Consider the following 63,085-nt stretch of genomic DNA (forward strand, 5'->3'; position numbering starts at 1 on the left):
CAAAAAAGATCTGCTTAGAAGGCTACATCCTTGCTTGTTACTTAGTATATTCCCACAGCTCTTAGCTCAAAGATGACCTTCCATTAAATCTTTCCTAACCTCCCTGGGTAAGAGGCTCTTGCAGCACGTCACTATCAGATCACTGTTTTGTTTTTAAATGCAGCAGGTTCTTATTAGTTATCTATTTTATACATATCAGTGTATACGTGTCAATCCCAATCTCCCAGTTCATCCCACCCCCCCCCATCCCGCTTTCCCCCCTTGGGTGTCCATACGTTTGTTCTCTACATCAGATCACCTTTTATAATCTACTTCCTCTACTAGAATGAGATCCTAGGAGGGACAGTGATTACGTCTTACTCACTTCTATATTCTCAGCATCTAGCACCATGTCCTGCATTTAATTCACACCCAGTATTTTTAACCGACTATTCATGTAGTTTTACCTAGTTAGTATAGTGAGCACAGTTCCTTTAAAATTTTAATGTACTTGCATAGACATTATGACCAGATTAACTGGGACCCTAATTTTTTTCCATCTAGGTTGTTTCTACAAGTGACTTCGTATATGGCTATCTACCTACATATTCCCTCAAGTTAAAAACGCACTGCCAGATCATCCTTCCTAGGAACTATTTTCCAGGGTACCATCATTGAATTGGTATGTATTTCCATAAAAGCTTCACCAGCATTAGATTTCATTATTTTTCCTTATTTTGCAGGCTTTTAATCCTTGCATAATATTGAGGGCTGGTTGGGGAAAATGTTGACTGGGAGATACCATGAGCCTGTGTGGAGCATCAGGGTAAAGGATATCACAGGGTTAATGAAGGCGGCCAACTTCCAGGGTTCAACTCAACCTTACTACTAAAATGCTAAAACTGAAGTCAGAAGAAGCAAATGTACTATCAAGGATGGGGAACGAATTCTTCAATTGTAAATAAAGTAGGTGAAATAACTGAATCCCCAAGTTTTAGGTAACTATAAAAGGGAGACTTATTTGGAAAAGGTTTAGCTGAGAGACTGCATAGTGATTAAGAAAATGAGCCAGTTTTGAATCTAGACATTTCTACTTGTGCAACCTTGGGCAAGTTACTTTAAACAGGACAGTTTGGGGGATGTTTCAGTCTTAAGTTTCCATTAACTAAATCCTCCTCCCCAAGGACAGGAATAGTATGTTATCAGAATAAAGGAGACAAACCATATGGTCATTTCAGTGGATGCAAAAAGTGGGCGAGGGGGGATGAGGGGGGAAGGAGTCTGCCAAAATTCAGTACCCATTCATGAGAAAAACAGAGCAAACTAAACAGAAGTAGACTATGTAAAAGGTATCCATCTAGGCATCTACATAAAACCAATAGCATTTTTTCTTATTTAATAAATATTTATTTAATACAAATACATTTTAAAAAATTTAATTGGAGTAAAATTGCTTTACAATGTTGTGTTAGTTTCTGCTGTACAATGAAGTGAATCAGCTATATGTATACCTATATCCCCTCACTCTTGGGCCTCCCTCCCACCTCCCCCCATCCCACCCATCTAAGGTTGTCACACAGCGCCACATGGAGCCGAGCTCCCTGTGCTATACAGCAGGTTCCCACTAGCTACCAATAGCATTCTTGATGGACTGCTCTTTTCTTCCTAAAGTTCGGATGAGCATGCCTTAACAGAAGACCAGGATAAGGCTGAGGCGAGGAGAGCCCCTAGGGAGCAAAATGCAAGGATGCACTCACTCCCAGATGCCCACTTGCATCACCCTGACACTACCTCCTTGAATTCTGCTCCCTAGGTTGTCTTCCCAACCTCATCTTAGTAGGCCTGCTCTTACCACTTATACTCAACATGTATTAGAGGTCCTAACAGGGCAATAGAGAAGAAAATAAAAATATTTTAAAACCAGTGAGCTTAAGCAAGGTCTCATGATACAAGAAAAAAAAATTTTTAATTGTGTAAGTTAGCAATTGGAAAAAAAAAATCCCATCGATAGGTTTTTAGCATCAAGAAACCTAAAATAGTTATGACATAATCAAAATCACACATTACACAAAATACTGCTGAGAAAAATTAAAGATGACAGATGGATTCAACTCAATGCTAATTAATCATAATGCCCATCAGGCTTTTAAAAAATAGAAATCAACAGGCTTACTTTAATATTTACATAGAAATACAAAGTACACGAAATAGTCAAAGCAATAAGTAGACCTACACTTACATGGTCAACCTAATTTATTAAAAGGCACCAAAGTAATTAAATGGAAAAAGCACAAATGGTGCTGGATTAACTGATCATATGGATAAAAATGAACCTCGATCCCTACCTTGTATCACTTAGAAAAATTTCAGATGGATCATAGATGTAAAAGCCAAAAATTATAAAGCTTTTACAGGAAAACATCACCATCACAATGTGGAGGAAGGCAGATTTATCCACAGAAAAGATCCATTAGAAAAGCTGATAAATTAAGACTTGAAATTAAGAACTTCTACTCATCAAAACTTAGAAAAATGAAGACAGACTAGAAGATATCTGCAAAATACTAGACCAAAAAATTGTATCCAAAATATATAAAAGTCCTGTATCTCATTAATAAAAAGCCAACCTAATTTTAAAATATACAAAACTTATTTTCATTCAAAGAATATAGTAAATGGCTAATTGACACAGAGCATGTTCATTAGAGAAATGTAGATTAATACAAGATACTATTACATACTCAGAAGCCACAATGCTTATATGCAAATGTTCATAGCAGCTTTATTCATATTTTCCCAAAATTGGAAACAAAATGTTCATTAACAGGAGAATAGCTAAACAAATTGTGGTACATTCATACAATGGAATACTACTCAGCAATAAAAAGAAATACATGGTTCAACCTCTCAAAACTTTATACTAATGAAAGCATTAAGTGATTCAATTTAGTTTCAGAGCTGGGGCGGGGAGGGAAACCCTAGTCTATGGTGAAAAAACATGGATAGTAGTTAAACTACCAACTAAAGTAGGGGTAGTGCTTTGTTGCTTAGGTCGGGGTATAAGGGAAACTTCCCTTGTCCTGATATGGCTGTGGGCTAAAAGTATCCATTTTCAAAATTGTAGTTAAGATTTGTGTATTTCAATTTTTAAATAAATCTTACCTAATAAGAGGTGTGCATAGCGGACAGATGAATGTACCAAAGCAGAACTGAGAACTATCGAAGCTAGGGTGTGAAGGTTCAATTTTTTAAAATATACACCCAATTAAGATGTTTAATTACAAATCTCAACCTATTTTTATGGGCTCCTAGCTCACATATCCAACAGCATATTGGACACCTCTTGACACTGCCAATGGTTTTCTTCCAAACTTAGTCACGTAACAGATCTCTCTGACCCTGCCTCAATTTCATCCTAGGTTTCTGGTTTCAACAACTCAGGAAAATGCTAGATTCCAAGTAGTCTGCAGAGGGTTCAGTTTGGGGTAAGAATTGACACTTATCATCTTGTAAAGGACTAATAAAGTAGACCCTAAGGAGCAAACATAAGTGGGAAGAAACCAGAAAAGTAAAACAAACTGATGGTGATCAACAGTGGACATGCTTGCAGTGAACTCAGTTATAAAGTCTCTGAAAATAGGAATGGGTGGATAGAATCCAAAGGACCAATACTTCTTCCATTATGACAAAAAGGGTAGATGAGAATGTCAAGTTTGAAGGTGGGTAGCCAGGAAATGGTGAGTTATCTGACTAGGACAATAAAAGCCTTTTATCTTTCATAGTGTGATATCACATTTACCATATTTTTCAGATTATGTCCCTGAATCTGATCAACACCAAGTGTCTGCCAAACTCAGTTACCTGTTCATGTAAAAGAATCTGGTGCTGTAAGTATTGCACACATATGTAACAACCTGCTTTTCTACGATCAACCCTTTTTAACTCAGATGATGAGATATGTACCCGCATGGCACAATGATCAAAAGCTTATAACTCTGTTCTAGTTAATAGAAATAACCATGAGTTAAACTCTGCCCCCACCCCACCATCAAGAGAGCCTATTTCATAATAAATGTTAGATTATTCCACCTTCAAACGTTTCACTTTTCTAGCTCCAAACTCTAGCATTCTTATTCTGACTACTTACACCCTTTCTACTCTTTGATATCCTGGTATATAGCCTGGATGATTTCCTTTGAGCTTCAGGTATGAAGCCACTAACAAAAAAATGTTTAAATCTGTTCTCCCAGGAGCTTAGAGATCTTATCTTTATGACAACTCCCATAAATCTTAAAAAATGATCATTAAATATTGATTTACTCAATTAATTATAAAAACTTTAGATGTCTAGTATTTGGTCATGTATACTATTTAAAAAAATACATCAACAGAAAACTTTCTGAATATCACTAGACAATGAATTAAGCAAACCTTTATTGAAGCTTAAATTGTGGTACAGAAATACATTTCAACTGATTTAAGTCCAACACCACGAAGAGAGAAATTATGGCACCAAAATTTTCCCTCCTCTATCATACACACTAGGATTAATTTAGATTACTATTCAATCTACAGTTTTTATTTTTCTAGGCTTTGTTCCATACAAATTTGTGCAGTTTCTCAACATTAAATAGAAATCTTAAATCTATTGGGCTGGGGCAGGGATCAGACCTCAAGCCAATAAGTGTTCATCAAATCTACTGGGACACTGTTCAAGAACAAAATCCACTTTGAGCATTGGTCCTCATAATAGCACCAAAACATTAGGTACTGTGCGCTAATTACAGAACCGGACTGATCCATTGATTGAAAGCTTCTTCAATGAAGCTCTGAATCAACATGTTTAAAAGTCAAAAGTGTTCCAACCACTTGATTTCAAACCAAGTAGAATTTATGTTTAGAAACACTAAAAAAAAAGTGTTTCATTTATAAGTACAGAAGGAACAAAAACATCACTGCATCAATCCAGAATGAATCAAAAATTGTTTGAGGACAAGAAGAAATACAAAATTGAGTCAACTTTGCTCTTTTCTCAGCTGCTTACATAAATGTCCGTATTAGCAAATACAGCTAAAAGATGCCAACTCTTTTAAGCCTGTATTTCTAGTCATTTCCCATTGACCATTTTGGAATTTTGTATGTTATGTTTTATGGATAGCACTCTGCTTCACTGTGTAGTATGTCTGAATAACCTGAACAGTTCTCATTCATCACTTGATGTTACTCCATGGAGAAAGAAATACCAGTAAGAGGAAGCGTCAGAACACTATCACATGCATCACAAAGTCACAGAACTTTTTAAGTCACAAAGATGGCAAAGACATCGATTCTGCTTTGAACGAAAGTTTATGGCATATCATTAATAGAAATTAGTGGAAATGGCTATGAAAATAAAAATTGAGGTGAATCATCTGAGCTGACTCAACTTGTTGAATCCAACACAACCTTTATCTTAAATCTCCTTGCTAACAAATTTAGTGATAATTATTCTATACTACTACTTAGCAAGTTAATAAAGACATGGTACCCATGAGAAGCTAATCTCATTTAATGGGGGGCACAGAATGGCATACAGTTCTGCCAATATTCCCTAGTATCAATCTACACCTTCTTCACTAATCAACACCAGCTTATTCCAAAAGAGCTCATGGTAACGAAAAATGCCAAACTCCCTTGACCTTAAAAGAAAATTAAGCCCAGGGTCCACCCCCAACCCTGTTCCCCCTCTGGGGTATAAGGTTAGTGTAAACCCACAGTGTAACAGTGTATTGCTTTATGGAGGGGGTGTGGTTGGGAGGGAGACACCATGGTGAGGAATGAATCAAAGTCACACAAGTATAGGAAGCAGTGAGATAGTAACGCACAAAATGGATAACTGCAGTCATTTTCGTAGAGGACTCGACTCGTGGAAGAAGAACTTTGATTGGTGCTGCAAAAACATCTGTATGAAGTAGAAATTCATTTCAATAACATTAGTAGAGAATATGTTCTAGAAAGTGGAGGTAACTGGATGCAAAATCCTGGTAGCAATTTAATAGAACAGTCCCAGATGGCTAGGCTGAGGCCAACACCTAATGAGGACGAAAGCCTTGTCTGTGGGGAATTTTGGATGATACCTGGAGAAATATTACACTGTGCATAAACCAAATTGAGTTGTTTTCACAAGTGTTGTAAAGTTTCATATAGTAAAAGGTTTTTTCTACATGCACTTCAATTTCACAGCAAGAGTGGCATAGGATACCTAAACACAGAAGAGAGCATTCATGCAAGATATCTAACTCCTTGATATAATAATGCATACAATTCAAAATGATTACACTATCATTACATCTAGGGCTTTCTGCAACTACAAGGTGGTGGTTATGGAAAGCATGGCCCTTGGTATCAATATCTAAAAAGCAGCCACCACCTTCTTCTATGTGTGTTCTCTTTTTGCGTTTCTTCTTCATTTTTCTTAATCAACTCTGCTGTTGTTGCTGCTTCTTAGCAAAACTGGTAAAAACAAAATTGTAATCATTGAACATAGCGCTCTGGCAATCAAGACGTTTAAAACCTTCAATCTTCTGGGGTGAAGAAAGCACTGTGCGACATTTAGAACTCTGGGGAAAAAAATTAAATTAACCATGAGTGCTTCCAATCTGCAGAAGTATTTTCAAACAAAGCAGTCATGCAATAAATATTTAAGGCTACTATTTTAGTCAAACTGTGGCACTGAAATATTTTAGCTGACTTCTTAGGGGTGGGATGAAGTGGGGCACCTTATGTCCCCTGGCACCCCCCACCCCAAGGTCTATCAACAGTGAAAATAGGACAAGAGGAGCCCATGAACTGGGTTAGATATAAAAACAAGGACCAACATAAGTCTAATGAAACACATAAAGCTTCTCATCTACCAAACACCTCAATTAGTAGTACCTCTGAATATCTGAATGATTAATGTGCCATCTCAGAATACATTTTATGACATGCTTCACTATCTTTATTTTCTGTAAGATTTTATTGTCGATAATAAAATACTTTACCTGATTTACAAACAGGGTGGTCACAAATTTTCCTGGCTTGAAGACTTCCACAACTTTCCTGATCAGGTCATCATAGGAGGTCTGACTTAAGTTTGTTTCAAAGCTAACATAAGAAAATTCTGGTTCTGGAGTGATGTGAATAGTCCAATAAGTTCCCTTTGAGAAATAGTTTTGTGTTAATAATGGAAAGGGCACACTTAAATATTTCAATTATTAAGCAAGATATTCTTACTTACATCCGATTTCATTCCATTCATTGAATACCCACAAGGATTGAACAGTGTGGCATCAATGACAGAACCTGGTATCAGGTCACGAATTCCACTCTCCTGGAAAAAAGCCCAAAAACTGAGTTAAAAACAAATCTGAAAAATAAATGGAGAATGAGTTTAAATATTTAGTCACCAAGCAGAATACAGAATTATTATTGAAAATGCTTACACGAGTGACATCCTTTGCAGTAACACCATCTTTCATGTAGAACTGGTCCATAACTGCTGGGTCAAGCTCACTCATCAGAATTTCCAGGGTTTGATCTGGCTGATTGATTACCCGACTCTCTGGGAAATCCAAAGTATACAAGTACCTACGTAAAAGTACAAAATAGTTTCTAACAATGACAACTCCAAGTTTAAAGTAAATCTTATGTAGAACAAAACTTCCATCAAATTAGGTCCAACATACCAACAATCAGAATTCATGCGTCCCATACAATATGCTGCTCCATCTGTTGAAGGAGAACATAAAATAAATTTAACAGATCCATTCGATAGCAAGTAGGCAGGATCCCCCTCACCTTTTAAGAAAAAACTTTACTGGCTGTCATTTAGAGATGCACTTCAGCTAGTGAGTCAGTCTAAATGGTGCTGAGAAAACTATGGTTTACTCTCCCCTAAAACTCCATCAGGAAATGGAATTTGGTCACCCATTTATCTATTCTCTCAAGTAAAAAGTTATTTTATGTAATATGTCCTCCTGTCCATAGTGTTTCAAAGCCTCATTAAACACAGTAAATTAATAGTTGGTAGATATTTAAACTAAATTATACTCAGCACTCTTATTTATATAAGTAGTACAATTTCATATTAGTAGATGAGGTAAGAACAGTAGGATAGAAATCTGATTTTCTTTTTAAATCATCCCTGTGGACAACTTTGTGCCATGTGACTAAAATCATCCAGGTTTTCAGCCTCCTTTAGGATATGAGGGTGTTAGATTAGATAAACTTTACTTCCCTGTCCTTGAAGCTCAAAAAGGAAGGTCTATAAATAAAGCTTAGCAAATGGATGGAAAAAATCTTGCCAATTTACTTGAAGTGACACTATGCTCTCACTAAGTTGACCATTTTTAAGCTAGGACAATTCCTATATAGAATGCTCGACAGAGTTTCTTAACATGGACCAGTGCCTTAGCCTGGGTCTATGAGGTGACTGGGCATTTTTCTGGATGAAGGGATTACAGCCTTCATAACCACTAAGTTAGATATAAATGAGGGCAACTGGCTAGATGAAGATGAGCTCTCCCTCTGGCAGGCGATCAATTCCTTGATTTTCCCCCCATCATTTCAACAATACTTACACAACATACTCCAAAAATTGTAATCAGCTACGTTGATATATTTATCTTAACTATATAATGTGCTGCATTTGACACATAGGTGCGCGCACACACACACACATTTGAGAGGATATATCTTCTAACTTTAAGAAAGCAGGATTCAATTCTATTAAAACTTACTTGGGAAAATTGCATTCAGAAACTCTATTTCTTCCTGGAAATTCCGGTGTGGGTACCCTTGGTGAGAAGGCTTCATGAAATTCTTACGAGAATAAAAGAAGCTCTATAAAAAGACAGACAGATAACTTCATACACTGAATTCTATCACCTTTCCGAAACCAATCAACTATTTTCTACATATACATATCAAAATCAAAACTATATCCATAAATATTTTCCCCAATGACAACTAACATAGTGTTTTTCCTGTAATATGCTTAATAGATGTATAAGTACTTTGCTGGCTGACAAACAAAAGCAAAGGCCACTATGTCAAAGAGCAAGGTTTCAGACCAATACCCATGGGTTAGTGTTATACAGAGCAACTTTGTTTTTCAGCTGTGAATAGAGTCTAAATAGAACATTAACCATGTAGATTGTGTCACTGAATTTCTAGAAACTAAAAAATGCCCAACTACTAATGATGGGTCATAACAACTGTAGAGACAAGGTACAATATTTATTTCTAGAGCAGAAGTTTCTTTCTTTGTTTTTTTCTGTGCCATATCACGTGGCATGTGGGATCTTAGTTCCCCGACCAGGGAATTGAACCTGGAACCTTGACAGTATGAGCACGGAGTCCTATCTACTTGATGGCCAGGGAATTCCCTAGAGCAGGAGTTTTCTTTCTTTTTTTTAAAAAATTAATTTATTTTGTTTTATTTAGTTTTTTGGCTGTGTTGGGTCTTCGTTGCTGTGCGTGGGCTTTCTCTAGCTGTGGCGAGCGGGGGCTACTCTTCATTGCGGTGCGCAGGCTTCTCATTGTGGTGACTTCTCTTGTTGCAGAGCATGGGCTCTAGAGCGCAGGCTCAGTAGTTGTGGCGCACGGGCTTAGGTGTTCCACGGCATGTGGGATCCTCCTGGACCAGGGGTCGAACCTGTGTCCCCTGCATTGGCAGGCGGATTCTTAACCACTGTGCCACCAGGGGAGCCCTAGAGCAGGAGTTTCTAATACGAGTTTTTTTTTGTTTTTTTTTTTTTTAAATTTAATTTTGGCTGCGTGCGGGCTTTCTCTAGTTGCAGCAAGTGGGGGCTACTCTTCATTGCGGTGCACGGGCTTCTCATTGCGGTGGCTTTTCTTATTGCGGAGCACAGGCTCTAGGCACTCGGGCTTCAGTAGTTGCAGCACATGGGCTCACTAGTTGTGGCTCACAGGCTCTAGAGTGCAGGCCCAGTAGTTGTGGCACATGGGCTTAGTTGCTCCGTGGCATGTGGGATCCTCCTGGACCAGGGCTTGAACCTGTGTCCCCTGCATTGGCAGGTGGATTCTTAACCACTGCGCCACCAGAGAGTCCCTAATCTGAGCTTTATAACAGGCATGTAAGCAAAAATTTTGTGGCAGAACATGTGTATATTTAGTTTCAAAAGAGTCACTGATCCAAAAATTAAGAACATATTGCTAAATTTAGATTTTCTTAAAAGGGTCAATAATTAACAAAAACTGTTTTAGGTCCTAATGACAGCTATCCTTGCCATAGTTAATTATTAAAATCCAACATTTGCTTATCAGAACAATTATACCCTAAGTATAAATTCTGATAGCATTCAAGAATTAACCGACTGTTGCTCTTTAACATAATCAATTCTTTATTATGAAGACTGGATGATTTTTCTTGCTTTTCTTTTTCTTAGTTTCTCTACCATTCATAGTAATAATATTAAGGAATTAACTACTGAAAGTGTCTGGTTTTCTTTTCTCCCATTTGAGTTTTATCCCAACTCATTCTCTGGTTCCTCCATATTTTTTGCTATTAATGAGCAACAGGCACTCTTTCTCCCCATGTTGTGAACGTCCTTACCCATTAAAACTGAACAAATATATTTACCAGGCACATCACCGAATCCTAACATTTACGCCCCACCCCACAAAAGGATAAATGATTTTTGATTACTTACTTGAATTGAGTCAAACCCACTGTAATCCCTAGCAAGTTTCAACAGGGGAACCAGTGCTTTCAGCAAGAGGGTGGTACCACATGTCTTCAAAATGAAACGTCTCTTGGAGACAAACATGCTACTCTCACTGCAGTTTAAAAAAAAGTCACAATATTATAACAATGTTTATGTACTACTGAGATGTTTAATCTAGTATTGCACTGTCATTTACAATGTAAATTTTTGGCTAATAATTTTAAATGTTAAGATCTCAAGGAGGCAAATAATGTACTATAGTATTCTTCCTCTTCTATTATATAAAAATCAGTGTAATGTGATAGGACCCCACAGAAACAGAACTTAAATTAGGTATAAAGCATATTAGCTCATTACACAAACTCTCTTTTAGTAGTCAACTTTCCTCCTCACCTAACCTAACCTAACCTAGGACACTAAATTCATACTTTACCTCATTTTGAATTGCCCACTCTCGTGTATTTCTGTAACCATCTCATTACTTTTCATTAGATAATAAGCTCTATGAGGAAAGGAATGTTTGTTTTTACTCACCATTATATCCCTAGGGCCTGGCACATAATAATCATTTGATAAACATCTGTACATGCCAAGCACAAGCTTCGTAAAAAGCAGGCACCATGTTCAATACAATAGCCCCAAGGCCCATTATAGTATTATTATAAGAATTCAATATAGTATCTTTGTACCTATAAAAAGGTTGCATGGCTTTCTTCTCTTACATACAGCAATCCTATTTGTATGATGAAGCTAATTTTCACTTTGCCTGAAGTTCTGAGAGAGAGGCATATACTAAAAAGGAAGACCTGTATCAGGGACTGTGGGCAAAGGAACAGTGCCATTCTACCCTCCCCTCCTTCACAGACATTTCCTGCTAACCTCAAGGAGGTAGTAAAGATGGCAACCATCTTGAAGAGCTATTAGGTAAGACTTCAAAAACCTACTGCCTAGGGACATCGGAAGTAAACATTTTATTTTACATCATATTTTAAAAAATAAGATGAAAACAATTATAGAACTAAGATCCAGAAAAATGATTTGCTATTCCATGTAAAGTATGATTCAGACTGAAATTGGTTAGCCAACACTTGTTTTACAGGACTTACCTGAGTACATAAGCTTCCTGCTTGTCAGTTTTTGTCACACTTATGATTGAACATTGCACATCCTTCAAAAGTATGTCCCACTCGGATCTATTATTTAACCAAAAAGAGGATGATTAATTCATAACAGTACTCTCATAAAAATTACAAAGGTCTCAAAGGTTTCCAATGATTTAAGACCACATTTTATATTTGTTGTCACATTCTTGTTCCAGCTTCTCTTATGAATACCAACATTTAGTTTTGTTTCAAAATAATTTATATTGGGGCTTCCCTGGTGGCGCAGTGGCTGAGAGTCCGCCTGCTGATGCAGGGGACACAGGTTCATGCCCCGGTCCGGGAAGATCCCACATGCCGCGGAGCGGCTACGCCCGTGAGCCATGGCCGCTGAGCCTGCGCATCCGGAGCCTGTGCTCCGCAATGGGACAGGCCACAACAGTGAGAGGCCGGCGTACCGCAAAAAAAAAAAAAAAAAAAAATTGACATATCCACCAAATAAGATGGATACATTTTGCTATAGCATGTAAAAAACAAAAAAGCAAACCAAAACCCAGGAAATTATACTACGTATTTGCAATTTATTAAGAAAAAGACAAATGGACAAAATAATGTAAATAGGCCATGTACAGAGGAAATACCAAAGGCCAATAAACCAAGGGAAAACATTACCTTTCACTAAGTGATTAAAGAAATACAAGTTAAAATGAGATACTTTTTTCCCCTATCAAATTCTGATTGTTTTTTGTAGGGGGGATGCACCACACAGCATGTGGGATCTTAGTTCTCCGACCAGGGATCAAACCTGCGCCTCCTGCATTGGTAGTGCAGATTCTTAACCACTGGACTGCCAGGGAAGTCCCTCAAATTCTGATTTTTAACCTTACTATATGAATTACAATTTAAAAGCATATTTCCTTCACCAATTAGATTGGCAAAGAGATTTAAGTTTGACAGCAAAAGTAAGCTGGTACTCTCACACAGTTTTGATACTATTTTCTGCTATCAAATTGGCAGCTAATCACAATGCCCAGTGCTGTTTAAAGGTCTAGAAGCATTGTCAAAAAAAACCAAAAAATGCCTTTGGCTGACAATTCAATAGTACAAGCATACCCATAAGATCTTGGGAATACTGTTACACTCTAATGGGATGACAAAACGCCCATTTCAACAAAGCTGAAATGCAGTAAGGCAGTAGACAGCAAAAAGGAGGTCATGCGCTAGTCTTAATCTACCCGATTGAGACCTAAGGTAGTGCTTCCTCTTCAGTGTGCCCACTATAAACAGAAAGTTAACATAAAATATTCCCACAGGACAGCTTAAAATAACCAGATTAAAGGCTAGAAATATGTTTTAAGCCTCTTAATATTTGGCAACTCATTCTTGTATACCCAAGAAAATGGCACATTAAAGTTTTCTTTTCCAGTTAAGACCTTGTGAGAGAAATCCTCAACAGCACAGCCAGCACAGAAATAGGTATGCTTATTCTTTTGTATTAAAGGCAAACATAATACCAATCAATCCTGCTAGAATTTTGTGCCTGTTTCATCATTTTTCTAAAAGAATGTTATTGGCCCAATGGGCTATTGGATGACCAGCCACAAGGCAGTAGTAATTCCTCCCACTGGTAGATTAAATTGAACATTACTCAGACCCATCTTAAAACTTAAATGATTTAGCCTTGCTAATGATTAATTATAAAGCCTATTTGCCCATAACTTTATCAAGCAACTTTTTTTTTTACGAAGCAACTTTTAAAAAGAGCTAACAATTACTCTTTTTAAGAGGTGCTAATGATTGTTTATATAAAGAAGAAAATACGTATTAGACTTGGCCATGTTTTTGCAGTTTGTTTCAAATTTTAAAAATGGTTCAATTTGTTTAGGGAAGGAAAAACAGTTGCAATTAAGACCCAGTTCTGAGTTAACACAAATTTATAGATTGTCTTAGGTACTGAAGTAGTAGCTTTCAGTTTCATATTTCTAAGACTCAAAGGTCACTAAATGTGCAAACAACATTCCAGAACCCACAGTATTTCAATTCCACAAAGAATATGCCTTCATGCAAAAAGAAATAACCAGAACTAAAGGAAAACATGAGGCTCTTATTGAAGCTATTGCTTTTCTGCTTTGTGACATTTCTTACAATTACCCCTGGGCTTGGTTTAATAAAACCTACCTCACATGACTGATAATAAATTACATAATGCATACAAAATTTACCTACTAGATAGTAAGAATTCAAATACTGAATATGAAGGTAAATAATAAAAATACCCACTATAAACATTAGAAGCATTTAAGTAAAATTCTGGAGCACAGGGATCTCTTTAGAGATCTAATTCAGATCTTCCAATAATGCTGCTGGCTGATGTCATTACCTACTGACTTCCCACTAGAATTAAGCACTCCTGCAAATATTCTCTTCTATCCACGGGACATAACATAAATAGTGAATAGAACTGAAAAGCAGTGATTAAAGTTAACTACCCTCCCCCAGTTTTATTCAGATATAGTTGACATACAGCACTGTGTACGTTTCAGGTGCCCATCATCATAGTGATTTCACTTATGTATACTGCAAAATGACTACTGCAATAAGTTTAGTTAGCTTTCATCACCTCACATAAATACAATTTTTAAAAAAGGCATTAAAGGAAAAAATTTTTTTCGGTGTGATGAGAACTCAGGGTTTATTCTCTTAACATTTTCTTCACATATCATACAGCAGTGTTAACTATAGGATGTTAAGACTTTTAAACGTGTTCTGTGGCTGAGCTAGATATAGTATAACAAGAACTTTTCCTCGCTTGTATAGGTTTTTTTCCTGGACTTGCTTTACACTTATCCAAATTTATCCTCAGATGTTCCCCCAAATGTCTCCTCTTTCAACGTTTCTTTTAAGTGGTTCTTGGCCAAGAATAGGGTGCTAAGACTTAGCTAGTCAGAAGTTCTATGCTTGTTTAGTGGACCTCTCTCTATCTAGGCTGTTTCACTTGGGAACTCCGTGTTTTTTTGCTGTTGTTCTTTCCTGGGTAGGTCAGATTACCCAAATATTCGGTTCTCTTGCCTGGAGCATATTAAGATTTCTGGTAGGTAAAAGAGCTGATAAAGGGCTAGGGATCTCACACTCAGTATAAACTTTTTATTCTGTTTTCAGTGTAGTGACTCTACCCCTCAACTGTACCTGCTTCCCTTACTTCAGAAAGATCCTGTTTTACTCTCTCCAAAGAGTAAACTATTATCTAATCTTCAGATCTCCTGGGATCCCCCCTTCTCATCTGACACATTATATGATAAAGACACAACGAGGGACTTCCCTGGTAGCGCAGTGGTTAAGAATCTGCCTGCCAACACAGGGGACATGGGTTTGAGCCCTGCCGGTAAGATCCCACATGCCGCAGAGCAACTAAGCCTGTGCGCCACAACTAATGAAGCCCTCGTGCCTAGAGCCTGTGCTCTGCAACAAGAGAAGCCACCGCAATGAGAAGCCCGCGCACTGCAATGAAGAGTAGCCCCGCAGCTCGTTGCAATTAGAGAAAGCCCGCGGGCAGCAACAAAGACCCAACGTAGCCACCCCCACACAAAAGACAATGAGAAGAATAATTAAAGCAAATAAAGTGTACATTGACAAACATATAGATAACTAATTCACCCAAATCAAGCCACCTGAGAGTGAACTAGAACCTTATAATTATGCTGAGACAACAGGTGCAAACTTTGACTGTTCTGGATACTGCTGAATGGATTTCACTCTACCTAGAACCTCTGTCCCCACCTCCCTTCCTCCAGCTCAAGCCACCCCACTACCCCCACCAGATCAAGTCTGCCATTAAAATGTTTTAAAACTCAGAAGGCTTACCTAAGTGCTTTAGTTGTGTGGCTATTTGGGTATTCATGTTAATCCCACCAGAATCATTCCAGGTAGTTAGGGATTGAATGTGTAATTTACTGTTTCCATCCTCAGTGCCTAGCCCAGTTCACAGCAGGTCCTAAAATATTTATTGCATCTGGCAATAATTTTGATTAGATCTTATAAACTTACTAAAAAATAAAAGAGCCTTAAATTAAAAAAATCTAAACTGCTACATGATCCCATTCAGTTTTTTAAATTTGTCACCATAATAATTCAGGTATTTAGAGGGTGAGTTCTTAAAAAGAAAAAATAAAAGATTCATTTAACAGAATTATTCTGTTAATGAGCTACACATATATCTTCCACTTGAAATGCTATCTTAACCTGCATAAATGAAGTTTAGTCATTTCACTGTCCAGTATCTTAGCTGTTATAGAACCCATTCATTATAATGAACCTAGACATGGACTATTTTCTCTGCATCACACTCCTCTTTCTGTGAATCTGACATAAAATGTTAAAACTTTTGGTTTGTCCCACCAGGATCTGTTCATTTTCAGTCTCAATATTTTCTCTGTTGTTCACACTGGGCAATTCCTACTGATCTGTTTTCAAGTTCACTCACTCTCTGTCATCTCCATTCTACTAAATAAAGCCCATTCAGTAAACTTTTTATTCCAGTAGTTATTTTTTAGTTCCATCTTCTATTTCTCTGCTAAGACTTCTAAGTGTTCTCCTTACTTCTTATAGAATGGTTATGATAGATGCTTTTAAATTTTGATCTGCATCACCTAGAGGCTGGAGTCTATTGATTGTCTTCCTTTGAAAGAATTTCCTGGTCATTTATTTGTATGTCGAGTAATTTATGATCGCATCCTGGACATCACACTGTATGATTTTACATCTCCTTTAAATCCTATGGAGCATGCTGATTTTAAAGAACTGTGTTAGGGGACTTCCCTGGTGATGCAGTGGTTAAGAATCCGCCTGCCAATGCCTGCCAATGCAGGGGACATAGGTTTGATCCCTGGTCCGGGAAGATCCCACATGCCATGGAGCAACTAAGCCCATGAACCACAACTACTGAGCCTGCGCTCTAGAGCCCGCGAGCCACAACCACTTAAGCCCGTGCGCCTAGTCCATGCTCTGTAACAAGAGAAGCCACCAATGAGAAGCCCGTGCACCACATCAAGGACCCAACGCAGCCAAAAAAAAAAAAAATTGTGCTAGCAAACAGTTGAAATGGTTAAGTTCAGTCTTGTTCTCATCCAACTTCTATGGGTTATGTTACGATTTCAGAGTTATGAAAGCCATTGCTATGGAATTCTGAGCTGTCCTGCATATGTGCCACCCAGTGGCCAATCTGTCAGTTTTCAAAGCCTTTGATACACTGTTTAGGGTCAGATCCACACATGAGCAGCTAAGGAGTGTTCATATAAATCATTAAGGGATCACCTTCTTCACCTCTTTCTCTCCATAATCTCCACAACAACTTCTGGCTCAAGGGGGGGAGGTTTGGTGGGGGGACTGGGGTGGTAGTGAAGATGGCCTGCTTCTTGGTCCTCTGGCTAGAAAGCCAATTTAGTTTCCCCACTCTGCAGCAGTCTGCTACAGGACTGCCTGAGCGGTGGCAGGAAAGAACAGAAAAAAAGCAAAGCAATACGAAAATAAAAAAGGGATTTTCCCCACTCTCTCTAACCCAAAGGGGCCCCCCTTCCCTTCCTTCTTTGCATTCCAGAACAAGACCTCTCTCAGAGCTCAGTTTGTGTGCAGTTCCAGGTTTCTGGCAGCTTTTGAGACCACCCCAGGAGATACCAGAGAAAAAAAGAAACAAACTCCCGACTATTTCAGTGATATTTTGAGTTTTGGCTTCCTTCTACAATTCACCTAACATTTACTTTTCAGAGTTCTCAGATAGCTGCTCCATGCATTCTGTCCAGGTTTTTTAGTTGCATTTAGTGAGAATAGAGTGTGCTTATTCCATCTTGATGGAACAAGAATGCTCTTGCACTCATTCATCACTGTTAATTCTACAACCAAACTCTTCCTCACCTAATGGAAACCTTCAAGTAGGATTTTTCAAAGTCACAGTATGATAGGAATTGCTTTAAAACACCCTAAGCCAAACACAGTTGAACAGTCTATCAACCAAGTGATTATAAAAACACAATCTTAGGAGCACTGTTGGCTCAAAAAAATAATAAATCAAAGGACAGGAAAGATGCAACAGAGATACAGAATTGAAGAAGTTAATACAATGCCATACATGAACACAAAGAGGAAGGAGAAAACCAAACAGCTGAGAATTTCAGCAAATTATTAATATCACATTTCTGAGGGAAAAATAAGCCTCCTTATGTAAATAAAGCTTTTTTTGGATCCTAGCCACACCCAGATCATGATAAATATCCCAAATAGTATGCTCTTTACAAATGACAGTACATGGATTGACTGATCTTAGTCACTATGCCAGAAAAGTAAAACATTAATGGCATGCCATATTTTATAAGTTTTCTTAAAGAGTCTGTGGTCTAATAAAAATAGAACAAACTGGGGTGTTAACACAGTAAGAGAGGCAATTAAAATGACAAGAGACTTCTATGTCATCTGATTCAATAACACTTGTAATGGCTAACTGACTTTTTTTTTTTTTGGCCATACCACATGGCTTGTGGGATCTTAGTTCCCCGACCAGGGATTGAACTGGGCAACCACAGTGAAAGCTTCTAGTCCCAACCACTGGACCGCTAGGCAATTCCCCTGGCTACACTCTTTAATGTAAAAATTTAAGAAGTAAACACCTCAGGTCAAATGACCTTTAACAAAAGTACAAGACTAATTGGGCAAAGAGTCTCTTGAGCAAATGGTGTTGAGAAAACTGGATCTGCACACAAAAGAATGAAATTAGATACTTACCTTACACCATATAACTCAAAATGGACTTAAACACCTAAATTAACAGACTTCCCTGGTGGTCCAGTGGCTAAGACTCCTCGCTCCCAATGCAGGGGGTTCGATCCCAGGTCAGGGAACTAGATCCCACACGCCACAACTAAGAGTTCGCATGCTGCTGCAACTAAAGATCCGACATACCGCAGTGAAGATCCCCCGTGCCGCAACTAAGACCCAGTGCAGCCAAATAAATAAATATTATATATATATATATTAATGTTAAACACCTAAATTAAGACACAAAACACCTATAAGAAAACATAGGGAAAAACTTTAGGACATTGGATTTGGCAAAGCTTTCTTGGATGTTACACAAAAAGCACAGGCAACAAAAGCAAAAATAGGCATATGGATCTACATAAAACTTAACTTTTATGTATCATAGGAAAACACTCAATAGAGTGAAAAAGCAGAATTGGAAAAATATCATACATCTTATAAGAGATTAATATCCAGAATAAACAAAGAACTCCAACAACAAAAACAAATAACCCAATTTAAAAGTAGGCAAAGACTTAAAAAGACAATTCTCCAAGATATACAAATGGCCCACAAGCATGTAAAAAGATGCTCAACACCACTATTCATAAGAGAAACGCCAATCACATTCTTGATACCACCTCACACCCATTAGGATGTCTGCTATTTAAAAGGAAAAACGAAAGAACAAGTGTTGGCAAGAATGTGGAGAAATTTTAACACTTATGCACTGTTGGTGAAAATGTAAAATGGTGCAGCCATTATGGAAAACAGTATGGACATTCCTCAAAAATTTAAAAATAGAATTTACCACATGATCCAGCAATTCTACTTCTGGGTATATACACAAATAATACAAAACAGGATCTGGAAGAAATATTTGCACATCCATGTTCACTGTTACTCACAATTGTCAAGAGAAGGAGGCAACCCAAATGTCCATCAAGGGATTAATGGATAAAGACAAAGTGGTATAATACATAAAATGGATTATGTGGTCTTAAAGGAAATCCTATCACATGCTTCAACGTGGATGAATCTAAGAATTTTATGCTAAGTGAAATACACCAGTCACAAAAGGATGAATACTGTAGGTTTCCACTTGAATGAGGTAATCAATACATTCATATGAAGTATCTAAAGTAGTCAAAATCATAAAGAAAGGTGATTGCTAAGGGCTGGGGGAAGAGGGGAGGGGAAATTAGTGTTTAATGGGTAGTTTGTTTTGCAAAATGAAAAGTTCTACAGATCTGCTGCACAACGAAGTAAACACACACACCGAATACTGCTTAATTGTACACTTTGTTAGACTTTTAAAACATCAATTAAAAGAAGTAAATGATGGAGGGAACAAAATGCTGCAAGCAGGTGGAAGAAACCCTTTAGAGCAGAGTTTCATTTCACTCTTATCACTTAGATTCTACCCATAGATACTGTAGGTCAGATACTCTGCAGATGGTGCCTCGAAACCTACATTTACTTAAAAGGGCTCCATGTGATTAGATTCCTCTAATGGTTTTCTTCCTTTAAGCAAAAATCACTGGTTTCAGGACTATCAAGTAATTTACCCAAAAAGCCACCCAACTGAACTATTTGAAGCTTCCCTGAACTGTGACCTTAGCTATTAACTTGACCTATCTGTTTCAGAGACTCTCCTTATCACATTACATTCAGGCCTCAACACCATACCCAAAGTAGTAGTACTAGTAATAGTAGTCTGACTCAAACCTATCCTAGAACATGAGATTATTCTTTAGCAACGTCTAGACTGACCAGAATTTAATTCAGATTATCCAGAGAAATAAGCTTTTATCTTTTGTTCAAAGAAATCAACCCAGAATGCACTGTTAATTATAATGAGAGTACTAAATCCGCCATCTCAAACTTTACCTAAAAGTTAAATGAGTATAATTACTGCTACTTTCATTTTATTATTACTTTCAATGTGTACCTCTCAAAGAAAGGTGGTTTAACTTTTTTTTTTTTTTTTTTTGCCGTACGCGGGCCTCTCACTGCTGTGGCCTCTCCCGTTGCGGAGCACGCTCTGGACGCGCAGGCTCAGCGGCCATGGCTCATGGGCCCAGCCGCTCCGTGGCATGTGGGATCCTCTCGGACCCGGGCACGAACCCGTGTCCCCTGCATCGGCAGGTGGACTCTCAACCACTGCGCCACCAGGGAAGCCCAGAAAGGTGGTTTAAAGATAACAGTTCAAACTTTTCTGAAACTGCTGTGAGGAGTTAATGAGAAGCTTAACTCAATAAGAAGCTTTTCACTCCGCAACATTTACGCTAAAAGGTTTCTTGGCAATGGGTTGTAAATTCCTTAAATGTAAATTATTGATATTGAAATATGGTGCAGTCATTTAGTCAAGTAAGGCATGAGTTCTGGGAAAGTTAATGCTGAGGTGTAATTTACTATTTTTGCAACTGCCCCCAGTCCTTTACTGAAGATTTTATTTTAGCTTACAAATTTGAGTGAAGGAAAGAAAGAAGAGCAGAACATGCCACTAGTCCTAAATGTCTTTTCCAATATTAAAATTATAGATGGTAGTTTTCATCTAACCTTCCCACGATTAGTAACACGTCTAACACCTCTAACCTTCCCACAATTAGTAAAATATTCTCTTCACCTCCATCCACTACAATTTCCCATGTGAACCTACCTCATTACTAAGAATATGTATAGCTCAGGTCTGAGATGAATTCTAAAGCAAAAAGGAAAGCCAATTTTAGAGTCCTGAAAGATCAGATTAAACTATCTTTCCTCACCAAAATTTCTTCTTTTCTAACATACTTCCTCCCCATAGCTGCCATTTCTTATAAAAAGGCTTTTGCTTGGTCCAGGATTTTAGTCCGGCAATTCTAAGACATTATGGAAATAGACATAAATGGTCTATTTCTATTCAACATCATTTGAAATCTGAAAAATTCAGTAGAGAAAACTGCAGGTTAAACCTAATATACTACTCCCTCTTTTTATATTTCAACTTTAATTACTGTGTGAAATAAGTCAGTTTTAGAACACATCATCTATTCCTTATTCATTTGGATGTCTGGACTACTGCTTTTCTCCAACGTATTGTTAACCAGTATTATTTAACCCAAGCATACCAGAAAAGATTTTCTTTCTTAAAAAAATAAAACAAAATCTATATAATGTGCCCCTTTTGTCTCCCTTGAGAAATCAGTAAAAAAAAAAAAAGATTCTCAGTATTATGTCATTTGTTCAGATTACACTGAAGGTAAATGCTACAATTCTACTAAATGGCCTACAGGAGAGTGGGAAATGTTTAACAGAAAGTGGGTTCCAGGGAATTAACTCCCTGGCAGTCCAGTGGTTAGGACTACACTCTCTCACTGCCAATGGCACGGGTTCCATCCCTGGTTGGGGAACTAAGAACCCACAAGCTGCGCAGTGCTGCCACCCCCCCCCCCCCCCGCCACAAAAAAAGAAAGAGAGTGGGTTGCAGCTTGACTTGGAGTTAAAGCTTGGAAAGATGGGCCAACTTTGCTTCATGTGCTTTCTATTCCCTCATACCATATTAAAAAATCAATTCCAGATGGATTGCAGATCTAAATATGAAAAGTAAAACAAAGTTTAGAGGGAAAAAATAACATCTTCGTTACCTCAGGATGAGCAAAGGTATCTTAAATAGGATACAAAACCACTAACCATTAAAGGTGAAAACACTGATAAATGGGACTACATTAAAATTATGAACTTTTGTTTCTAAAGCTATCATTAATAAAATGAAAAAGGAAACCAGAGTGTATAAAATATCTGTAATACACATACTGGACAGATAATTCATCCATAATATATAAAGAACTCCTGCAAACTGAAAAATCATCCCAAAAGAAAAACAGGCTGACTTGAACAAGCATTTCACAAAAGATAGCCAAATGGTGAATAGATATGAAAGGATGCTCAACTCCATTAGTCTGAAGGGAAATACATAGACCACTATATACCCACAATAATAACTAAAATTAAAAAAACAATACAAGTGTTGGATGAAGATATGGAGCAACCAGCACCCTTATGCTGACTATATGCACACCCTATGACTTAGCAATTCCATTCTTAGGTATGTGTATATTTAACAGGAAAGCATACATATTGCTCACTAAAAGACACACTAGTGTTCATAGCCATATATTTGTATTAGCAAACTGGAAATCACTCAAATACCCATGTTAACAATAGATTTGATAAACTGTGGCATATAGACACAAAATACAACATTGAGAATGAACTAAAAAACCTCAAACATAATGCTGACCAAAAGGAGGCATAATGTATACTAAATGACTATGTTATATATAAAATGGGGAAAACTAATCTATGGTGTGTTAGAAATCAGGATAGTGGTTCCCTTAGATGGAGAGGGGAATAGGTTATAATTGGAAGGAGGTACGGGGGATTTCTGGCTAGTTACATTCCTCAGATTTGAGCGCTGGTTACATGAATGTGATCAATTTGTGAAAATCAGAGATGTACTTATGAGTATTTATTTATTTAGGCTGTGCCGGGTCTCAGTTGCGGCACTTGGCATCTTCATGCGGGGTCTTTTCGCTGCAGTTCCCCAACCAGGGACTGAACTTGGGCCTTCTGCATTGGGAGCATGGACTCTTACCCACTGGACCACCAGAGAAGCCCATGATTCTCTTAACTTTTGTGTTATGCTTCAACAAAAAGCTCAAAAAACCCAAAATATCTGTATTCAGAAGATATGCTGTTTTACTATTAGTCAGATTTTTCAAATCATATTGTTTTATTTTGGCAGATTACCACTTTCTCCAGCTCTGCTGGAATATTTCCTTCAAAATGGCCCTACGGTTTTTTTTTCTCTTGGTTGATGTCTGTGGAATAATTTTCATGTCACAAATTCTTCAAACCCCACACTGCTTCCAACTAAGTATTTTTTTGGATCCTTATACCTGATGATAGCAGAATCTTTTCTATAAAACTATTTCAGCAGCTTTTCAAATTCTCCAAATTCATATTCATCGTTGTTACTGTACAAAGAATTTGGGGACATATAGTACTCTAAACTTCAAATTCATTTGAATCTTTTCATTTACATTAAATCTACAAGATTCTTGACATACATGTATACCTGGGAAACTATTACAAAACACTGACCGCATGCATCACCCCTAAAAGGTCCCTCATGCCTCTCCGTAATCCACCCTTCCCCCTTAACTCCATCCTCAGGCAACCACTGATCTGCCTGTCAGATTCTTGGAATTTTCTGGTTTTATAGACATGAAATCTTACAGTATAGTACTTCTTGTGAGGCTTATTATTTTTTCTCCAGCACAATTATTTGTTGCATGTATCAATAACAGTTCATCTCTTTTTTTTATTACTGAGTAGTATTCTATCGTATGAATAATCATAATTTGTTTATTTATTTGCTTGTTAATAGAGACGTGTTTCCAGTTTGGGGGCTATTGAAAAATAAAGCTGTTATGAATACATTCATGTAAAAGTCTTTGTATGGACACATTTCCTGTTCACTTGGACAGATGCATGAGTGGACTAGACTGGCTGGATCATATGACAGATGCATTAACTTATTAAGAAACTGCCAAACCATTTTCCAAAGTGGATATACTGTTTTCCATTCCCATCTGCAGTGCGTGAAAATTCTGATTCCTTCACAGCTTGTCAGGGGTCTGATATCAAAATTATACAAACCCCAAAAGGAACTGTGATGTGTATTCCCTTTCTGTTAACTATTAGAATGTATGAAGAAGGTTGGAATTATTTCTTCCTTGAATGTTAGAACACTCCAGTATAACCATCTGGGCCTAGATTTATATTCATGGGATGATTAATGATTAATTCAATTCAGGCAATGGTAATAGGACTATTAAGATTTTCTGTTTCTTCTTGCATCAGTGTGGAAAAGTATTTTTCTAGGAATTTCCCCATAATATCCTTGTTATCTTTTAATCGATAGTGATGCCCTCTTAGGACATCTTAACCCTTTCCATAACCTTAAGTTTTATGTTTTATAAACAGTGTAGTTAAGTTGTTAACTTTATTCCAGTCTGTTAGTTAATGTCTTTTGACTATGACTTTTGTCTATTTGCATTTTGGCAGTATTACTGAGGTTGGAGATGTGAGGTTAAGGACAAGGAAGGATTTTCTGGCTTCCAAACTTTTATATCATTAAAAAAAGAACAAAGCTACTAAAGACTGATTATTCTGTGGAAGAATTAAGGTTTAACTGCATTAAGCAATCCAAAACTCACCATCTCCTCTACTTGAATAAAAATATGTCAACTTGGTAGAGCACCCTTTAATGTTAAGTATCTGATATACTTTCTCCTCCAGCCTGGTTTGCTTAAAGAAAGGAAAAGAAAAAAAGATTCTGTCCTTAAGGGCAAAGAATCAAATATAAAGATGTTAACACTTATGGTTACAATTTGTCAGTCAGTTTTTAAGTACTATATATGTATTAACCCACTTAATCCTCACAATTACCCTATGAGGTAGGTACCATTATTTTCTCCATTTTAGAGACATGGAAATATCAAACAGCTAGCTATTAGATGATATTTGAATTCAAATCTAGACATGCCATAGGTCATGCACGAACCATCTCATTATGCATTACTCTTCTGGATGACTGATAACTCCTCTGTGGTCTCTGGGGCCTGCACCCCACCTCCTCGGAGACCAGAAGCCAGTGATTTTCTCTGGCCAGGCCATTGGTTTTAGGTGATGTATCAAGCATGTATTGTTTTTCAGGTACTTTTTTTTAAACCTCTGAATAAATAACCTAACCAGTTGATCTCTGCCTGAGAGGTCACTGAAAAATGTTCCTCGAAGGTTACCAACGGACATCTCTGTTAAATCCAATAGATGTTTCAACAGCTGAAATGTGCTAAACTCTCACAACAGTGACGTAACAAATTTTACGTGTCTACAAAACGTATGGTACTAAATCACGAATTCAACAAAACTGAACATCCTGTCCTTGAAGGTATAACTTTTGCCATCATTTTAAGATCCACACTGAAGCAGTAAAACAATTTCAGCTGATTAAAGTACAAAAGCGGTTCTCAAACATTTAAAGAAAGCAAGTTGCCCATTTATAAGCCTTTCTCCTCCTTGATTCAGGGAACTCTTAACCAAAAAAGCGCAAGCTTAAATTCTGGCATTTTTGCCCAAGAACTCGGGGAGGAAACACTCCCTTCCCTTTATTAAGAACGCGTGCTTACAAATAAAGCTTCAACCCATTTAAAGAGCCAGAGCAGAAAATTTTGTTATTCATTTTATATAAGACTGTTCTTACTCATTAGTTCTTCCTGACAACATTTTCTAGATAATCCCATCACAATCGTTTTACCAAAGGCGTATTACCAACACCAGGGAGCTTTCCCATCTGTGAAATGGAGGAAATACTAAGCTTCCCCATATTTTGTAAGTAACTGCTTCCTATAAACATAAAGGGCTTAGAGTAAAGGGATATATTAAGACATTTTTAAGTGTCGCACAAAGCTTGAAAAATGAAACCGGTCACACTTTAGCTAACGCGATGCTCTTCTACAGGAGATTCCTTCAACATAGATCGCCTTAAAGTCCCGGCAGCACGTGTCCGCCTGGATTCCCTTCTCCAGTTGCTTTTTGTCAGAGAAGGCGGCGAGCGCAGCCAACATTCCTGAAACGCCCATTGGCCCACACCCCGGGGCCAGGCTCCCGGTCGGGCCAACGAGCTCATTGGTCGTCGCCTCTCAATGAAGCGGCCGCGCCGGCTCCGCCGCCGCCGCACGGCCACTCTAGCTAGCTGCACTTGTGCGCGGAGAAGCCTAGAAAGCCAAGGGGTGCTTAGCGAGCCCAGCCGGGGGGAGCCGGCCCAGCCACCCCAGGGGTCGCCTGCGCCCTCGTCTGCGATTGGATCAAGGCCACTACAAGACCTCTCCTTTTCTGCGCGATCGCCCAGCTCTCTCGCGTGACTGCCCGGGGTGGGAGGCTGGGGCCCCAGATTCCTTTGCTGGATTAGGCATTAAAGGTATTATGTCCGAGCTCGGACGGGCCTCTAGCCCGTGAATATAGGCAAGCGTCACTTTACCCCGCACCTCGCCCGGACCCCGCCGACTCGGTAACAGGTTACACAACCCAAGGTCAAGAGAGTCGGGAGCAAGCCTCGGTGGGCTCCCTGGGCCGCCCCGAAAAGGCTTTGGTGCAGAGCACGTTAGGGCGGCGGTGGGGCCCAGCCACTGCGACACAGCTGCTCCCGCCCAATCCCCGCCGCCCGGGCGCCACATGCTGCCAGCGCCGACCGCGGGCGGGAGGCCTGCTCGTCAGCCCCTCGGCCCGGCCCCGGGTGGGCCCCCTCCTCCCGCAGCACGCGGAGAGAACGAGTCGGACTCCTGTCCCGCTCCCTCCCTCCTCCATTCCCGAGGCAGACACGCCCGAATTAGCGCCTGACTAAGCCCGCCGAGCCACACCTGCTGGGAGGGAGCCCGCGCGGCCCCCACCCCCGGGCACCTCACCCGGGGCCCCGAACCGCCAACTCCCGCGGAGGGGGAGGTAAGTTTGGGAGGCGAGGGCCGCCAAACCACCCCAAGCGTCGCCGCCCGCTGCCCCGCACGGGGGACGTTACCTGAGCACGCGGCGGCGCCGGCCTTTTCCCCTCCCCCCGGGCAGCGCCCGGCCCTACAACGGTGGCGGGAGAAGCCGGCTCGGGCCGCGCGTGGACCTGGCCGCTCCCGATAGCGCCGGGGCCGCCCTCCACGGCCGCCCAAACGACCCCCGCCCGCGAACCTGCCCTCACCTGAAGGCTGCGGGAAGCCAGCCCCCGCCCCCCAGCCTGGGGCTGGTGCCTCCCAGGCGGCGACAGCCCCCAGACCCGACTGTGGGCGAGAGCCCCGAGCACCCACCTTGGGATGGTGCGAAGATCCCCAGATCCTTGGTTTGCGTCGGGTTGCTGCCTGGAGAACCAAACCTCCAGCAGCTTCTCGGTCCCTTCGAAAAAATGTGCAGCTTCCATCACCGTGAGACTAGCGAACAACCAACAACCACAGAAAATCAACTAAATTAAATCTCTTCTCCCGCCGCTGCCGCCGCCGCTGCGGATTGTTCCAGCTGTGTTACTAAAGTTCAGGTTCCTTTTTTGCTATAATTTTATATTAACTTTTTTTAAAAAAGGGTTAATAAAATTTTCCCGGCTTTTTTTTTGTGTGTGTGTGAGCGAAAGTTGAACGTGAGTCTGTTGGAAATAGAGGCAGATACAGCTCAGTCTCTTGTAGTCCGCTGTTTCCCCGTTAGAGAGAGTAGAGCGAGCGCTAGCTAATGTCGCCGGCCATACTGTGGGAGCGAGGCCGCTGCGTGAGCACCGAAATTATATACCCCGTCTACCCGAAAAGCCAGGAAGTGACGCAGCGTCCCGCCCCTGCGGCTCATTGCTCCAGCCTCCTGTCAATCACCAACCACCCAGTTGCGGCTGGCTGGCCGCCCGCCTGCGAGGAACGCGGGGAGCTGGCTCCCTCGCTGCGGTGCGGGTTCGGGCTGGCAGCTGGGCGGGAGACGGCGATCTGTTGTTCGGCTGGGGACTACAAACCTGGGGTCGAATGCGGAGTGGGTGGGAGAGCGGGGACGGAGTGAGGAAAGGCTGTGTAGCGCTGCGTAAAACAACTGGTTATCGGGGAACATGGGTGGATCCTCTGGAGGGTTGGCGGGGTTCGGCGGGGGCGGTGGCCACTGCTGGGCTGGCGTGGGGGTTTTGATCCTGTGCACTTCGTCGCGATTGTCGAGGTACTCGGCCATTCTCTCAAGTAAGCTTCCCCAAGGCGAACGAAGCCAGGCATTAAAACTCAACATTGGTCCGTGACGCACATGTTGCCAGGGGTCGGATTAGAAGGCGCTTTAATGCTGCTCTCGCTTTAGCTGATGTGCGAATGAACGCAGTTCTCGACCGGTTTACACAATAGCCAGAAGCGTTGTCTCCCTATTCAAAAAGGGAGAAGCAACGTGGCGCCCAGCCTCGAAGGGCTCCGGCTCTACCTACCTCCCAGCATGTGGCTCGCCAAGCCTCCGAGTTGGCCCAGCGCAGTAGCAGCCGTGAAGCACTGGCAACTCCGCGCTCAATTAGGTCAACTGGTGGGACTTTATTCTGCAAAACTGTTTCTAGAACCTGATTTATTAAGTATAATTTGAAAGTGGGACATAAAGGGGTAGGAGGGAAAGGGGGGGTTATTTTGGGATTGTATGAAATCATCTGTGTGAGACTTGAAAATTGTGAAGCACTATAGAGTTTAAAGACTCCTTCATTCAATAAAAATGAACCAAAAATAAATATAATCTGAAATTGTTTGCAGGGAAATGAACGTAACAGGGATTCAGAGCTATCACTAGTCGTGATTTAGAGTCATGAATCTGTAATTTCAGTAATCAAGTAAACTGTAAAAGTTGTCGAGTCGTAGTCAAGCAGTTTAACCTGAGGTGGCAAAATTGTGGTAACAAAGTTGTGACTTTTACTCAGAAATATGGGAGAAAAAAACCAACCTGACGTAAAAATTAGCAGTCACAAGACAAAAGACTTTTCCTTATCATCCTTAGAGAAAGACTTACCTCAACTACAAGTGAAATAAGACAATGTTGTAAGCGTCAAGTGCTTTGAGTTTGTACTCTAGATTCCCTGCAGGATAGTAGTTGTCTTTACAGGAGCATGAATTTGTTCGAATTTCTATGTCAAACCTGTTGAAAGAAGCTATGTTGTGCACTAGGTACATATGCTACTCTTGCCTTGTTTTTAAAAGCACCCAACTCAAACTGGGGATTGGGACAAAAAATAATGAATGTTGCTTATTTTATTATAATAATAATTCAAAGAGAATGCGGTGGTTACACTTGGAATAAAGATAAAAGAAGTATTTATGTGTTTTACAAGCTATTCAATTATTTGATAGTTGCTTATTGAAATGAAGAATCAGTCTACTAAACCACCTCAAACACTAATTTTGGTATAAACATAATTTGGCTTGTAATTGCTTATAATTAGTTGCTTTTCAATTACTGAGATGCTTTTTCCCAATGCAATTTAAATGAATATAAAAGTGCCGAGAATCTTGGCAAGGTAAGTCCTTGTTAATTTTATATAGGATAATTTTTTTTTTTTTTGGCCATGCCTTGCAGCACGTGGGATCTTAGTTCCACTGGACCACCAGGGAAGTTCCTAGGATAATTTAAATGGTGTCTGCCAACTGGACTGATCCTTTGTAAAATATATTGTTTTTCTTAAGGATTATTACTATCTTGAAGCTCAAAGTCTCTTGTACTAAGTTGGTCAGTTAATCTTATTTAAATATTTCACTGAACTTAATATGTCCAAAACATATCTGTCACTCCTTTATCATCTGCCCTATTTTTATCACTGATGTTTTTCCCACTTTACGAGTTTAAAAAAAAAATTCTTATTGAACATTTTTTGCTTTGCACATAAAGGATTGCCTAAAGGACTTAAAGGATTCCCATCCCCTAGACCTTCTTAAGACACCTCTAACTGTACCCCTCACCCCTCATTCTCTTTAGTAATCTTTCCTATTGAAATCTTACCCAAATTTTAAAAAATCCTTACTTGACCCCACTTTTGCCTTCAGCTAGCACCCAATTTTTCTGCTCTCCTTCAACAGCAAAACTCCCTAAAAGACAGGTCTATACTTCTGGTCTTCACCTCCTCATCTCTTCTTCACCCTTGAAATGGATATTTCTCAAGGCCCACATCTTGTCAAAGCCAGTGGTTCAAAGAATGATGTCAGTCCTCATTTAACTGTCTTTCAATAACTGTTGACACAATTAACTACACCTTCCTTCTTAAAACAATTCTCCAGGCTTTTGTGACACCTCTCTTTTTTGGTTTTCCTTTGACATCTATACTATCCAACACTGCAGTGCCCTTGGCTTCTCCTCCGCCCTCTTCTCCGTGTGCACTTTCTCCCTGAGTGACCTACTTCATCCAGTCCATGGCTTTATAACACATCCATATACTAGTGACTTTCAAATCTATATCTCCAACCCAGACATCTTTGAATTCCAGACCTTTGGGACACTTGCCTACCTGGCATTTCAGATTGAATGTCTAATAAGCATATTGAAGCTAAAGTGGCTAAGAGAGCTATTCTTTTTCACAGCAAAACTTGCCCCCTCCCCACAAAAACAAAAACAAAAAATCCAGCTGTCCTCAATTCAAGCTCCCTGGCTGACCTTTCTGCTCTGCTCTTGCATCCTTATGGTCCATCCTTCATGTAGCAACTATCTCATTAAATAGCAGTTGCTTGGGCTTTCCTGGTGGTGCAGTGGTTGAGAGTCTGCCTGCCAATGCAGGGGACACGGGTTCGTGCCCTGGCCGGGAAGATCCCACATGCTGCGGAGTGGCTGGGCCCGTGAGCCATGGCCCCTGAGCCTGCGTGTCCGGAGCCTGTGCTCCGCAACTGGAGAAGCCACAACAGTGAGAGACCCGCGTACCGCAAAAAAATAATAATAATAGCGGTTGCTTAAGCCCAAAGTCATCCTTCATTTCACTCTTTCCTGCACTCCTCCTACCAATCCAATCTATCATTAGCTTTCTTGTTGATACTTCTAAAACATTTCAAGGATTTATCCTCTATCTTCATTGCTACCTTAGTTTAGAGCACTAAAATTTGTTCCCCTGGACTACTGCAGTAGCTTTCTAAACAATTCCTCTGGAACTTCCCTGGCGGTCCGGTGGTTAAGAATCCGCCTTCTAATGCAGAGGACGAGGGTTCGATCCCTGGTTGGGGAACTAACATCCCTTCCACGTGCTGCGGGGCAACCGCACCTGTGTGCTCTGGAGCCCACGCGCTGCAACTAGAGAGAAGCCCGCGCAACACAATGAAAGATCCCACGTGCCACAACTAAGACCCAACACAGCCAAATAAATATTTTAAAAAAAATCTCTGTGCCTTCACTTTGCCCCCTCAGATGACTTACCACTGAGCAGGCAGAGAGATTTTTTTAAAATCCATTTATGACACTTCTCTTATTTGAATATTTTAAAATTCTCGAATGGTTTTCCATAACATTTAAACTAAAAATTCCCTACCCGTAGCCTTGAAACCCCTATGTGATCTGGTCCCAGGCTAATTCTCCAAGCTTATCTCTGCCATTCATTCCCTGTGCCCCAGCCATACCGACCTTTCTCCTTTTAGGTCCTTTACATTTGTCTGAAATGCTCTTTCTCCTCTTCTTTGTATGGTGTGTTCATTCTTGTCACTTAGGTCTTAGCTTAATGTTGCCTCTTCTGAGAGGTCACCTGTAGTAGCAGGGCATAGGCTCAGTACTATAACCAAGAGGTCCTGAAATATAGTAACTCAAAAATATTAAAGTTGGGCTTCCCTGGTGGCGCAGTGGTTGAGAGTCCGCCTGCCGATGCAGGGGACACGGGTTCGTGCCCCGGTCTGGGAGGATCCCACATGCCGTGGAGCGGCTGCGCCCGTGAGCCATGGCCGCTGAGCCTGCGTGTCCGGAGCCTGTGCTCTGCAGCGGGAGAGGCCACAACAGTGAGAGGCCCGCGTACCGCAAAAAAAAAAATATATTAAAGTTTATTTCTCTGACATAACAGTCCAGAGGTAGGCAGTTGGTAAAGCGTGAGTGGGCAGCTCTGCTCCATGAAATCATTCAGGGACCCAGGTTCCTTCTAGCCTGTTCTAGATTGTTCAGAAGGTTCAATCTTTGTTCACATGATTGAAGCTGGTCCATACCTGTCTACATTTCAAGTTGCCTGGTGAAAACTTGGGGGATTCTGTTACTAGAAGGAAAGAGGGAGAAAATGGATGCAGGGGACAATTTACAGGCCTGCCACACCTTTTCTTACCACCTAATCTACAGTAGCCAGCTAGTCACTCCCTAACATGCCATTCTGCTTTAATTCTCTGCATAATCCTTATTGTTCTCTTGTATTTACTTGTTTGTTGTTTGCCAGCTCCCTCTTACCTGCAATTAGATTTTAAGCTCCATAAATCTTGTTTGTTTTTTCTCAATACTGTATAGCATTGCCCTCCAAAAGTATTTGGCATAAGGTTGGTATTAAATCATTATTAGTTGAATAAATGAATTTTTATTTTATTTTTAAAAAATTATTTATATTTTTGTTTTCAGCTATGCTGCACAGCTTGAGGGCTCTTAGTTCCATGACCAGGGATTGAACCCAGGCTCCAGCAGTGAAAGCGCTGAGTCCTAACCACTGGACTGCCAGGGAATTCCCATAAATGAATTTTTTTTTTTTTTTTTTTTTTTTTTTTTGCCGTACGCAGGCCTCTCACTGTTGCGGCCTCTCCCGTTGCGGAGCACAGGCTCCGGACGCACAGGCCCAGCGGCCATGGCTCACGGGCCCAGCCGCTCCGCGGCATGTGGGATCTTCCCGGACCAGGGCACGAACCCATGTCCCCTGCATCGGCAGGCGGACTCCCAACCACTGCGCCACCAGGGAAGCCCAAATGAATTTTTAAGTGCCTTCTTTTTTCTTTTTTTTTTTTTCTTTTTGCGGTACGCGGGCCTCTCACTGTTGTGGCCTCTCCCGTTGCGGAGCACAGGCTCCGGACGCGCAGGCTCAGCGGCCATGGCTCACGGGCCCAGCCGCTCCGCGGCATGTGGCATCTTCCCGGACCGGGTCACGGGAAGTGCCTTCTTAATAGACCCTACTCTTTCAAACTAAGCTTATCTTCCAACGTTCCCTCAAAGCCCCCTCCAATCCCTGCACTATCAAAACTCATTAAATTTTAAATTTCTAATACTACAATCCCATATAACATTCTCTAGGACAATACTCCAGTACACACTGACTATATTGGTTATCTATTGCTGCATAACAAATTACACAAGCTTAGTGGCTTAAAACAACACACATTTATTATCTCGTTATTTGTGGGGTCAGGAGTTTGCACATGGCTTAGCTGGTCTTCTGCTTCATGGTATCTCACAAAGCTGCAATCAAGGTATTGGTCCATGCTGTAGTCTCATCTCAAGTTCTAATAGGAAAGACTCTGCTTCCAAGCTCACACAGTTGTTGGCAGAATTCAGTTCCTTACAAGCTGTTGGACTGAGGACCTCAGTTCCTTGCCATGTGGGCCTCTCCATAGATCAGCTCACAACATAACAGCTTGCTTCATCAAAGCCAGAAACAGAGTCTGCTAGTAAGACAAAAGTTACAGTCTAACATAACATAATCACACAAATGGCATCCCATCACCTTTGCCATATTCTGTTGGTTAAGGAGGTTAGAAGAAAGTAACAAGTTCTGCCCACACTGAAGGGAGTGGATTCCACAAGGGCATGAGTACCATGAGTTGGACGTCATTGAAGGCCAGTTTAGAAACTGTCCATCAACTCACTACCCTCTGAGAACTCCAAAAGCATTTGTAATTGAGACCACATATATTGATAATTTACCACTTAATAGCTTCATTGTTGGTTTAATCCACCAACTACATTGGCATATCCAATTTTTTTTTATTTTGATAATCCTAATCTCAAAACAAGGCACATATGCATGTATATGTTTCATATACTTTGGATTCAATTTAAAGTGACTGTTGGTGTGCTGGAGCTCACTTCCTCTTGTTTGCAAGAGCCCTTTGTTAACTTTTCAGAACTTTTAGGAGCCAGTTGACATCACATAGGTAGCTTGACATTGGCCATGCTGGGAGTAGTCACTTCAAGGAAATTGGTAAACTCTACAAGCAGGGCTCTCCATATCCTCCAAGAGACAGTTGTTAAACATTTACCAGTATACCACTGGTTGTCACAAATCTGTCACTTTGATGGTGTTAAAAACATGGTTTTCTCTGATGTAAATGTGAGTTCTACCACCCATGGCTGTTGTGGGGCTTCACTGGCATTACGAGTAATAAAAGTGATTTGGAAACTGTAGATAAGGTATGGTATTATTACTACAAAATACAGAAGCAAAAGTACCGAAGAAAGGAACAATATTGCAATGCCTGAGATGTTTTACATTAAATCGTGAAACAAAAGTGCCCAGATATAATCTGTCCCAGAAGCTATTTGACTTCTTGGCTGTGACTAACATGGATAAGAGGAGATATGCCAAAAGTCAAAAAGCAGTTTTGTTTGGAATGACTCCCCTTCATCTTCTGTATTGTATTCAACTTATCAGACACAGGGGAAAGACAGGTAACAGAAGAAAGTGAAACTACTAAGCGAGAATAAGAAACTCAGAATATAACAAATTTAGTGATGACGGTGTTTCCTAAGCCGAATTAAATATTTAACAGTAGATGTAAAGTTGAAAATAAGAAAAGATATACAATGACCTTAATGTAAAAGGACAAAGTCATTTATAAACAGTGTAGTTGACCAGTGTCCTGGCAAAATATGTTAACATAAGTTTCTTAGTCACTTTCGTCAGTAATTATTCAGTAAGCAAAAAATTTGTAATGTGCTGTTTGCAAATTTCATGTGGTTCATGAACACTTTCATTGTTTCAGTTTTTAAATATTCGAGCAGGTGGCCTCTTTGAAGGTTTTTAAATTTATTTTTCCTTTTGAGATTTTTTTTTTTTTTACTGTTTTTGAGCTCCACTCTTCTATCTTCTTTTTCTGTCATGATCTCAACTTGTACTCATTCTGTCATCCAAAGGATTAAAAAAGTGATTATTTTGAATGTGTATAAAATATAAATTAAAGTAAATGTAAAAAAAATCACAAATTAAAATTATTTTCAGATAACTCAAAAAGCTATTTTCCTACCAAATGTATAATTACCCATTAAAATTAAAAACAATAAATATATCAATTTTATTTAATATTAACAACTCAAAGTCACAATTATAAAGTTTTAAAATTTAATTTTTGAAAATTTAATGAAACCTTATTACATATTTTTATGAAAATCAAACTATCTGCAATTCTAGTATAACACATCCATTTTGCTAATGTAGAGTTTGTATCACACTTCATGTATGCTATGTCTACACCTACATACACACAATTTGAAAAATAATATAAAAGTGTTCAGTATTGTAAAATGTTCCTCAGCTACTATGTTCAACTGTTTGAAATTTTACTTTAATTTGTGAGTATCTCTGGTGTCCTGAGAGAAGCAAGAAAATGGATACTTGGCACGAGGGAAGATACTTCATTAGGCCAAAAGCTATTGCATTCACAATGAGAGGAAGAATTTGACAAGTTAATTATTTTGTCTTTTCTCTTATCTGTCTCTGCTACTCAAATCCTCCCCACATTCCAAAGCAAGTTCTTTCTCCTATGTCAACCGCACCATAAACCGTATTCCACGGTATTTGTGTTCAGTTGCCTTTTGTATTGTGGACGTAGGGCAAAAGATGTGGAGAATTATTTCCTTGGGGACTAAATGGTGTTATTTCCAGGAATGGATGTTTATGAGTCACAACTGTGCCAGCAGTATGCACTGGATTCCAAGTATCAGAGGTGCCTGTGTGTTATTTAATAAGTTCGTTTTAGGTATGTTTGTGACATGTGGGGTCCAGGGCAGGGCTCTTCCACCTGGGTCTCAGGTACTGGTTCCAGAAAGTTCACAGAATTGTTATTTCTAGATTGCTGCTTCTAAAAGCCTTTTATAACTGTGGCTTAAAGCCCCAAACCCCCAGTTCTCTTCTAGTCTTCCAATGCCACTGGTAAACATAAAGTTTTCTTAGAGTAGAGGTCTTTAATCTTTTGGGTCCCACTGTCCACTCCATCTTAAAAAACCTGTCAGATTGAAATTTAAAAGTCCGCATTTTCTAAGGACAAATATTTAGAGAAATTTAGTTATTGTGTCTATTGCTTATGGTAAATATTTAAGTCAAGTACTACAGGAAGTAAGTTCTTTTGAGTATTTAATTTATAAGTCTTAGAGAAAATTAGCCCTATTCTCCCCCTCCCCCCAGTGCTAATGTTTAATATCAGAAAGCAGAATCAAGTTTATATCCCAGAGTTTGGAGGCTTCTACTCAGTAGACACTGAGTAGCTCCAAATGAAAGAGCTCTATCTACATACTGACATTTGAGGCTCATTTCAGTTAAAGAAAATGCAACCTGGTCTTCTTATGGTGAGGTCCAGAATCCAACAGCTTACAATCTGTTCTGTTGTGCTTCACGCTTAAATACTAATAGCCAAGTATCAGATTGAAGGAAGCCTTCAGTGTTTGAAGGGAAATCAAAGAAAATAGGAAAAAAAGGAAGCCAGAAAAAACAAATAATAATAGGAAGTAGAAGTAAACTTCTAAGAAAAAAGGACCATAATTATACTCCATAGGGATAAGAGAAGAGAGTCTATCCATAAAAGCTAAACAAAACAAACAAAAATAGAATACTACATAAAATATATAAACAAGAAACGTTCAAAGAACAAGAAAGAGTACTTGGAAATTAAAAATAGGATAGCTGAGAGTGATTAAAAAAAAAAAAAGGTGGGGGCTTCCCTGGTGGCGCAGTGGTTGGGGGTCCGCCTGCCGATGCAGGGGATGCGCGTTCGTGTCCCGGTCTGGGAAGATCCCACATGCTGCGGAGCGGATGGGCCCGTGAGCCATGGCCGCTGGGCCTGTGTGTCCGGAGCCTGTGCTCCGCAACGGGAGAGGCCACAACAGTGAGGGCCCCGTGTACCGCAAAAAAAAAAAAAAAAAAAGGTGGCAGATAAATTTAAAGAAATCTTTGAGAAAGCAGGGTAACCCGGAGATGAAAGATAGGAAAATTAGTTGATCAGTCCAAGAGTCCCCATACCCAAATAATAAGAGAAAGAAAGAAGAGAGAGGAGGTGATTATCAAAAAAAGAATATAATAAAAAATTTCAGAACAAAGGATATTGATTGAAAGGACTCACCCAGTACCCCACACAATGAAAGAAAGAAAGAAAGAAAAAAAGACCCAAAGCAAGGCATATAACTGTGAAATTTTAGAACACATTGGGTAAATATTTTGAAAGCTTCCAAGTGGGGGGGAAAAGAAGTTCAAAGAATAAAGAATCAGAGAGCACTGGACTTTTCAGCAGCAACACTGGAAGCTTAAAGGCAAGGGAGCAATATCTTCAAAATTTTGAGAAAAAAGTATTTTTACCTGAGAACTCTATACCTAGGCTCTCTTTCTTTCTTTCTTTGTCAATTTATTTTTGTGTTGAGGTATAATTGACGTATAACATTATATTAGTTTCAGGTGAACAGTATAATGATTCGATATTTATATACATTGCAAAATGATCACCACAATAAGTCCAGTTACCATCTGCTACCATAAATAGTTACAAAAATTTTTTTTCTTTTTCTTTTTCTTGTGATCAGGACTTTTAAGATCTACTCTCTTAGCTACTTTCAAATATGGAATACAGTGTTATTAACTACAGTCACCATGCTGTACATTAGTACCTTGGTTTCTGGATAGGCACTGTGCTAAACTGAATGTATCATGTTTTATGCAAAGCACTAGCAAAAGCAAATTGTCACTACAACTTATTATAACCTATTAACAATTAATTAATAAAAGGAAGTGATCCCTCAAACTATTAAAAATCAGAAGTAAAATGTGATTTTTCTGTTTTCATCACACATAGAATGGTATGACAATTAGGGCAATGGAACCAAAATATTAAAGAATTAAGTTCTGTTCGTGGCTTATTCTCTTGTAATCTTTCTGTTTGAGAAAGTTAATTAAAGGAATAATTGGATCAATAAACTATCAGTATCAATATGTTATCTCTCTTAGGATGTCTTTTTAAAAAAATAATTAATTAATTTGTTTATTCTTGGCTGTGTTGGGTCTTAATTGCGGCACATGGGATCTTTCCTTGCGGTGTGGGGGCTTCTCCCTAGTTGTGGCGGACAGGTTCCAGAGTGCATGGGCTCTGTAGTTTGTGGCATGTGGGCTCTCTAGTTGAGGCACACTGTCTCTCTAGTTGTGGTGTGTAGGCTCAGTAGTTGCGGCGCCCAGGCTTAGTTCCCCCTCAGTATGTGGGATCTTAGTTCCCCCACCAGGGATCAAACCGGCGTCCTCTGCATTGCAAGACGGATTCTTAACCACTGGACCACGAGGGAGATGCCAGTCTCTTAGGGTATCTTTATTTGGAGCTTTAGAACAAAAACTATTCTGGCAAATGGAAACAGGTTTTAGTTGGTTACTCAAAGCTTCCTCTCAACCTGGACACTAGAAAATTACTTGGGAAACCAGTAGCCTTAGTATACCCCTTTCCCTTTTTTTTTTGGCCGCGTACCGCTGGCATGTGGGATCTTAGTTCCCCAGCCAGGTATCAAACCCGTGCCCCCTGGAGTGGAAGTGCAGAATCTTAACCACTGGACCGCAGGAGAAGTCCGTCCTCTCCCATTTTTAATAGAATAAGGTATACCTACCACATACCAAAACCCTGCCTTTTTTTGAAATAAGGAGAATATGCTGATATTCTCTAAGGAGAATATGCTTCTGTCTTCCATAGCCTGAACTTCCAACGAAAAAGAAAGCAAGAAAAGAAAGAAAAAGGAAGGAAGGAAAGAAGGAAGAGGGAGGGAAGGAGGGAGGAAGAGGGGGAAGAAGGGGGGGAGGGAGGGAGAAGAAGGGGGGGAGGGAGAGAGAGAGGGAGAAACCAACTGAGAAAGTCCAACTTCAACATATCCTGTATCTGGGAACTTGAGATAGTAATTGTTTCATTCCCACCCGCATGCCCTTCTCAGAGAATCTGCCCCACCCACAGTTCCTGGTAGTGGCAGCCCTACTGGCATTAGACTTTGTCTCCAGACCCACAGCTGATGGGACCAGGGGAGAAACCTAGCCCAAACAGATTCTTCTGTTTGATTATTTAACCAGAGACCTAGATACTGAGTCAGTAACTCCATAGAGGCTGTAGAGCTGTAAGGTCAGGTAGACTCAGGACAGGCGCCATTTTTTGATGTGTGCGTACAAATAAACTGAGAAAACCGTTCTTCAGAAATAAGCCATAACCTATATGTGCTAAAGGAAGCAGAAATCATACAGCCCTAGTGAAAGACTGAGAGAACAGTGGTATGATAGCTTTGATGATTCCTATACTTGTATTTGGGATCCATGAGATTTCCCTATGGATTTCTAACCTCATGCTTTTTACTTGAGTTAATTTGGATAGCTTCATTTTTTTTTTTTTTTTTTTTGCCGTACGCGGGCCCCTCACTGTTGTGGCCTCTCCCGTTGCGGAGCACAGGCTCCGGACGCCCAGGCTCAGCGGCCATGGCTCACGGGCCCAGCCACTCCGCGGCGTGTGGGATCCTCCCGGACCAGGGCATGAACCCGTGTTCCCTGCATCGGCAGGCGGACTCTCAACCACTGCGCCACCAGGGAAGCCCTGGATAGCTTCATTTTGCTTATAACCAAAGAATCCTTGACCCAACAGTTTTTTAAAGTGCATTTTTGGGGAATTCCCTGGTGGTGCAGTGGATAAGACTCTGCGCTCCCAAAGCAATGGGCCCGGGTTCGGTCCCTCGTCAGAGAACTAGATCCCACATGCATGCCGCAACTAAGAGTTCGAATGCCACAACTAAGAGTTCGAATGCCACAACGAAGGAGTCCTTGAGCCGCAACTAAGGAGTCTGCCTGCCACAACTAAGACCCTGTGCAACCAAATAAATAAATAAATGAAAAATAAAGTGCATGTTTGGAACCCCACACTTCTACATTTTCATACCTCTCTTGTAATATATTTTATGTTGGTTGGGAGCAGGGAAATATCGGAGAGGAGAAGACATTTCCTTTGCATTGTCCTACAGAAGAGATGCCTGGACCCTTCTAGTCACAGGGATTCATAAGTGCTTAAAGGATCACCTTCTTCAAGACTCAGCCTGCTCTTCAGCAGTTCTGGTAGATGCTAGAAGAAGCCAGATGATCAGCCACTGGATTAATAATCCATATAATTTGATGCCATTTATTAATTTATAATTATGTCAAACTGTAATTTATAAGTAAATGTAATAAAGTTATTAAATTTATTATGGTTTGTAAAATAAAGCTATTAAATCTTAGTTGCAGGTTCCTTCCATCAGTTTTTCTGTAGATTTAATACATATAGTTACAGTATTTTAAGTATACATGAACATTTTTAGAAATTTTTCATTTATTTCCTTGACCTCGGGATTCTTAAAAATCTGAAAAAGAAAAAGGAATTTTACAAAAACCAAAATGAAATTGATTAAACTATCATCCAAGATAGATTTTATCTGCTAGAGAGAGCAGATTCTAAAACAATAGAGAAAGTTATTGTTTAAAATTATAACCTTAAGACACTCAGTAAATTAAAGTCTAAAAACTCTCCTTTATACACTGACATAATTAATGGAACTGACAATGCTTTGCTGGACAAAAATACTCCGAGCTCCTCACCACCAGACGTTGAAAACACCGCTCCACATCAGGCAAGATAGTTACTTTCTTTTTAATATATTTATTTATTTATTTGGCTGTGCTGGGTCTTAGTTGTGCCATGTGGGATCTTTTAGTTGCAGCATGCCAACACTTAGTTGCAGCATGTGGGATCTAGTTCCCTGACCAGGGATCAAACCTGGGCCCTCTGCATTGGGAGTGCAGAATCTTAGCCACGGGACCACCAGGGAAGTCCCTTTTTTGTTGTTTTAAAAAATGTAAAATTACATTTTGTGTAGGGGAATTCCCTGGCAGTCCAGTGGTTAGGACTTGGCTCTTTCACTGCCAAGGGCATGGGTTTGACTCCTGGTCAGGGAACTAAGATCCTGCAAGCCGCACGGTGTGGCCAAAAAATTAAAAAAATAAAATCACATTTTTTTTCCGGTGGGGATGCAGTTTCCATTTTGGTTCCTTGTTGAAACTTTATTTTAACAAACTATGTGGTATTGATATCTCTATTTGAGAAAGCCTCTGCTGAGAAATTATCAATTTTCAGTCATGTATTCAGAGCATGTGGAGAGAACATTCTCTGATATTCATGAACAAACCTAACCTTCATAATTTTTACAGAACCAGTTTGGTATTACTCATTCAAAATCCACAACCATAGTTCTCAACTTAGCAAAACTTTGTTTTGTCTCCTGTGTGCTTTGTACTGTGTGAAAGCAAAGATCAGGACCCTTCAAAGGACTATACATAAAATGCATGAAACTAGGAATTTATACATTTCAGTATAAACTCAACTAATGAATTTTATTCCACAGAGTGTAAGAATTACAAAAATTTGAAGTAGGGGAGATGCCACTGTTATGAGTAGTAAAGTGTGTAAAGTATGTATGGGTAAACATCAGATAATTATGTAGACTTTTGTATGAGGTCATATCACAAAGTATGCACTTTTAAAGCAGCTTCCTCTTTAAATGACTTTCAAATTCTGAGATAATAAAAACCATATGTTTATAAGTTGGTCACACTATTTACAATCATTAAATTCTTACGACAGTCGGGAAGACCAAAAATGAAAATCATCATAATTTTGGATGAAAGGAAATAAGTTATTTTTATCTTTAGGTAATTAAAAATTAGAATATTTTATATGTTTATATATGACAATTCTTATCTGCTCTGAATAGTGAAGTCACAATACTGTTTATTTAGTTTCATACCTAAAGGAAACGTGAAACTTTCCCATTCACCTTGATATTTCTACAACCTACTTTATATCTAGCACTATTTTCACTTAACCTTAAAAAGAGTATAAGTGGGGGCTTCCCTGGTGGCGCAGTGGTTGAGCGTCCGCCTGCCAATGCAGGGGACACGGGTTCGTGCCCCAGTCCGGGAAGATCCCACATGCCGCGGAGTGGCCTGTGCTCCGCAACGCGAGAGGCCACAGCAGTGAGAGGCCCGCGTACCAAAAAAAAAAAAAAAAAAAAAAAAGAGTATAAGTGGGACTTCCCTGGTGGTGCAGTGGTTAAGGATCCACCCGCCAATGCCAGGGACACGGGTTCGAGCCCTGGTCCGGGAAGATCCCACATGCCGTGGAGCAGCTAAACCCACGCGCCACAACTACTGAGCCTGCGCTCTTGAGCCCGTGAGCCACAACTATTGAAGACCACGCACCTAGAGCCTGTGCTCCATGATGAGAGAAGCCACGACAATGAGAAGCCCGCGCAGTACAACAAAGAGTAGCCCCCACTCACCACAACTAGAGAAAGCCCACACACAGCAAAGAAGACCAATGCAGCCAAAAATAAATAAAGGGTATAAGCTTTTCCTAAGAAAAACAATATTTAAGGAGGTAATCACTTCAATTCATCTAATTTTTAATTTTTATTTTATTTTTTAATTTTTTGCCCATGCCATGTGGCATGTGGGATCTTAGTTCCCCGAATGGGGATGGAACCCTCATCCCTTGCATTGGAAGGGCAGTCTTAACCACTGGACTGCCAGCGGAGTCCCGAATTTATCTAATTTTAAAAATTTAAATATAGTTGATTGACAATATTATATTATTTTCAGGTGTACAACATAGTGATTCAATATTCAATTTACCTAATTATTACTTTAATTTTCCATTAGATATTTTAAAGCTTAATTTTTTAAAAGAACAATTATGTGAACAAAGTGTTGCAGTTATTCTATTCTTTCTATTCTATTCTATTCTATTCTATTCTTCGGAGCAGAGGAAGTTTTATTGCAGGGCCAAGCATGGAGAATGGGTGGTTCATGCTCAAAACCCCCAAACTCTCTTGCAGTAAATTTAGCCTAGCTTTGTCCAAATAGGCGGGTGTTGATGTACGGTTGACCCTTGAGCAGTCGGCCCTCCATATCTGCAGTTCTGCATCCACAGATTCAGTCAACTGCAGCTCACATAGTACTAAAGTGTGTACTTAGTGAAAAAAGTCTGTGTATAAGTGGACCCGTGCAGTTCAAACCTGTGTTGTTCAAGGGTCAACTGTATATAGTTTATCCACTCAGAATTCTAATTACACTCAAGGAATATTTACTTTATCCACTCAGATTTATACTTCTGTCTAAGGAGTTACATAAAAAGGAGTGATTCCTTTCTCCTTTGTACTCTTATTTTCCTATATAAAAGTTAGTTGTCACTCAGCTACATGTAAAAGGATGAAATTAGAACACTCCCTAACACCATACACAAAAATAAACTCAAAATGGATTCGAGACCTAAATGTAAGACCAGACACTATAAAACTCTTAGAGGAAAACATAGGAAGAACACTCTTTGACATAAATCACAGCAAGATCTTTTTTGATCCACCTCCTAGAGTAATGGAAGTAAAAACAAAAATAAACAAATGGGACCTAATGAAACTTCAAAGCTTTTGCACAGCAAAGGAAACCATAAACAAGACGAAAAGACAAGCCTCAGAGTGGGAGAAAATATTTGCAAATGAATCAACGGACAAAGGATTAATCTCCAAAATATATAAACAGCTCATGCAGCTCAGTATTAAAGAAACAAACAACCCAATCCAAAAATGGGCAGAAGACCTAAATAGACATTTCTCCAAAGAAGACATACAGATGGCCAAGAAGCACATGAAAAGCTGCTCAACATCACTAATTATTAGAGAAATGCAAATCAAAACCACAATGAGGTATCATCTCACACCAGTTAGAATGGGCATCATCAGAAAATCTACCAACAACAAATGCTGGATAGGGTGTGGAGAAAAGGGAACTCTCTTGCACTGTTGGTGGGAATGTAAATTGATACAGCCACTATGGAGAACAGTATGGAGGTTCCTTAAAAAACTGAAAATATGGGCTTCCCTGGTGGCGCAGGGGTTGAGAGTCCGCCTGCCGATGCAGGGGACATGGGTTCGTGCCCCGGTCCGGGAAGATCCCACATGCCGCGGAGTGGCTGGGCCTGTGAGCCATGGCCGCTGAGCCTGCGTGTCCGGAGCCTGTGCTCCCCAACGGGAGAGGCCACAACAGTGAGAGGCCCGCATAACGCCAAAAAAAAAAAAAAAAAAAAACTGAAAATAGAATTACCATATGATCCAGCAATCCCACTACTGGGCATATACCCAGAGAAAACCATAATTCAAAAAGACATATGCACCCCAATGTTCATTGCAGCACTATTTACAATAGCCAGGTCATGGAAGCAACCTAAATGCCCATCAACAGACGAATGGATAAAGAAGTAGTGGTACATATATACAATGGAATATTACTCAGCCATAAAAAGGAACGAAATTGGGTTATTTGTTGAGACGTGGATGGATCTAGAGACTGTGTTACAGAGTGAAGTAAGTCAGAAAGAGAAAAACAAATATCGTATATTAATGCACGTATGTGAAACCTAGAAAAATGGTACAGATGAACTGGTTTGCAGGGCAGAAGTTGAGACACAGATGTAGAGAACAAACGTATGGACACCAAGGGGGGAAAGCCGCAGGAGTGTGGGGATAGTGGTGTGATGAATTGGGCAATTGGGATTGACATGTATACACTGATGTGTATAAAATTGATGACTAATAAGAACCTGCTGTATAAAAAAATAAATAAATAAAATTCAAAAATTAAGACAAACAACAAAAAAGTTAGTTGTCACTTATTTCAATTCAAGTCTCCAGTGTGAAGCAGGGTATTGCTTAACTCAACAGGGTTGTAACCCGAAGTGTGAGAAGGGGAGTATCAGCGTTTCCCAACAGCAACGTCTTTAGCAATTAAGGCGTGGCACCACCGGTACCAAATAACCCAATTCCAGTCAAACATGTTCCTGCTCCTCATCTTCCACTGTGCAGTAAACTCTCTGATACATATGTTCTAATCCTTAAATAAAGGGAAAAAGCTAGAAAGAAAAAAGAAAAAACACCATCCCAAAATCAAAAGTCATCTATATCAGTCATTGGATTTTCCTTCATCCCTGCCAAGCTCCACAGCCTCAGAGCAGGTTTCCCAGCAGGAGATGAGAGAGGAGGGGCAGGGAAATGTTGCTAAGTAACACACGGGGTACAGTTCTGTAGTGGGCCTATCAGATGACACAACCTTGAGCCTTCTGCTGGTTCACAATCTTTCCACAATATAATAAAAGAGCTGCAATATTATACAGATACAGAGAGGCAAAATAGAGAATTCCTAACCTCAATTGTTAGTTCTAAAAGATCAGGTAGTTTAAGAATGATATGGTTACTTATACCTTTGAATTTTTCTTGTTAGTCTTGTTTTTCCCCGGACACTTTTAGGGTCAGGTATCATCTTTTTGTATTCATGAACTCATAAATTAGTTCAATCATTTATTCATTCAACAACTATCCATCGAGTACCTATTACGGCATTGTTACATTTTAAGTACTAAAACTGAGACTCATATATTGATATCATGAGGTTTCCATCAGAAGTTTGTTATCAAAATGAAAAAGCATAAAGATCAAAATCAGCAATTCCTTGAAATATTTATTATCGTTGCAATAACATTTATTATTTACTTTTAAGATAAGCCTAGAATATATGCTTTTATTTGATATGGCTATGGGTTACAAAACAGATATTTCCCAATTATATGGAAGGTGGAGAGGAAATCCAAACATCAATAGCTACATAATACACATTAGAAAATATATTGTTACAGAAGAATTTACCAGAGTTCCCTTTTAAACAAAAAGCTCTTGGTTTGACTTTAATCCAGTTTACACACATTTTTATTTTTGTTTTTTTAAAATTTTATTTATTTATTTATTTATTTATGGCTGTGTTGGCTCTTCGTTTCCGTGCGAGGGCTTTCTCTAGTTGCGGCAAGTGGGGGCCACTCTTCATCACGGTGTGCGGGCCTCTCACCATCGCGGCCTCTCCTGTTGTGGAGCACAGGCTCCAGACGCGCAGGCTCAGCAATTGTGGCTCACGGGGCTAGTTGCTCCACGGCATGTGGGATCTTTCCAGACCAGGGCTCGAACCCGTGTCCCCTGCATTGGCAGACAGACTCTCAACCACTGCGCCACCAGGGAAGCCCTACACACATTTTTAAATAAAAGCATATTATTAAAAAAAAAAAAAAAAAAAGCATATTATTGTCTAAAGTGACCTGTGCTTGTTATTTACTTTTGCATATTCATCCCCTATTCTATGTCTAGGATAACTTTCATTTTTTTTTCTGGCAAACTTAATATGCCTAAAATATATAAACACTGCTAATATTGAGCACCTAATTTGTACAAGTTGGAGAGATGTTAATTCTGCATGCTTCATCTCCTTTACATTCTAAGTAGATACTGTCATTATCGCCACTTTACAGATAGTAAAACTAAGGTTAAGTAAGCTGCCCAAAGTCATACAGCTTGAACTACAGAATCAAATCTGAGCAGTCTGTCTCCAGAACCCTCCCCATTAATCACTATGCTATACAACTCCCCATGAGCTTCATTGCATTTCCTGATCAAAATTTCATATGGTAGGGACTTCCCTGGTGGCGCAGTGGTTTAAAATCCACCTGCCAATGCAGGGGACATGGGTTTGATTCCTGGTCCGGGAAGTACCCACATGCTACGGAGCAACTAAGCCTGTGCTCCACAACTACTGAGCCTGCGCTCTAGAGCCTGTGAACCACAGCTACTGAAGCCCAAGTGCCCTAGAGCCCATGCGCGGCAACTACTGAAGCCCGCACGCTCTAGGGCCCGTGCTCTGCAATAAGAAAAGCCACCGCGTGAGAAGCCCTGCACCGTAACAAAGAGGGGGCTCACTGCAACTAGAGAAAGCCCGCGCGCAGCAACAAAGACCCAATGCAACTAAAAGCGAAAAAAGAAAATTTCATATGGTACATCAAGATGTTTCTAACACTTAAAAGTGTTGAACTAGGGGTCTTCCCTGGTGGTGCAGTGGCTGCGAGTCTGCCTGTCGATGCAGGGGACACGGGTTCGTGCCCTAGTCCGGGAGGATCCCACATGCCGCGGAGCGGCTGGGCCCGTGAGCCATGGCCGCTGAGCATGCGCGTCTGGAGCCTGTGCTCCGCAGCGGGAGAGGCCACAACAGTGAGAGGCCCGCGTACAGCAATTTAAAAAAAAAATTTGTTTTTAAATTTATTTTATTTATTTTTGGCTGTGTTGGGTCTTTTTTCCTGCACGTGGGCTTTCTCTGGTTGCGGTGGGTGGGCGGGGGCTACTCTTCGTTGCGGTGCGCGGGCTTCTCATTGTCATGGCTTCTCTTGTTGTGGAGCATGGGCTCTAGGCACGCGGGCTTTAGTAGTTGCGGCATGCAGCCTCAGTAGTTGCGGTGCGCGGGCACAGTAGCTGTGGCTTGCGGGCTCTAGAGTGCAGGCTCAGTAGTTGTGGCACACGGGCTTATTTGCTCCGCGGCATGTGGGATCTTCCCCCACCAGGGATCGAACCTGTGTCCCCTTTATTGGCAGGCAGATTCTTAATCACTGCACCACCGGGGAAGCCCACGCATTTTGTCTTAAAACCAAGAACATGGGGCTTCCCCAGTGGTGCAGTGGTTGAGAGTCCGCCTGCCGATGCAGGAGACATGGGTTCGTGCCCCGGTCCGGGAGGATCCCACATGCTGTGGAGTGGCTGGCCCCATGAGCTGTGGCCGCTGGGCCTGCGCGTCCATGGCCTGTGCTCCATGGCGGGAGGGGCCACAGCAGTGAGAGGCCCGCATACTGCAAACAACAACAACAACAACAACAAAAACCAAGAACATGCCAAAGATTTTTAAAAATCAACAAACTATGCTTTTTTTTTAACACGATGAATTTAAAGTAAATTAAACAGCATATTTCTCTTGTGAAATGGGAAATGTTTCCTTTTCTGTGAAGAGGGATTCACTAGCCTAACAATCCAAGCTACTTTCCCCTATGCCTCTTAGCTAAGGTAAGTAATTTGATTAATGAATTTGGGGGAAGAAACCAGGTATGTGTATCCCACTCAGTTCCATTCTCCTGATAGCTGGCAGCCTCTAGGTGTATCCTGACTAATGTCATATGGGGAAAGGGGCTGGTCTCTTCAAGTGTAGCCTGTGGTTTTTCAGCATTACCTGTGACAAGACAGGCAAATATGCCTACATAGGAGTTCAGAGTTAGGAAGCTCTCATGCCCACAGATGTAAGCCATATTCTCTAATATGTGCTTTTAATATTAAAAAAGAGGATAAGTTGGTTCTTCACATACCTACCCTGTCTTATCTCTCAATTAGTTCAGATCGCAGGTGGGGAAGAGGGATAATGCTTACTGGGTTCCCTCAGACACAAACATGTGTGTGATCGATATTATTAAACAACATATTAAAATGAACTGACATTATTTTTAATAATAATTCTAAAGTATTTTATATTTAAAATCAGCTCTTCATCACAGACCATAATAAAATCGTGAAATAATTTTTTAAATTTCTAAGGAGTGATAAGATTACATATTTCTATGAAAGGGGTGGTCAAAAAATCTTAAGCAAAGCCAAGGGCTATTAGGATTCAGGAGCCCATTTCCTCTATACTTTAGTTTCCCAAACATCCCTAGAATCTGGGCCACTTATCAAATTTGTAGATTATCAGGTCTCTACCCTGGACATCCTGATTCATTGAGTCTTGACTGGGGCCCAGGAATCTGTTGCTAACAATGTCTTTGATATGCCTCACCATTTGGGGAACTGGAAGAACACTGTCTTTCACCAGAAATGAAGAAAACATGTTTTATTATAGCTGTGCATGAAAATTTAGGATGAAATTTAGCTTTGTATTATGACATCCAATAAATAAATTTGGGCTTGGGGAATTCCCTGGCTGTCCAGTGGTTAGGACTCTGCACTGTCATTACCACGGCTTGATCCCTGGTCAGGGAACTAAAATCCCCGCATGGCATGGCCAAAAAAAGGAAGAGAAATTTGGGCTTGTTTTCCTAATACTTCCAAATAGATTACTTAAGAGAAACATTACAAAATTAAGCACAATATAAAATAAAGAAAAAAATGATCAAGATTTCTGGCTCACATAATTTGCACACAAAATGATAGGTACAGTAACATTTGAATTCAAATCCCAGCACTGCCACTTTCCAGGTAAGTGACCTCATGCGAGTTACTTAAGCTCTGTATTCCTCAGCTTCCTCATCAGCAAAATGGAGATTGTGTTAGTAGTAACTTCCTACAGAGTCGTTTTGAAGATTAAATGAAATAATTAAAGTCTTCACAGTATATAAAATGAATAATTATTTGTTGTGCATCTTATTAAACCTTGTTTTAATTAATTGAAATAGTTAATACACGTAAAGCCCTTAGAAGGGTGCCTGCACATAGTAAGTTATTATTACATAAAGTAATATTGAGATAATAATGACCTTTATTTCTATGATGATTTATGTTTTAAATCCATCTTCATATAAATATCCTTTCATTTGCTCCTTCCATTAATCCTGTGAGGTAGGTGTTATTAGCCCTTTTTTTTTTTTTTTTTTGCGGTACGTGGGCCTCTCACTGGTGTGACCTCTCCCGTTGCGGAGCACAGGCTCTGGACGCGCAGGATCAGCGGCCATGGCTCACTGGCCCAGCCGCTACGCGGCGTGTGGGATCTTCCCGGACCGGGGCACGAACCTGTGTCCCCTGCATTGGCAGGCGGACTCTCAACCACTGCGCCACCAGGGAAGCCCCAGCCCTTTTTTATTAAGGAGGAAATTGAGGCCTAGAGAGGTGAAAAATTTACTCAAAACTTCACAGTGGGGAAGTTTTTCCTGGTGGTCCAGTGGTTAAGACTCTGCTCTCCCAATGCAGGGGGCATTGGTTTGATCCCTGGTCGGAGAAATAAAATCCCATGGCCAAAAAAAAAAAAAAAAAAGAAACTTCACAATGTATTATTTGAGCCCTAATTAGAAGGCTGAATTTGCAGGATTTCATGAGGTAGATCTGTTTGTCATATGAGGGCCAGGACACAGGGAATATTTCATAACTGTTTGCAGGATACATCCTTTGTCAGATGTGTAACAGTTCCAAATCCAAATCAAAAATAAATCAAGTACAGGGCTTTTGTATCTAGTTTCTGAGGTATCTAGTTTTTGATTTGATTGATAGTCCAATAAGGGGGTAGAATATTGAAATCTGTTTCAGCTTAGAAAATTTAGGTTGTAGAGTCCTTGTAGTGATGACACTGAAACAGGAGGGAAGGGGGCAGGGCACAACCTTTAAAAGAATGACATAGCCATAGGACATGACAAAAACTGGTTAGAACTAGGTCCAAGATGGCGGAATATTCGACTTCCAGTGCACCCTGAACCTCATCATATTCTTATTATAATACATTAGCATGCTCAATGACACACCCGCCAGCGCCATGACAGTTCCGAGGCTAACCATAAAAGGCCAAAAAGTGGGTGGTGGCCCAATTCCTGGAAATATCTGCCCCTTCCCACCAATAGTTGGAATAATCCTCCCACTCATTAGCCTATGAAATTACCCAGCCCATTAAAAACTAACCACGCCATATTTCGGGGCTTCTCTCCTTCTGAGATGGCCCAAACTCTGTGAAGTGTGTTTCTCCCTAAATAAATCCAACTTCTTACCTATCACTTTGTCTCTCACTGAATTCTCTCTGCGACAAGACATTGAGAACCTGAGCTTCTTTAATTCCTGAGACCAGGTGTGTGATCTCAATTAAAAGACCAGGTTCAAGTCCCTATCTGAGTTGCAGGGTTTCAACACTCCTTGCATTCTTTCCTGCGTTCCTGGTAGTAATGTGATTTATTCCTACTCTCAGTCCTTAAAAAGTATGTCTTTATATTCACATACAATATAAAAAAAGAATAAACATATTTATATACACATTAAAAGAAAAAGATTTGGAAGATACACACCAAACAGTTAACAGTGGTTACTTCTGGGGAATGAAATCTCCAGTCTGGGTACTAATTTTTTTATATTATATACCTTTTTACTAGATAAATGGTTTTACAATGATCATATGTTTCTTCTGCATTTCAAAAACTACTTTGAATATTTGAAAAATCAATCACAAATAGAACTTAAACCAGGATGTCTTCTTTTCAAATAATCACTGCTCAGTCTAGGTTTCAGTCAACTAATCAAGCAAGCGGTTAGTTGCTCATCAAGCAAACTAATCTCAGCTGCTCCAGTTTGAATGTTGATTTCAGACTCACAAGTCAGAACCTTTAGATTGATAAATTTTGCCCAACTTGGTGTTATGTTCCATCTTCCTTGCTCTAAAATTCTTAGAATCCATTCTCACAAGTTTCCCAGTTTCCTATTAACACACATTTGCACGTCTCTTCCGAACAGTGCGCTTTCCCCTTAGGGCATCCTGGGAGCTAACTGGCTTCTGGAGGCAGAAAGGAAGGTGGGGGTGGGTCTTCAGGAGATTAGGCATCCCCTAGAGCAGGGGGCCCCAACCCACGGGCCACAGACCCGTAGCAGTCTGTGGCCTGCTAGGAACTGGGCTGCACAGCAGGAGGTGAGTGGTGGGCAAGCTGTCGAAGCTTCATCTGTATTTACAGCTGCTCCCCATCGCTCTCATTACCTTCTGAGCTCTGCCTCCTGTCAGCATTATGGTGAGTTGTATAATTATTTCATTATATATTACAATGTAATAATAATAGAAATAAAGTGTTCAATAAATGTAATGCACTTGAATCATCCTGAAACCACCCCCACCCCCACCCCGTCCACGGAAAAACTGTCTTCCATGAAACCAGTCCCTGGTGCCAAAAAGGTTGGGGACTGCTGTCCTAGAGCAAGATTACTGCCTTAAGGCAAGGTTTGATAGATCCTTAGACTCAGGCAGGGAAGGAGGTTCTGTCTTCACCAGCAAGGCAGGTGCAGGGAAATTTGAAGGTACAAGATTCCCAGTTTTGTCTGAGTCCATCCAAATATCCCTAACTCAAGTCTCAAGAATTTCCCTCCTTCCCAACTAATATCCTAATCTTAACATAAAAGACTTGGTGAGGTTGTGTATTCTGTTGTAATTCTATCTGCAAAATTAAATTTGGGGCCTTGTCTGCCAGGCAGTTGCGAGATCAATTCTTTTAAGGTTATCATAGAATTTCTCTGGTTCTCTACCTATTCCTTCAGCTCAGAGCTCAACACCCTGACATTTTCATATTCTTACTGAATATTCTTTTTTATTTTTGGCTGCGTTGGGTCTTCGTTGCTGCGCGCGGGCTTTCTTTAGTTACGGCGAGCAGGGCCTACTCTTCGTTGCAGTGCTCGGGCTTCTTATTGTGGCGGCTTCTCTGGTTGCAAAACACAGGCTCTAGGCACATCGGCTTCAGTGGTTGCAGCACGAGGGCTCAGTAGTTGTGGCACAGGGCTTAGTTGCCCTGAGGCATGTGGGATCTTCCTGGACCAGGGATCGAACCCATGTCCCCTGCATTCTTAACCACTGCGCCACCAGGGAAGTCCTGAATATTCTTTTATTCTCCAGTACAACTAAAAGAAATCTCACCTTGTGGTCATCTTTATTACTATACTAGGCTAGCCCATACTTGAATTCTCAAAGTCTTGCTTTTTTTGGACACTTCCTCCCAAACAGATTACATTTTAAGGAATCATGTCGTTGTCCCATCCTGTAATGCTTAGTTTTATGTGTTAATTTGGCTAGGTTATAGCACCTAGTTATTCAATCAAACACTAACCCAGATGTTGCTATTAGGAATTTTGTAGGTGGGATGGGATTAATTTCTGTTGTCTTTGACTTTGAGGAGATTATCCTCTATTATTGTTATTAATTAGATGATTATTCTCATCCAGTCAGTTCAATGGCCTTAAGAAAACACCCAAGGAAGACATTGCATCTAATGGGCAGTAGCTTCAGTTTCTGCCTGAGTTCCTAGCTTGAGGGCCTGCCCTCAAGACTTCAGTCTTGCCTAGCCAGCCCCCAAGATTGCTTAAGGTAACGGTTCTTGCAATATACATATATATATATATATGTGTATGAGAGAAACAGTACATGTATGTATATGTTATATATATGATGGGTTCTGTTTGTATGGTAGAACCCTGACTGATACACATGTCATGGATTCAGGGCCAGCTACATAATTTGCTTGGCCCAGTACAAAATGAAAACATGAGAACCCTTGTTCAAAAAGCAGGAAACAAGTGCTATCAAAGGTACTAAAATATAAAACATTTTCCTTTAAAAATTTTTTATTATTTATAAAACATACAGAGGTGAGTCACAACATAAAATTACTGAAAACTGATTTTTGTGTCATAATGTTTAATAAATAATACTTTATTAATGTGATATCTTGATTGATCATAAGATTTTTCTGGCTTGCTTGTCTGCAAATTCATTATGGTAGGCCATCATGATACTTTTAGCAACTTCATTTTCAATCAGTGTAATTGAAAGCTACACCAGGTGGTCTTGGTAAATGCCAGATGGCAAATAATTTTTGATAATTTTAAAATTTGAAAAGGACTTTTCTTCTGATGCAACTGTTACTGGAGCTATTAAGAGTATTTTATAGAAAAAAAGGCATTATACAGACTATGATAATATTGGGCTAAGTTTCTGATAAATTATTTTGAAATATATCTTTTAATTTGTATAGAGCTAATAATTCAGATGGAATAATTTTTCTAAAAAGACAACTCTGCATATACATCAGTTTCATTTAAGTCTGAATTTCATTGTAAATGAAAATTTATGCAATGGAATTTTAATGTTTCCTCTGACATTTTCTGTAATTGTAACAGTCATATAAGAAATTGAAAGTGGTTTTCTGATTTGTATAAATTCAAGATGGCTGTCTATGCATTCTTCAATTAAAAGGAAAAATTAATTTAAAATTGTCGTCATTCTTAATAATTTGTTCACCTGAAGCTTTGTATGAAAACAGTATTCTTTTCTGTTAAATGTGACAATGTTTAAATTCAGTTTTTATTTGTAAACTCTTGGAATTGTTAAAAAAAACAAAATTCAACTAAGTAAATTTAAAGGTCTAACTGACTTTATTCAATGATTCATGAATTGCACTGCATTCCATCTAGCAAATAGAAAGGAGCTCCCTCTGAAGAGCTGTACAAAATGAAAGGCTTTTATAGGCAGAAGGGGCTGCCACCTCTGTTTTCTGTACTGCTGCTACCACCATCACCAATACCAGTCTGGACCCAGACCCTGGCCCAGGTATAGGCAAGTGTGCTGGGCTGTCAGACCAATTGCTGAACACCCAGGCTTGTCTGCTATGCCCACAGGTCTGAACCTGTGTCTGCATGTGCTGCCTCCTTTCTCCCCAAGTGTATCTCCCCTACCCAAAGGACTACTTTATTGTCCTGTTGAACTTCACTTACAAAACACAAGTTCAAAGATAAAATTAAGTATGAAGCCTTTCTGAGAGTGAGGCCCAGAGGCCCATGAAGCAGCCCTGCATGTTTTACTAGTGTTCCAATTTCACTTCATTTATGCTATGCTAGGTAAGCAATCCAATCCCCAAATTCTCTTCTTGAGAGTCTGTTTACTGAAAAATGAATATATGGTCAGTGTTTATGAAGACTGGGTCTTGTAGGAACTAGATGTCAAGAAGGAATTAGGAGCACAATAGATTTATTGAGGGTAATATCTGTGAAAGATAAAAGGAGGGGGAACAGGAGTAGACAGGGAAAACCTTCAGACCCAGCGATTCCTTTAGAAATAAAGTAGCCTTAATCTAGATATTATAAAAATATTAAACTAAAAAAATTTTTAAAACCCTTAATTAAAGAAAATTAAAATAAGGTTTTCTAATCTTTTAATTTCAAAAGAACTTTCAGGCATAAATAGTCATGTTTCAATGTAAATTTATAAAATTCATTTCAGAACTTCTCATAAAAGTTTAAAAAACATTTTAAGTTCAAATATAAAAGCAGATAGATAACTTATGAATTAAAAAAATACCTCTGCAAGAATATACAATGGAGAAAAGACAGTCTCTTCAGCAAGTAGTATTGGGAAAGCTGGACAGCTGATGTAAATCAAAGAAGTTAAAACACACCCTTACACCATACACAAAAATAAACTCAAAATGGCTTAAAGACTTAAGTATAAGACATGACACCATAAATCTCCTAGAAGAGAATATAGGCAAAACATTCTCTGACATGAATTGTACCAATGTTTTCTTAGGTTAGTCTGCCAAGGCAACAGAAATGAAAGCAAAAATAAACAAAATGGGACCTAATCAAACTTATAGGCTTTTGCACAGCAAAGGAAACCATAAACAAAAATGAAAAGATAACCTTCAGACTGGGAGAAAATATTTGCAAATGATGCAACTGACAAGGGTTTAATTTCCAAAATATACAAACAGATCATACAACTCAATAACAACAACAACAAAAAAAACAACCCAATCAAAAAATGGGCAGAAGAACTAAAAAGACATTTGTCCAAAGAAGACATACAGATGGCCACAAGGCACATGAAAAGATGCTCAATATCACTAATAGAGAAATGCAAATCAGAACTACAATGAGGTACCACCTCACACTGGTCAGAGTGGCCATCATTAAAAAGTCTACAAATAGGGCTTACCTGGTGGCGCAGTGGTTGAGAGTCTGCCTGCCGATGCAGGGGACACGGGTTCGTGCCCCGGTCTGGGAAGATCCCACATGCCGCGGAGCGGCTGGGCCCGTGAGCCATGGCCGCTGAGCCTGCGCGTCCGGAGCCTGTTGCTCCGCAACGGGAGAGGCCACAACAGTGAAAGGCCCGCGTACCGCCAAAAAAAAAAAAAAAAAGAAAGAAAAGTAAAATATGCTGGACGGGGTGTGGAGAAAAGGGAACCCTCCTACACTGTTGGTGGGGATGTAAATTGGTGCAGCCACTATGGAAAATATTATGGAAGTTCCTTAAAAATCTAAAAACAGAGTTGCCATATGATCGTGCAATCCTACCCCCGGGCACGTATCTGGAGAAAACTCTAACTTGAAAAGATACATGCACTCCAATGTTCATAGTAGCACTATTTGCAATAGCCAAGACATGGAAGCAATCTAAATGTCCATCAACAGATGAATGGTTAGAGAAGATGTGGTATAGCTTCTTTGCTGTAAAAACACCAAATGGTGGATGACGGCAGTGCTGCGGGAGGGCCCAGAGGCCCCGGGGCCCTGGAATGGGAGGCCCCAGTGTCTTCTGCAGAGGCTTTGGTAGCAGCGTCTGGGTCCGGGGTTTTGGCCCGGGTCTCGGAGGGGGCAGAGATGGCAGAGCTCACGGAGGCAACGCTGAGGACAAGGAGCCACAAGGAGTGGCTCCCCAACACCAAGCTGGGCTGCCTGGTCAAGACATGAAGATCAAGTCCCTGAAGATCTATCTCTTCTCTCTGTCCATCAAGGAATCTGAGATCATTGACTTTTTCTTGGGGGCATCCCTCAAGGACGAGGTTTTGAAGATTATGCCTGTGTAAAATCACACCTGTGCTGGTTAGTGGACCAGGTTCAAGGCATTTGTCGCCATTGGGAATTACAATGGACATGTTGGTTTGGGTGTCGAGCGCTGTAAGGAGGTAGCCACTACCACCCATGAGGCCATCATTCTGGCCAAGCTCTCCATCGTCCATGTGTGGTGATGCTACTGAGGGAAAAAGATCAGCCAAGCCCCATACCGTCCCTTGCAGGGTGACTGACCACTGTGGCTCTGTGCTGGTGTGCCTCATCCCTGCTCCCAGGGGCACTGGCATCATCTCAGCCCCTGTGCCCAAGGAGCTACTGAAGATGGCCAGAATGAATGACTGCTACACCTCTCCCAGGAGCTGCACCACCACACTAGGCAACTTCACCAAGGCCACTTTGTTTTTTTAATTTTTAAAAAATTTATTTATTTAATTTATTTATTTTTGGCTGCATTGGGTCTTTGCTGCTGCGTGCAGGCCTTCTCTAGTTGCGGCGAGTGGGGGCCACCCTTCATTGTGGTGCACAGGCCTCTCATTGTGGTGGCTTCTCCTGCTGCGGAGCACAGGCCCCAGGTGCGAGGGCTCCAGCAGTTGTAGCATGTTGGCTCAGTAGTTGTGCCTCACGGGCTCTAGAGTGCAGGCTCAGTAGTTGTGGCACATGGGCCTAGTTGCTCCACAGCATGTGGGATCTTCCCAGACCAGGGCTCAAACCCGTTTCCCCTGCATTGGCAGGCGGATTCCCAACCACTGCACCACCAGGGAAGCCCCCAAGACCACTTTTGATGCCATTCCAAGACCTACAGTTATCTCACTTCTGATCTCTGGAAAGAGACGGTGTTCACCAAATCTCCATATCAGCAATTCACTGACCATCTTGTAGAGAACCACACCAGAGTTTCCCTGCAGAGGACCCAGGCTCCAGCTGTAGCCACCACATAGTTTTATATGAGAAAAATAAAGTGAATGAAGCTGGTTTAAAAAATAAATAAGATGTGATATATATATATATACACACACACACACACACACACACACACACACACACAAAATGGAATACTACTCAGCCATATAAAAGTATGAAATAATGCCATTTGCAGCAACATGAATGGACCTAGAGATTGTCGTACTAAGTGAAGTAAATCAGAAAGATAAAGACAAATGCCATATGATATCACTTACATGTGGGATCTAAAATATTACACAAATGAACTTATTTACAAAACAGAAACAGACTCAAAGATATAGAAAATAAACTTACGGTTACCAAAGGGGAAAGGGAATGGAAGAGGGATAAATTAGGAGTTTGGAATTAATAGATACAAACTGCTATATATAAAGCAGATACAGACCTACTGTATAGCACAGGGAACTATATTCAATATCCTGTAATAAGCCATAATGGAAAAGAATATGTATATATATGTATAACTGAATTACTTTGCTGTAATGCAGAAATTAACACAACATTGTAAATCAACTATACTTCAACTTAAAAATTGTCTCTGTATTTTGGAGACCTATCTTCAAAAGGCCATGTTAACAATAGAAAATTATTTTGTTATCAACAGGCCAAGTGAATTGAAAGGTTTAGTAGGTAAGCACAGGTCACTTTAGATACATTTACTTTAAAAATCTATCAAATTCTCTCCTTTCTCTTTTCCTCCTTTCTTCCCTCCCTCTCTCCTTCCTTTTTTTTTTTTTTTTTTTTTAAATACTTACTTATATGGCTGCGCTGGGTCTCGGTTGCGGCACACGGGATCTTTTTTGCTGCAGTGCTTGGGATCTAGTTCCCTGACTAGGGATGGAACCCAGGCCCCCTGCATTGGGAGCGCAGAGTCTTAGCCACTGGAACACCAGGGAAGTGCCTCTCTCTTTCCTTTAAAGTGCTGAAATATATTATTGGACTAATTGGACTAAATATACTAAGTACTAACACTTGCTGGGCTCTTTGGCAATTATGAATGCAATCCATAACTGTAACATACTTACAATTCATAATGGCAATTATGGTTGATTTATGCATCTCTTTAGCAAAAACTTCTTGAATTCCCACTTGGTATTAGGCAAAGTACAAGCTACCAGGAATTCCATAGTGAATAAAGTATGCTCCTCGCCATTCCCCAAAGTACTTGCAATCTAGTGGGAGATACACACACTGGTCAACAATAGTTACTTCCCCTTCAGCCCTTGCACCCAGAGTGAGACAAGAAGAGCAAGCCTGAGCCCAACCTGCAGCCTGAAGCTTGATGCAGAGCTGAGGCAACCTAGATCAGCTAAACCATAGTGGGCCTGCAGACCAGTAAGCATGAGAATAAATGCTTATTGTTGGTAAATTTATGGTGTGGTTTATTATGCAGCACATTGTAGTAAAAGTCTGGCTAATGCATATTCTGCAGTTTCTTTTTTCATCATTCTTTTTTGCATCTCAGATCCATGTGTGCTTAATTTCAGCCTAGTGTGCCCTTTAGAAGATCTTGAGTGTCTTTGAGTGGAAAATTCTCTGAGTTTACACTTGGTTAGAAAATTGTTAATCACGTGGTTTTTTTTTTTTAGATCTATTTAAGAGTTCCTTCTCTTTCCCCCATAAAACACACACAAAACACTTCTGAAGGGCTTCCCTGGTGGCGCAGTGGTTGAGAGTCTGCCTGCCAAGGCAGGGGACACGGGTTCGAGCCCTGGTTTGGGAAGATCCCACGTGCCACGGAGCAGCTGGGCCCGTGAGCTACAAATACTGAGCTCTGCGCGTCTGGAGCCTGTGCTCCGCAGCAAGAGAGGCCGCGACAGTCAGAGGCCCGCGCACCGCGATGAAGAGTGGCCCCCGCTTGCCACAACTAGAGAAAGCCCTCGCACAGAAACGAAGACCCAACACAGCCAAAAATAAATAAATGAATAAATAAATTTAAAAAACAAACAAACAAAAAAAACACTTCTGAAAATCAGCAAACAATCAAAGTCACCCAAAGGGTTTTTGTTTTTTATTTATTTTTTATACAGCAGGTTCTTATTACTTTTCTATTTTATACATATTAGTGTATATATGTCAATCCCAATCTCTCAGTTTATCCCCTCCCCATCACTTGTTCTTAAAATATAATTTTTGTGTAAATAAGTGTAAGTTGACTATTATTTGTTCTTAAAAGAATAAAGATATTCTTTTGCCTTTGACTTGAGTTCTTGCGTTAGGTCAACTATTAGTATAATTATTGTCCACTTGTAGGAAATCTTTCTTCTCCCTGGCTGTTTTCATATATTCTGTTTGTCTTTGGCATTCTGAAGTTTCCTTATGACATGACTATGGATTTTGACTAGGCATAGGTTCTTTTTATTCAACTTAAAATTTATTGGGATTCTTGGACATGTAGATTAATGTCTATGGTAGGCAGATTAATAAACCCTCAAAGATGTCCATGTCCTAATCTTCAGAAGCTATGAATATGTTAGGTTACCTGACAAAGATGGATTAAGGTTGCAGATGAAAATAAGATTGCTAATTAGATGACTTTTTTTTTTTTTTTTTTTTGTGGTACGCGGGCCTCTCACTCTTGTGGCCTCTCCCGTTGCGGAGCACAGGCTCCGGACGCGCAGGCTCAGCGCCCATGGCTCACGGACCCAGCCGCTCTGCGGCATGTGGGATCTTCCTGGACCAGGGCATGAACCCGTGTCCCCTGCATTGGCAGGCGGACTCTCAACCACTGCGCCACCAGGGAAGCCCTAGATGACTTTAAAATAGAGAGATGATCTTGGATTATCCAGGTGAGCCTAATATAATCACAAAGGTCCTTCATTATGGAAAAGGAAGGCAGAAAAAAAAAAGGGTCAGAAATGATGTGATATGAGAAAAACTTGACCTGCTGTTGCTGGTTTTGAAGATGGAGGAAGAGGGCCAGGAACCAAGGAATATAGGCAGCTTCTAGAAACTGCAAAGGTCAAGCAAATAGATGTTCTACTAGAGACTCCAAAAAGGAACACAGACCTGCCAACCTCTTGATTTTAGCCCAGTGAGACTTGAATTGGACTTTTCACCTACAGAATTGTAAGATAATAAACTTGTGTTGTCTTAAGCCATTAAATTATGGTAATTTGTTACATTGTGGTAGGAAACTAACAGTTTCTTTCACCAATTCTGGAAAAATTTCAGCCATTATCACTTTAATATTGCCTCTTCATTCTTTTCTTCTGGACTCTGATTCAACATATATCAAACTTTTTACTCTATCTTTCATGGCTTGTAATCTTGCTTTCATATTTGCTCTCTATTACATTCTGGGTAATTTCTTTAGATCTATTTTCCAGTGTACTAATTCTCTTTTCAGCTACATTTCTAATGATGTTTAACCCGTTCATTAAAATTTTCACTTCAACAATTATATATTCCATTTTTAGAGGTCTTATTTTGTTCCTTTGCAAATTGACTAGTCATTTTTTAACAACCTCTTGTTTCTTACTCAAATTTTCAACCTTATCTTTTATTTCTTTAAAGATGTTAAACACACTTATTTTATATTCTGTAGCAATTCTAATATCTGAAGCTTTTCTGAAATTGCTTCTAACCCATCATACCTTTTTTTCTTGTGTGTTTTATAAATTGACTGAAAGCTCATGGCTCCTTTACATTATCTGTGGGAAATGTTTGAGGCCTGAGTTGAAGGGTGTTCTCTAGAGAGGATTTTCTTTTGCTTATACTAGCTGTCTATGGGTACTACCAACCTAGGACCAATTTAAAATAAAATTTCAGCATAAAGTGTTTGGGGCCACCTAGACATTAAGAACTGTGAAAGGTCTGAGATTTTGCCTGCCACAGTTAGCCTGCCATAGTTGCATGGATTTTAGCAGAAGACATGCTACTCTTGTGACAGAGACTAAGGGCAGGTTATCACTCAAACAAATAACAGACTGTCAGCATTTGTGTTGGCTCCCCAAGTCCCAATTCCCACAGGGCACACAAAGTGGACATCTATACATGCAGTAGGTCTCACTACAGGAAAGGAACACAGAACTTGCAGAACATGGATAGTTTATAATGGGCAGTAAGCATGACTGCCTTTTTTCCCAGAGGTAGACGTTATGGCTACCTTCCAAGGTTGTAAGCAAATCTGTCTCCAGAAGGAGGTGCCATCATTATCCTCCAAGACTGCTCACTATATAAACTGTTGAAAAGACAGTCAGTACCTCTGCTCACAAGATGTGCACAAACTTGACAGAGTCATGAAGAATTATCTCCTAACAAGAGGTAGTTTGAGGGCTTCCCTGGTGGTGCAGTGGTTGAGAGTCCACCTGCTGATGCAGGAGACACGGGTTCGTGTCCTGGTCTGGGAAGATCCCACATGCCGTGGAGCAGCTGGGCCCGTGAGCCATGGCCGCTGAGCCTGCGCGTCCGGAGCCTGTTGCTCCGCAACGGGAGAGGCCACAACAGCGAGAGGCCCACGTACCGCAAAAAAAAAAAAAAAAAAAAAGGTAGTTTGAATTGGGCCACGAATCTTTGCTTGTATTTGCAAATTATTTTGGTAGCTTTTCCTTCCCTTCTATCTAGAGCCAAGGTCAAGACAGGTAAGGTGTCCTAGTTTGTTTGTGAGGCTCTCCTATTAGACTCCCTACCTTGGCTGGGGTCTTGGCCTTGTTTCCTGTTCCCATATCCTTCATGACCATTAGAACTCTAGTTCAAGGTCACCAGAATTTAGAAGATACCCTCCACCCCCTATAAAATCTTCCTTTTGTGTTTCTTTTCCTCTCCAAATTCCTGCTTTCACTTGGCTTTGGCCTCTGAGTGTTCCTTAACTTTTTGCTAGCTCAATAATGTATTTGAACAGATGTTTCTCATGTTCTAAGCAGGTTTGTGTGTGTGTGTGTGTTTGTGTGTGTGTGTGTGTGTGTGTGAGAAAGAAAGAGAGAGAGAGAGAGAGAGAGAGAGAGAGAGGGTTATTCTGTGTCTCTAATCTCCCATACTGCTAGGGTGGCTGAAATGGGGGGAAGATAATAAAGATTGGAGCTTAGGGTATCATGAGTCATCTGTATGAATGCTGGATTCATCCAGAAATCTGGTAGGCTTGGAAAAGAATATACTTAACCAACATGACTAGGAAATGAGGTTTTTTCAGTTGACTAGATTTTTCCTCTAGTTATCTGAAGAATCGTCTGCTTTGGGAGTAATACCACCCCACATAAGGCTGTTATACACAGGAAACAAAGCCTCAGGATTCTCTAAGTTGTATATAGTCACTGCACACAGTTGTGAAACAGGAAGGAAGGGGGCAGGGCACTACCTTTAAAAGAATGACACAGCCATTGAGGATAAGACATCAAC

General features: G+C 40.2%; 1 protein-coding gene and 1 pseudogene across 3 annotated transcripts; one reads left to right on the plus strand and one right to left on the minus strand.

Annotated features, from left to right (window-relative positions):
* Positions 1-4,379: 4,379 nt before the first annotated feature.
* AMD1 (adenosylmethionine decarboxylase 1) lies at positions 4,380-27,581 on the minus strand. Of its 3 annotated transcripts, XM_065888801.1 has the most exons (9): positions 27,472-27,581; positions 11,795-11,881; positions 10,674-10,800; positions 8,739-8,841; positions 7,686-7,728; positions 7,443-7,587; positions 7,238-7,330; positions 7,002-7,157; positions 4,380-6,578 (listed from the first exon to the last, which is right to left on the minus strand). In XM_065888801.1, exons 1-9 carry the CDS (start codon positions 27,579-27,581, stop codon positions 6,438-6,440), a joined length of 1,005 nt encoding a protein of 334 aa, XP_065744873.1. In that variant the 3' UTR covers positions 4,380-6,437. The 3 variants fall into 3 exon arrangements, with proteins under 3 accessions (XP_065744873.1, XP_065744874.1, XP_065744875.1); XM_065888802.1 differs by lacking the exon at positions 11,795-11,881; XM_065888803.1 differs by lacking the exons at positions 7,686-7,728; positions 8,739-8,841; positions 10,674-10,800; positions 11,795-11,881.
* A 28,874-nt stretch (positions 27,582-56,455) lies between these two features.
* Positions 56,456-57,723, plus strand: LOC136132076 (small ribosomal subunit protein uS5-like; annotated as a pseudogene).
* Positions 57,724-63,085: the final 5,362 nt, after the last annotated feature.

Source organism: Phocoena phocoena, chromosome 12, assembly GCF_963924675.1.
Source record: "Phocoena phocoena chromosome 12, mPhoPho1.1, whole genome shotgun sequence".
Taxonomy (NCBI): domain Eukaryota; kingdom Metazoa; phylum Chordata; class Mammalia; order Artiodactyla; family Phocoenidae; genus Phocoena; species Phocoena phocoena.

Excerpts from the sequence above, each read along its gene's own strand:
- AMD1 (XM_065888801.1), bottom strand. The coding sequence starts at position 27,581 with ATGGAAGCTGCACATTTTTTCGAAGGGACCGAGAAGCTGCTGGAGGTT. Across the intron at positions 7,729-8,738 it reads TCTGAATGCAATTTTCCCAA|ATGGAGCAGCATATTGTATG; the intron begins GTAAGTTTTAAT and ends CTCCTTCAACAG. Across the intron at positions 7,158-7,237 it reads TGAATGGAATGAAATCGGAT|GGAACTTATTGGACTATTCA; the intron begins GTAAGTAAGAAT and ends TATTTCTCAAAG.